The following is a 72,089-nucleotide window of genomic DNA, read 5'->3' on the forward strand; positions in this document are numbered from 1 at the left end:
TGAATTATTGTAGAGCAGTTGTGTCATTGAGCTTGTCAAGCTCAATGTTTAAATGTTTATGTTCACATGTGATTAGACTGGCAAAAAAGACTGCGTTCTTGTTAAAGGAAGCAAAAAAGACTCTGGAGCTAAGCAAATGTTTAAATGTTTGGATAACATTGTCGGTTCGTTTTGATAGGCTTTTGGTGTAACACTCTAATTCAATCCGACCCGAAACCATTGAAATGGACAACTTAAAATTTCTCTTCAAAATTTGGTTCGTATTTAAAACAATGTTAGGAGTCGCCAATAATATGTTTAGGTGTGATTGGATCACCAAAAATTGTTTAGGGTCTGCGAAAACCAAAATCGGGTTCGGGGGCACGGTTACGTGTGAGGAAGGGTTAGCACCCTCACAACACCAATAAAAATGATGTTTACTTGACCACAAATATTTCATCTCGACTCGTGTATGCAATTATTGTATTTTTATATTAATAGAGAATTTTTAAATTTATAAAAATAACTTCGACTTCTCTAACAACTAAGAGAATCAAAATTATGCTCGAAAACCCTAAAAATTCATAAATTAATATGTGAAAATTTCGATGGCGAATTCTTTCATAGGTCATTTCAAACATTCTTCAACATCTAGAAGAATATTGAAATTTAATCCGATTCAAGAAGACACCTCGAATTTTATGAATTGTGCAAAAACTTGGAACTTACAACTCTTTAAAACACCTTAAAAAATTTTAAGGTCTAATAAAATTAAAAATGTTCATCAAAGTCCAAAAATTCTCATGATATTGTTTTTATGAAAAAAAATCAAAGATATGTTCTCTCGTTAAATAACCTCGAAATCCTCCAACGTCTAGAAAGATATTGAATGTCTAATTAATTTGAGAACATACCCTGTTTGAAATAATGTGACAAAAATTTGAAAAAATGTATGACATATTTCTTTAATCTAGATGCAACAAAAATAAATGAGCACATCACATATTTAAATCCCCTTTTTTCCTCATTCTCAAACTCTATCCGTAAATAGGGAAAAAATATTGTATTTTCTCTCAAAGTTTCAATCGACTGCCCCTTAAAAACTCTAAGGTGACGTTTGGTTCACTAGAATATTTCTGAGGGAATTGAAATCTGTGAAGGAATTGGAATCTGTCAGGAATTTGAATCTAATTCCATATTCTGTTTGGTTTGCAGGAAATTGAATTGGAATTCAATTCCATATTCTGTTTGGTTCGCAGACATGTCAGATGAATTTGATTTCAGTAATATAAAATGACAGGATTACCCTTCTTGTTTTTTTTCTTAATTTTAGTTTGTTTTATAAATTACATGTAGTAATATATTATAAATTTTTTAAAAATATTAAATTTTAATTTTATTGATTGATTATTTATTTCAATAAATTATAAAAATCATGCTAATAAATATCATAAGTTAAAATCATCCTAATTAGGGATGACCATGGGTCGGGTTTTTAGTCCACCCGACCCGACCCGAGAACAAGGGAACCTCCATCCGAGACCCAACTCGACCAAAATAAAGTTTCACCCTACCCGACCCGAATATATGAATTAAAAACCTGACCTGAAATAATAAAAAAAATATTTTTATTCAATAAAAACAGTGACTTAATTGAAAAGAATTATATATATAGGGGTATTATTGTAATTATTCCTAAATATATAAGGTAAAATTATATATTTTTTGGGTTGGGTCAGGTCGAGTATTTTTCACCCTTAACCCGAACTCGACCCGACCCGAATATCACACCTAAAAAACCGACCCGACCAAAATAAAGTTTCACCCGACTCGACCCGAATTTATGAATTAGAAACCCGACCCGACCCGAAATAATAAAAAAAATATTTTTATTCAATATATGAATAAGTTACCAAAAGATTGATGAGGGTAGTATGATCAAATTTCAATTCCCTCCAACAAGGGAATTGAATTTCATCATAGAATGGATGTAATTCACTTTCCCTCATTTGATGAAAAGTTGAAGTCATGAGGGATTCTAATTCCCTTTGAAAACTTGAACCAAACATGGGAAAGTGGTGGAATTGGATTCCAATTCCCCCTAATTCCAAGGGATTCTTGTGAACCAAACGCCACGTAACCTCATCGCCAACCACCATCCACCATCCACGGTGGTTTGATGACCTAAACTAAACCCCAAATAGACCCAAAACTCACAATCTAACACCCAAAACCCCAATTTAAGGTTGAAAACACAAAATCAAGACCTTAAAAGCCTCGAAAACCCCTAAGCTTCACTCTCTCCAACGACGAACACAACAAGGTAACGAAACCTTTTTTTTATTTTTCTCGAAAATAAGTAAATAAACCTTAAAAAAGAGATTAAAGGAAACTTTTTTTACTTATATTACTTCTTTTGAAAATGGGAGATACAGAGATCCCTTACAAACTCCTTTTCTTTTACATATTTTTTTTGAGGATTTTATAGAACCTCTATTATGATTACAAAGAACAAAAAAAAATGAAAAGTTTATCTCCTTTTTTGTGTCTCTGGTTCCCTCCCTGGTTTTTGTGTTGCGTGTTGATTTTTGAATAATGGTTTCTTATTTGGTGAGGTTATGGGAGAGGGGTGATGGTTTCATAGTTGGGATGGGTTCGATTGATGGAGAAATCCTAAATTTTTTAGGATTTGTTTGATTTGATTTGTTTTTATTTTATTATATTTGTTTTTATTTTATTATATTTGTTTTTATTTTTGACTGATTAATTTGATTTGGTTAGGTTGAAACAATGACGACTCAGAAATGACGTGAACGGCACAATATCACATGTGGTTGTTCTTCTCCTCCATGGTGACGGTAACATCAGTAGAAGGGTTAGGATATATTAGGGTTAGGTTTGGATACTGGGCTAGGGTTTGATTGGGTTGTTGGGTTAAGGTTAGCTAATTGGGCTTGACGTGTAACCGTGCCATCAAAAAATAAATAAATAAAAATAAAAATATAATTATAATATAAATATATTATATAAATATAATAGTAATAAATCATAAAAACAATTACAACCCGAGCAAAAACAAGTGTCTATAGTTTATAACGTCAAAACATTCACCATAGCATAATCAAAATCATATTTAAAGTTTACAAAAGTATGAGAGTCTCCCAAATACATAAAAAATACAACCATTGAGTTTAAAATAAAATAGATTTATGACTCAAATAAATACAAGGTCCACATAAATACATGTCTTCTAAATAATACTCAAGATGTACTTTGAATCGTCTCATCTGGAATGTATCTGTGTGATAGGCTCCTCGACAGTCTTCTACTGACCTGCGCACGGAAGCACATTCCATACGCTGAGCTTACAAGCTCAGTGTCACAAAAATAACTATGCAATACTACATGCATCCATTATATGAACATATTAGTACGTATAGTCACAAACATGCATTGTAAACAAACAAACATGAGATAGGACGAACGATATGGTTAGAGGAATTTTACATGCATCTCGGACAACATACCAGCCTATCTAAACATGATAGCTCTGGGGTAAGAATCGAAATTTTACGTGCATCAGAACTTAGAGCCCTTAGTCTATCTCGGATCCTCAAGAGGTCGGAGTGAGGTCCAAAATTTTACATGCATCGAAAGCTCACATCTTGGACCTATTTGAGCATAGGGTACAATCTAAAATTTTATGTGCATCATATTTTGTATTGGTACAATCCAAAATTTTACGTGCATCGGATGCGTACCAAACAGACAATATCTGAATATTTAAAAACAAAGGACGATTGTCACATGCTAGAGTAACTCAGGTGTCCTAGTTGTTTCCCTAGCATCATACAAATGACAATCTTATGTCGTCCTAACTTGCTTGATTTCTAGGTGAGAAATTAGTTAACTTGATTGTTTTCACTTGCATCAGATACTTGAAGTTTATACAAACTCAAAACACCCAAGCCAGAACCCCCGAACCAAACGAACAAAATTACCCAAAAATCAATAAGGCTATCGATACTGGCCCTTGGGTATCGATACTCACCCTGAGTATCGCTACCAAAAATGGCTTCGATGTTTTGAAAAATGCCATGGTATTAATACTCTTATGGGGAGTATCAACACTCTTATGGGGAGTATCAATACTCTTATGAGGAGTATCAATACTCTACCCTGGGTATCGATACTCTTATGAGTATCAATACCAATTTTTGTACACTAGAATTTGAAACTTGCCACCAGTATCGATACTACCATCTGAATATCAATATTGGAACCTAAGTATCGATACTGGCCTTACAACTTGCATTATTTCCTCAGGTTTCGAATTTTGTCTCTGATTGTTACTCCAGTTAACAAGAGATTCTAGCACTAAGCCATGTTTCAGAGCACAAGACCAAGACAAGACCTTAGTCTTTTTGGGTTATATATTTGTAAAATTTTATGTGTTTTAGTTAGTGATATGCAATTCTATTATTTTGATATATTTAATTTAAATTAAGGAAATAAAACTTAAATCTCTACTTATTTTAATTTAATTATTATTATTTCATAAAACTTAAATCACTACTTATTTTGTTAATCACTTTGGTAATTTCGTATAACATTCGGATCCTCTAAATTTAAATTTTCATGAGGAAATGATTAGTCACGCTTAATTATCGTATTTTAGAAAATTACAATCCAATCATTCAGTTAATTTTTGTTACAAATGAGTACGGTTTAGGCTTCACAAAGACCAAGGGTTCAATCCAACGATTAAAATCGTATCTGGAAATGTTAAAATATTTTAGGGATGTCTAAGGTACGACAACCTTAACATACAACTAAGGAAAGACGTTATTGGAAATGTTAATATTTTCTTAATATTTATGGTAAAGTGTTACTTAAAACATTATTTTTTTTACTGAAAATGTTAATATTGGGTGCTACCTAAAATATTTAACATTTCCAGTAAAGCGCTACCTAAAACATTATTTTTTTATCAGAAATGTTAATATTGGGCTCTACCTAAAATATTTTTTTTGATATCGGATAGGTAGCGAAATTAACATTTCCGGTAAAAAAAATATTGTTTTAGGTAGTGCTTTACTAGAAATGTTAAAAAAATATTAACATTTATTGTAGGACCTTTCCTTAGTCGTATATTAAGGCTGTCGTACAAAAGAACTACCCAACATTTTAAGGTGATTTTTACTTTTTGAGAGAGATTTAGAGAATCTAATCCGATGAATCGAACAAAGAGATTAAGACGAATATGATAAAATCAAAGATGTATCATCTATTGAAAATGACTAAATTTTATGTTATATTTGACCTATTTATTAGGACCGACCGATTAATTGAATGACTATATATATCAAAGGTTATTGATGATATGATATAGAAAAACTAGATATATTATTAATCCTCGTATTTATGGTATAACTTTTCACAAGTCGAACCATAAATCAACTTATCTTAATGGTTAAAATAATTGTTGTTGTTCTTTGAGGTCATAAATAGGGCTGAGCAACGAAACCGATAAAATCGAAAAACCAACATGAACTGAGTGAAACGGTTCAATTCGGATTAACCTTATATGGTTCAATTTCGGGTTGGTTTAAACATTCAAATTTTTTAATTCGGTTTGGGTTTTATATATGGAACTCATTTGTTCCATATTGAACCGAATAAACAATTTGGGTCAGTCCAACCAATTACCCTAAGCGGTAAGCCCAAATGTCCAATTAAAGTAAACACAAAAAAACCCTAAATCTTTCGGTTTATGAAAAACCGCAGTACCGATCTGAATTGAGCCGAAAAATTGGTTTCAAATATTTCGATTTTTTAACCATTCGGTTTCGGTTTAAATTTTAAAAAACCGTTTATTGCGGTTCGGTTCTATTTTAATAAAAAACTGAATTGAATAAACCCCTAGTCATAGGTTTAAACACCAATGATTGCATCATGATGACTGAACCTTTTTTTTATCAAATAATTGAGAATATTTAGAATATATATTACTTTTTCAAATTATGTTTTCAGAGTAATAATTTAGTAAATTCTTAAAATACATTTTGAATAGATAAATTAATTGCATTATCTACATAAAATATTAGGTTAAATTACATGTGATCACATTACACTTTATTATTAGCAAATTTACAAGTAGATCATTGGATAAATATTAATAATCAGTTCATGAGTTTGGACAAAGTCGGGATATGATTGTAATAATTGTTTTTGGGTAAAGTATATCCTCCAACTTGACTCTTAAAACTTACAAAATGATCCTTTGACTATAGCGAGTTGTTTTGTTGAGTCTCCGACTATTAAAAGTTACAACATGGTCACTCGACTATTTATTATGTTCCAAATTCGTCTTTTTTCGTTAAAAAAATTTATGGCAGTTTGAGTTGTGCGTTGACCTATTGATTGAGATATGATAAAATATGATCTCATAATCTTAAAAGATTAACATATTTCAGTCAATATGTTGACGTCCAACTCAGGCGACCGTTAATTTTTAACGTAAAAGGACTATAACGAGTTCTTTTGTTGAGTCCCTTGACTATTAAAAGTTAGAAAATGGTCACCCGACTATTCATTATGTTCCAAACTCATCATTTTTTATTAAAAATTAACGATAGTCAGAGTTGGACGTTAATATATTGACCGAGATATGTTAATCGTTTGAGATTCACTACAGCAAAATAGAGTTTTAGCGGTATTTTTTTAGTCCTATAGCGGCATTTTTAAGCGCCGCTAAAAGCACTCGCGGCGATAGTAAAAACGCCGCAAGAAGCGCCGGCCAAACCAACGCCGCTAATGTTAGCGGCGTTTGTAAAATAAAAATGCCGCAAAAAATCAAGATCTATAGCGGCGTTTTTGAAACAAACGCCGCAAAAGGGTAGATCTATAGCGACGTTTTTATATACAAACGCCACAAAAGGTTGAGATCTATAGCGGCGTTTTTAGAACAAACACCGCAAAAGGTCAGATCTATAGCGGCGATTTTGTATATAAACGCCGCAAAAGGTCATATCTATAGCGACGATTTTGTATATAAACGCCACAAAAGGTCAGATCTGTAGCAAAAAATGCCGCAAAAGGTCATATCTATAGCGGCGGTTTTGTATACAAACGCCGCAAAAGGTCAGATCTGTAGCACCATTTTTTGAACAAACACCGCAAAAAGTCATATCTATAGCGGCAGTTTTAATACAAATGCCGCAAAAGGTCAGATCTATAGTGGCCTTTTTTTATACAAACGCCGCAAAAGGTCATATCTGTAGCAGCGTTTTTGGAACAAACGCCGCTAATTACCATTCTTTAGCTAAGAGTAATTGATATTTTGCATATTTCATTTATGCTCTACATCACCTAAATTTAATATCAAGTAACTTTATATAAAAAACAACAACCATAAATTTTAACAACAAAATAAATTAAAATTTATAAACATTAAAATTAAATGTAATGTAGTTTGGCATTGTTCTCTAGAATTTAGTATAGGTTATTTCACTTTCAATTAAAAAAAATATTATTCACTAGAACTTAGTCTTCATTAGTCTGGTTCACCAAGAAGACTTCTTGCTCGTTTTAATGCTTCACTTGAAATAGATAACGACCTTCCAGCTACAGTATGAAAATTGAGAATTAGCAAATTTCAGTTCTCATCTCATCCATTGTTTTGTCAACATCATCTATATTCCTGTAAAGAATCCAAACTTCCAAGCATTTAAACATACAAGCTTCATTGAATAAAATCTTTTTTTCAAAAATAAGTTAGAACCATAATCGAACTGCACTTAAGTGTATGACGTGGATATGTTCAATTTTTCCAAGATTTCTTTTTATTTGGAGGGTCCTTAGATCATATCTATATATCTATATCCAAACATGTCTAAGTTGAAGCACACAAACAAATATATTGAGTTATTGACTGCTAATAGAACTCGACTTTAGAAAATACTTTGTTGACACTTGCTTATTACTTCTTGAAACGCTTTCTATTCAAAATTGATAAAACTTTTGAGCTCTTGAGAGAACATAAAAATGATTGAATTGAAAACAACATATTATCACATCATTAACAATCATTTATTTTAGAAGTTACAATTTACATAAAATCAATTAATTAAGTGTTGGCTAGAATTTACCTCATTTTTTGGGCCTTTATATACTCTTTTCCATGGAAAGCTCCACATACCCTAAGTGTTACTCACACATCCCATCCACTGATAATACCTTCCACTTGTAACTCTCACAAAGCAAGTTCAGAGCAGCAGAGCTGCACATTCTGATTTCATCACTGTAATCGTTGAACCACTAATTAAGCCAATAAATGGTTCAAAATTAGAATGTCATGAATTAGAAACCTCATCTTTTTAAGCCATAATTGATGATAAACTGAGTTTAAGTTAATTTGAGCATAATTACATCACTCACCTCTCCATATTTTGCAAGCCTAAAGTTTGATATTAGGCTTGTTGTGCTCAGTAGTGGAAAATGCACTTTGGGGTGGAAGTATCCATGTGCAAAGAAAAAAAAGGCAAGAGTAGCCCAAAATTAGAATGGCTCATATAAATACTTTATGATTCAGCAAGAAAAAAGTAAGTTCAAACAGAACTGGTACTTACAGGAAAAGTGGTTGGCTTATGTGATGAAAGTTCTCCATTAATAGCAGCATAACTGAAAACAGAAAAGTTCAGAGTCCAACAACTAAAAGGTAATATAGAAAAGTTAAAGGAAATGGATTTATAGAATGATAGAGAGTGTACTTACACGATAAATGCATCCTCTAAGGTGGCAGCTAGTATTCCAACTGTCCCAACTGTCCAGTTCAGAGGAAGAACACTGGAAACATCATATGAACTTTCATATATTATCTAAAGTTTACAAATTATATAATTATTTTACTTGAATAAGTTCTCACCCTGAATGAGATATGCACCCAAAAGTTGGTTTGAACCCAACACCACCACAAAGGGATGCAAGCATCCGCACGGATCCTACACAAAATCCATAGATGAATTACATTAATCCTTAGAGGATGATACATAAAAATGCTCATGCATAGCTTCTCAAAATATAGGAATGATAGAACTCTTAGTCCTAATGTACTTTTATAGTATTAATGAAGTAAACAAATATTGTGATAATAGTATCACCTGAAAACCTGATGAATTCTACATGCTTCTTCCCTGATGGAGGTAATAGTATCTACTCAAACTTATGATGAAGCTATCTTAATGCTAAATATGTTCTTTCAGAACATTGTATGTAACATTATTCAAAAATATTTTATGGTTTTCATTTTTTTTAGTAAAGGACAATTTTTACCTTCACTATCCACACCAAGAGCAACATGGCATAACCTTGAAGATACAACTACAGCAGATCCACTCGAAGAACCACCAACAATTTTATTGGGATCATAGGGATTTCTAATAGGCCTGCAGCAAACACAAAATTTATATACTACCAACTTTAATATCTTTTAAGGGAAAGATCTTAGACAAGATGAAGGAAATGTTAAATTTAGTGACATTGGTTAACTGTATATTAATTTGTAATTAAGACAACGAGGATGATTAATCTGTAACCGTGACACCATACCCTAGTAAATATTTTGTTACTTCCAGCCAATGTCATATCATTACAATATTTGCACATAAGATATCTAAAGCATACTCTGGCACATGTTAAAAGGGTTCTTACTCCTCAGTACAACATATTGCCAAACATAAAAAAATAGAAATAGTTCAAAGAGACAATGTATGCCGAAGTTAAGTTTACTCCGTACTGCAAATAATAAGTGTGTGAGTGTGTGTATTTGAGACATAAATTCCACCATTTACCAGCCATGTTGTCTCGTTCTGAAAGGTTGGCTTAATATCCAAATTCTCAGGCCGAACGAATTGTTGAACTAGAGCCATCTTCTCAGAAAGTTGTTCATCCTGCTTTACATCATCTTTGAGTGAAGAAAAAACACGGGTAAATAACTTTGTCATAACATACTTCTCCAATCCCTGTATTTGGAAGAAAAAAAATGTGAATCCATCAATGCTAGATAAAGTTTTTCCCTTTTTACTAATAAAAAACAAATTACCCAAATATAAGAAAGGTAAGTAATTTAATGCATTAAACATATGCAAGTAAAATGGGTATAGGGAGACTTACTTCACCAGCACTGTCCCGCTCTTCCTCAGAGCATCCTGCCCAAAGTGGATGAGCTCGAAAAATAGCTTCCATGTTGGCAAAGAAAGCCTGTACGACCGCACTATCCCTTTCGGGATCAGGAGCATTGTTCGAGAACGAAACTATGAAACTGTAATATGACGACACAAAGGCAACTCAAAAGTTAAAACCTAGAAATGATATCCTAAAACGAAACAACGCAACTCAATCCTTATGAAATTATATTGATTTGGCAATTAATTAAGAAAAACAACATTCACATCGGGAAATATACTTAAATTTGACGAAATCAACTAATAAAAATAAATCATCGACCGAATATATAATCATTAGTCCCATTTGGGATTAAATCACATCAAGAGAGCAGAAAAGAAGCTTACTCAGAACGAGAACTGGGGCGTGCATAAATGATTTATGGTTTTGTTTGGTTGAAACAAACTAATCTGGAAAATGTTTCTTTTGGAATCTAGTTTTCCCCACTGAAAAACCCTATTAGAACGATGTACCCTTTCTCCCCCTCTTTGCTTGTGTTTTGTACGAAATGAGAGATTTGAAAAATGAGCTGCCTGCAATTTATGGGTTTCCTTTGTTTTCGTTTCTTGTCGAGACGCCCAATTTCTAAAGTCGAGAGGGAGGAGAGAAGATGAAACATTTTTATTTGTAGAAAGGGGGGACGGGAATGGAGAAATAGGTGAAGAGGAAAAATGAAAAAAGGTTAAAGAGGCGTGAGATTTAACAAGTTTAAAATTACGGCGTTTGTAAACACAAACGCCACTAAAGTACGAGTTTTTAGCGCGTTTTTAAAAAACGCCACTAAAGACGAGTTTATAGCGGCAATTTTATAAAAACGCCACTAATGTACGAGTCTATAGCGGCGTTTGTATAAAAACGCCACTAAAGTACGAGTCTATAGCATCATTTTTTTAAAAACGCCACTAAAATACCAGTTTTTAGCGATGTTTGTATAAAAACGCCGCTAAAGTATGAGTCTATAGCATTGTTTATATAAAAATGCCACTAAAGTACGAGTCTATAGTGGCGTTTGTATAAAAACGCCACTAAAGTGTTGCTCTATCGCTGCGTTTTGTATAAAAACGCCACTAAGTACGAGTATATAGCGGTGTTTTGTATAAAAACGCCGCTAAAGTTACCATTTTGTGGCGTTTGAAATGTAAACGCCGCTATATGTTTAAAGTTAGTGGCATTTACTCTAAAAACGCCGCTGTAGAACATTTTTGCTGTAGTGATTATAAGATCATATTTTATCATATCCTAGTAAGCAAGTTAACGTAAAGCTCAGACTACCGTCAAATTCTTAATGAAAAGGATGAGTTTGTAATATAATGAATAGTCGGGATGACAATTTTGTAACTTTAATAGTCAAGGGACTCAACAAAGCAAATTCATATAGTTAGAAGATCATTTTGTAACTTTTAATATTCGAGAGACATAGTAAAATAGTATCACATAGTCGGGGACCATTTACGTACTTTACCCTTGTTTTTTTCATAGAGAAAAACATGAAAAATATGTAAGAAAAACAGATAAAACCAACCGACATAGAAGGCGAAGCATGTGTTGGAATTCCTTGGCTTGGCTTTGTAAGAGCGACATGAATAGGTTATGACAGTTACAAACCAGTCTTTTACTCGATATATTATTACATGTTTTCACCATTCATTTACTCCCACAAAAAAAAAACCAAAACAAAACAAAAATGATTCACTTGTTAATCGGAACTCCTTTGGTTTTTGTAATAATAATCATTGATTGAACGGCGGCGCCACCCTTGCACCACCACTAGACGGCCGAAGAAAAAGCCTCTCACTCCCACCAGCCATTGCTATTACTAAAACTATACGATAACGTATACAAAACATTGTTCTTCGATCAGTCATAAAAAAACCCAATCATTTTTGTTATATTTTCATGGTTTCATGGCTTTTATTACGGATCAACGATCGAGCTTTAAGCATTTTTGTAAGATTTGCAAGAAGGGGTTCGGGTGTGGGCGGGCGCTCGGCGGGCACATGAGGGCGCACGGTATCGGCGACGAGAGCGGGAGCATCGACGACTATGACGTCGCGATCGATTGGGAGGAGAAGTTCGGAGGGAATAATTCGGGGAATAACAACAAGCGGATGTACTCGTTGAGGACAAACCCTAATCGCTTGAAGAGTTGTACGGTTTGCGAGAACTGCGGGAAGGAGTTCTCGTCATGGAAATCGTTCCTTGAGCACGGTAAGTGCGGCTCCGATGACGCCGAATCGCTCCTGTCGTCTCCGGCCAGGTCGGGCGACGTGGCGAGAGGGTGCGACAACGGTTGGTCTAAGAGGAAGAGATCGTCCAAAGCCGAGACGTGTGGTTTCAATAGCGAAGAGGAGGATCTTGCTAATTGCCTTATGATGTTATCGAACGCGGTGGTTGGTCCGTTCGTGACCGATGCCGTGGCGGAGGAGTCTTGTGCTTCGGCTTGTAGAGAAGAGGATACCAAAAGGAATACAATGAATTTCGTTGCTCGTATTGCATGTAGGGTACCGATAGAGAAACCTAAAGGCCTTGCCAGAGGAGTATTTGAGTGCAAAGCATGCAAGAAAGTGTTTAATTCACATCAAGCATTGGGCGGACATAGAGCTAGCCATAAGAAAGTTAAGGGATGCTTCGCGGCCCGGATCAATCATCTCGATAACGCTCAAGTCGACGAAGACCACGAAGTAATCACACACGAAGAAATCCTCCCGACGAAATCGACATCCACTTCCCAATTCGATCAAGGAACATGCACTCCATCACCAGACTCAACGTCGAAAAAGAATCAGAAAGTACACGAATGTTCGATCTGTCGCAGGGTTTTTTGGTCCGGACAAGCATTGGGAGGACATAAAAGGTGTCATTGGGTCACGTCGAATTCACCCGATACACCTTCGTTGGCCAAGTTCCATAGGTTTCAAGATCATCAAACCAAGCACTTCCACCAAAATCCGAACCTGATCGATCACAACTCCAATCAATCGCTCGATCTTAAGCTCGATCTTAATCTCCCTCCTCCGAACAATCTCGATCTCGCACAGCGGAACCACGCGAACCCGTATCGGCAGCCGTGGATGAGGATCGAACCCAAAGAAAAGGCAGCCATTGACAATGATCTTAGTAGTTCATTGCAAAATGCAGATGATGAAGCGGACAGTAAGGTGAAGTTAGCAAAACTTAGTGAACTAAAGGGTATGAATATTGTGAGTGGAAGTTCTTCATCTCCATGGCTGCAAGTTGGGATTGGTTCAACAGCTAATGTTGGTTCCAACCCTTAAAAAAAACATTATGACAAATATTTTATTCATATTTTTATTTCATTTCTTATTTTAATTGTAGACAACATATATAATTTGTATTTATAATATTTATTTAAAAGTAAATTAAACTGTAATTACAAAATAAAACATGATTTTTCACGTTGACAAGTAATAGATATCACCACTCATGCATTTGTATCATGTTTATATATTATTATCGTAGTATGAATATAAAAATTTATTGCTATATGTATATAATTTTTAGATATAATCGGACTAAATTGCGTACTAAAGTGAAACTCAGAGCCAGAATGCATAAAAAAGTCAAGAACCAGATTGGAATTCAAACAAAAAAATCAAGGACCAAATTGAAAGTTAAAGATAAAACCAGAGGCTCAAAAGTAAATTAACCTTATATCCGAGGTGTTATTACAATTTTTTAGGAAAAATTGCACAAAATGGTCTCCCGACTATATGATTTGCTTGATTGAGTCACTTCCTATTAAAAGTTACAAAATGGTTCTCGATAGGGAGTTACTTTATTGAGTCAATTGACTATTAGAAGTTACACAATGGACATCTAACTATTCATTTGTTCTAAAATTGTGCTTTTTCGTTAAAAATTAACAGTCATTTGAGTTGGACGTTAACTTGTTGATTGAGATATGTAGTCGTTTGAGATTATGAGATCATATTTTATCAAATCCTAAGCAGCATGTTAACGTCATGTTCAGACTATCGTCAATTTTTTAACAAAAATAGTAAGTTTTGAACATATGAAAAGTCAAATGACCATTTGTAATTTTTAATAATTGAACGACTCAACAAAGTAACTTAAGAGGATTTTTTTTATTGCGTAAACACATTTGATACCTAAACTATTAATTTTGTTTAATTTTAATACCTAAACTATTTTTTTCAAAACCATACCCAATGTTTAGTTTTTATTTCATTTTTAGTACCCTCATTATAAACTTAACTCATTTAATACCTAAACTGCTAGTTTTGATCTGTTTTAGTACTTAAAGTTTCAATTTCCCCTCTTTGCAATCAATTTTGCTACAACACCCACTGCTCTAGCTAATTGTCCACCCCTTCTAAGTGTGATTTCTATGTTATGTATGGATGTGCCTAAGGGCACATCGGTTGAAGTAGATTCTTCTTTTTGATCAATCAGTCAAAACCCCTTCCCAAATTGTACAAGCTTCTTCCCAAGCATATGACTTTTCGGATGTAGATGATGTGTCGAGGGAATTACACGTATAGAGATTCAAAAAAGAATCGATCTAATTCATGTCATAATCTATATGGGATTTCCTAAAGTATTAATTGAAGATAGATGTAAAATATAGATATGTATATAAAATAAAAAAAATAGATAGTTTAGATTTAGAATAAAATATTAGAATAAATAAATAGAATTTTCGAATTTGAATTTGAAGGTTTTTTATTTCTAAAATTCTAATATTCAAAACTTAACATTAAATTTTGAATGAGATACTAAAATAAAACAAAACTAAAGTTTTTAAAGGTATGTACTAAAATGAAACAAAAACTAAACTTTAGATATAATTTTAAAAATATTTAAAATATAAGATACTAAAACCAACAAAAACTGATAGTTTAAAAGCTAGACGCGTAATTTATCCTTTTTTTTATTTTTAAGTCATAAATGATAAATCTCTATTCCGTTCAGCTCATCTTTTAAGAAACTTCCAGAAATACACTTACCACTGCCGCTTAAAATCCAATCGTTTTCAATTGGAAGGGTTAAAAGACAATTATACCTTATTTCGAACCACATGACTGTAAAATAGGAAAAATGGGAACCCACCAACCAACCAACAAACATCACTGTCCCACGTTCTTCCTTTTTTTGCTCCACCATCCAGCACCGTTCACCGGAAACCTCGCCGGAACCTGTAAGCCGCTAATTTCTCCAGCGTTCCTCCTACGGATCCGATCGCGATGAGCACCGGAGAACTTCTCAGCATCGAGCCTCAAGAGCTCCAGTTCCCCTGTAAGCATCTTAAAAGTTCCGCTTTGCTCTTCAGATCCGTATCTCTAATGGTTTTAAGTTTTCGACTTAATTGAACTGCTTTCTAATCCTCAAACGTTTCTTGTTTCTGAATTAGTTGAATTGAGAACGCAGATCTCGTGTTCCCTGAACTTGTCCAACAAGACCGATAATTATGTGGCTTTTAAGGTGATTGTAAATTCTCAAAATTATTTTGGATTTTGTGCTAACATAAGAAGGCTTTGATTCTATATTTTGTGTGTGTTGTGTGTGTGTTCTCATTTTTGCAGGTCAAAACGACAAATCCAAAGAAGTACTGTGTGAGGCCAAATACTGGAGTTTTGCTGCCTAGGTCTACGGTCAACATTACTGGTCTCTCTCTTGCACAAATTTGAACTTATAGATCATTATTTTAGCTGATCACGGTTGATGTTGAATTTTAGTAGTTTATTTTCTTTATTTTCCTCTTTTGTGGTGTTAATTTTGTTGCAATCATTTGTTTTAGTTGTACACTATAAGTACTTATCGTTGTAATTAATTGATCTATTTATTGAATCAGTTACAATGCAAGCTCAAAAGGAAGCACCTCCTGATATGCAATGCAAAGACAAGTTTTTACTTCAGAGTGTGGTTGCTAGTCCTGGAGCGGATTTTACTCCAGAGATGGTATCTATAGGAACTCTACTGAAGTTGATTTGACAATTGGAGGTTTTTTTTTTTGGCTAATGTTTGCTTTTGCATTTGTTAGTTCAATAAGGAATCCGAGCATCATGTTGAAAAGTGCAAGTTGAGGGTTGTTTATGTTGCACCTCAACGGCCTCCATCCCCTGTTCGAGAAGGATCCGAGGAAGGCTCTTCACCTAGGGGTTCAGTGTCGGACAATGGTAGCTTGAATGTGGCAGAACTTTCATACGTGAGTATTGCTTGGATTTGTTTGATATTGATTAGGTTTTTGGTGTTGATCAATGCGTTCTTTTCAAATATTAATGACTTGTGTTTTGGTTGTATGATTTGGCCTGCAGGTGTCAAGAGCTCATGTTGAGCGGCATGAACGTCAATACAAGTCATCCGATGTAACTTCTCTCTTTATGTCTTACACTTTTATTTGCACTTTTAGTCTGGTTTGGAATTTTATGGTTACTTAAAAGGAATGTTGACAGGTTCCATCTAAGCCAATGAAGTGAATGGTAGTCATGATAGTAGATTTCTGTAGTTGCATGTGGTTGACTTTTTTCATTTAATTGGCATAATTTAGGAATGTCACATGATAAGTTTTTCGAGTTATAAGTTGAAGGATGCATTGATATACTGGTAATCATTCTTTCATTATTTATCTTTGGATGGAAATTTTATGGAAAATTGTCTATTCTCTATATCACCTGTCATCAAGCATGATTCAGCTGACCTTATCGATTTTGAGTGTTTATTTACATGGTAGTTTATCATCATTCTGTAATAACTATGGGTTTCATTTCTTTTCACTTGGAGGGATATCTGCTTTTCAAGTTCAAATTTTTTTATTTGTCAGTATCTTGTTTCGAGATTGAGTGTCATTTAGTCAAGATTTTTAATGAAAAATACCAACTTAGCAATTAACTTTCTCAATATTATACCTGGAAGAGGACTCAAACCTCCACACTTTTTAGCATGAGATTTTGATGTATCAATCTGTATTTTCAGGCTATACATACTTGGTTTGAAGAGAACAATTTGAATATACCTTTGTTGCGTTAAAGATGTTTCTTTTCTTGTTTAAACTACATGGAATTCACATTGTTTGAACTTTTGTACTTGTTTTTTCTAAAGCACTTGAATTGGATATAATCTTGTACTTGTTTTTTTCTCTGCTGGTGGTAATTAACCAGAACTTCTCCTAGATTTCTAAAAAAAATCTCTTCTCATCACACCCCCAGCATTTTGGTATTGGATCCGAAGATGGATACACTAATGCATTTGGTGTGAGAAAAATGTATGGATGTAACATGGCTTGGTTCAATTGCGGCATTATCCCCTTGTGAAGTCATCAATGCTATATCTTTTACCATTACGCTCATGTGGGTGTATCTTTTTCATGATTTGATATGATAATAATGTAATTGAAATGTTTGAAAAGAATTATCATCTCTGAAGACCGAAAAGCCTCGAAAGGGTGGATAACTAACAGTGGTGATGCTCCTTTTTCCTCTATCACTGAAGTTATTCTAAAAATTTACTAATTTCTGAGAGGAAAAGAAAAAGGCCTTAAAAAACATTTATGTTTTTTGTTGCATTTTTATTCTGAAAAATAATTTAATTGCAGGTAAGGTCTGTCATTTCCAAGCTAACCGAGGAGAAGAACTCTGCCATTCAGCAGAATAACAAGCTTCAGCAAGAACTGGTAAGTTGTTCCCTACTTTCTAAGAGTTTCTAGCAGTTCACTTTGGAATTAAATCTTCGGGGTCCTCAACTAGTAACAAAAGGTTAATGGAATTAAGGACCAATTGTTAATACAATAGTTTCTTAAGTGCATCTCCATTCATTCCGCAACCTTAGCAAAAATAAAATCATCTGCGGGCATTATCCTGTCGTCAATAGCATATCATTGTCTTTTTTATTGAAACCAAGAATGACAAGTTAAAAGGACATGGCATAATAAAATAAGGAATAATAATATAGACAACGATGCCATTATGCTAATTGTTTTATGGTGTCTCGCATTGAAATTCGATTTGCAGGGACTCCTGAGACGCGAAGCCAAAAGAAATCAGGGTGGTATTCCCTTCGTTTATATATTTCTTGTCGGCTTGATTGGCATCATTTTGGGATACCTATTGAAAAGAACATGACCCCCTCCGGATTACACAATCTTCGTTGTTCATCGGTGCAACCTTCATGACTCGGAACAAAAATGAAATTTAGAGAATCAGAAAGGTAAGTGGTAGCTTCTCCTGTCTGAATGTAGTAATACTAATTTTTTTGTAATGGTATACCCGAAACAAAAAACAAACAATCATGTTCAATGTGTGGACATGGAAGGGCATTGTTTGTTCATTGTATTACCGTGCATTGAGATTACAGTAGGGTCTTTGATGTTTCGACTGGGAATTACTGGATTTTATAACTGTTTGGCCAACACATATATTTAGGGGAAACTAACTCTTTATTCATGATGTTAAGGTTAAATTCTAGGGTATTTTTGTTCATGCTCTTTGGTGGATTGGCTACAAGTAGTAACCAGTAATGGTTAAATTAGTTGAACCTGACAGGTTTAGACTGTAGTGTTGTATTCTTTTTGTAATTTGGGTTTAGGAGCATGGTGAGTTTGGTGAAGGAGAGGAGTCGAAACAGATTAAGGTTTACGGTAAAAAAAATTTATCCGAGTTAGGTTAATTATTGTAATCCCTATATATAGAGATACTTATTATAATTCTCATTTATCCATATATTTTAATTATTTTTTATCTTATCGAATAAAAAAATGGGATGGGTTGGGTTAAGGGTTTGTTTCATCTCAGAATTCGAGGTAAGTGAAACATTATCGAAGACAGGTTGGATTGGGTCGTGGCGAAAAATTAACTTTCCTATCTTATGCCCTTCTCTAGCTTTAAGTCACATATTTTTTTTACTAAACTTTATATTTATAAATTATCATTTGATATAGTCAGGGGTGAGCGTTCGATCGAGTCGAGTTAAAAAATTTTAAGTTATTCGAGTTGACGAATCCTATTTTAAACTCGAAGTTGACTTGAAATTTTTTCGAGTGGAGTTGAGTTTAATTTTTGAGTTTCTGTTTAAGTTTAATTATAAATATTTATAATATTATGATATTATTTAATTCCAATTTAAATGATTTTTATAAGCATATACAATACAAGTGTATTTCTTCATATTTTTCATATGTGATATATATATATATATAATTCAGAGTCGAGGGATTCGAATTAAACTTGAAAATCATTCTACTATTTACTAAAAATTTTGAGTTATTCAAATTGTATATTACAATTCGGTTTGAACTTGATTTTTTTAGTCGAGTTTATGAAATTACAATTCAGATTAATTCGAGTCGAAATAATCGATTTTTCGAGTCGAGTTTTGTTCACCCTTAAATACAGTGATGTGAGTTTGTTTATATATGTGTGTATCTGTGGGCGCATTTTATTTTGAGATTTATGTCATTTAGTATTGTGTATGTAAAACTCGTCAAGTAAAGGTGACGAGTTTTATACAATTTTGATATGTTTTATATGGCAAAATTTTTTTTTAATATATTTTATTGAATTTTTCATATTCACGTGAAGAGTTTTATGTGCACGGTAACAAATGACTGAGATTCTAACATAAATTTGAAGATGCTTTATTTATTTATTTGGTAAAGAAAGAACACATTACAATAAGATGCTTTATTTTATTAATTAATTGTTCTGTCTGTATTATTTACCTAATTGTGCCCCTTTCACTTTGTGATTCATCGAGTTTCACTTTTTATTTTTCTATTTTTGATTCGATGAGATGAAAATTTAATACTTTTAAAAAAAATAAAAAATTGATTCAATCAATCAAATTATCCGTTTTCATCCTATTTTGATTTTTGGGTTAACTACTTCAAATGTCACTCACCTTTGAGCGCGGGTTCGAAAATATCATTAACGTTTTAAATTTTAACACTAATGTTAATGTTTAATTCTAATTTTGTCATTTCGCCATTAAACTATTAACAGGACGTTGACAAAGCATCTACTTATTGTAATAGTGATTACATGAACTTTTTCATTAAAGGAATTTAATCCAAGTAGGTTGTTACTTTTGTTTTATGGTTTGTATTGGTATGGTAGTTAAACCATTAATGTTACAATGGTGATGAAAATTTAGATTGGGTTGATGCCGATTGTACTTTTGGTTTATAATGGGATATAAATTTAAGGGTGAAATTTGAGGATTAATGGGTTGTATTTGGTTTAGAGTTTAGATGCATGTGTAACATTTTTTGTGAATGATATAATGAATGTTAAATGTCACCTTTTGATTTATGTGAAATTGACAAATATATATATATATATATATATATATATATATATATATATATATATATATATATATATATTATATATATATATATATATTTGTACTTTAAGTGCATTTATAGTATGCAGGTAATGGATGTAAAATGGCACCATGACAGTGAATAATATAAGCTAACATGAATGGTAAACATAATAAATATCATTCAATTATAATCGTAGTTGATTGGTTGACATCCATCTAACTGTCATTACATTTTATGTTTGTTCGTTGGTTGGATAAGCTGCACGGCCTGGAGTAGGGACAAAAACAAATGTACTAGCATATGATGTTGCAGCTTGTGAGGATGGTGCTTCTGATGTTGTAGCCCATGATGATGTTGTGGTCATTGATGTAGTTCTTCTCCTAACCTATATTCACACGTGTATGAAAATGAGAAATATAATTATGATATAATGTTAAAAAAGAAAAATAAAATGAGAAATGTATATTTGTAATTTTGTCATGTTGTGTCTAAATTCAACAATTATTTGGTTGGTTGTCTTGATGTGTTGAAATTAAGCCACTGAGGTGGCATGTTGTCTCCAGCTATCCCTTTGCATGTCCTTTGGTTGTGTCTTACTTGACCACACTTGGAAAAATACATTCTCAGTCATTTCTTAGTAATTGTAGTACGAGACTTTGTGGTTTCATTTTCTTTCTTTCTCTTATTTTTCTTAGGCCTTCCCAGTGACCTTCTAATTGTTGGTGTAGTAACTGGCTCACAAGTAGTGTCAGTTAGCCATTGATTAGGCCCTCAGGCCTTCGATTATTGAACACCATTACAGAAATAACATGTATGCATGAGATTCCTATCAATGAAAGAAATATAAGTTGTTAAAATAATAAAGTTAATGAGAATGAAAATAGAACATAAATTGGATTGGTACAAACCAGTGAGATCCCACTTTCTACATGAGCAAAAATGATTTTTCAAATCAACAGTATGATGGTTGGTTGGTCCAAAAGACATTTGGTACTTTTGACCTCCAGCGTGGGTAGGCCAACACTTACACACAATAATCAAGCAAGAATTAGTAAGAGTACAAAAAATTATAAAACAAAATGTGCAATATCTAAAATAACAATACCTCGTGGACTGTTGAATGGCAAGTTCAACTTTTTTTGAATTCCTGGACACAAACTTCCAGTGTACTTGTCTGCAGCTTCTTTTTTTCATAACAATTTTTTTCATTATCTTGGCCCTGATAATCTCCATTAGATTTATAATTGACTTATCTCGGGCTTCTAATATCATCTTGTAACATAAAAAAAATTGACACTTAGTATCCATAAGATGAAAACAAACAAGGTAATAATTTCAATCAACTTACCTTGTTAAAGCACTCTGACAAATTCAACCAATCAAAGGTTGGTTTTGATAATGCTTTGAGTTCATCCATTGCATCTTCAAACTCTTTTTTGTATGTTGCTCAAATTGCCTTCCACAATGCATTCTTTAAGTTATTCCCTTTGAATTGAGCATTATTCTTAAAGTTGGAGTACAAGTGTCTCACACAAGTCTTATGCTAAACATTAGGTAAAACATTTAGCATTGCCTCAACCAGTCCCTAAAAAACAATAAACAAACTAGTATTAGTAAAATTATTCAAAATATAAAGTAAACCGAGTATTAGTAACATTATTCAAAATAGGAAGGTAAATCATAATTACCTTATGCTTGTCTGACATAAATGTGATATTATGGTTGTATGCAATCTCCAAATCATTTGCCAACAGTAAAAAAACTAAGACCTAGATGATTCATTTTCATTCTCAAAAACAACATAAGCAATTGGGTATATGTTGTCATTATCATCATCAATACCAATAGCAACCAAAAAAATACATCCATAATAACCTTTAAGGTGACAACCATAAATGCTAATTATAGGTCTACAGCATTTGAAACCTTATTTGCATGCTTGTAAACATATGTACATTCTCTCAAAGACCCTATTGTTCAGTTTTAGAATGGTTGTGCTACTAGGATTATAAGCTCTAATTTCACCAAGATAACATATATATTTGAGTATTGACCCTTGTGACTCTCAAGGATCATATCAAGAGCTAAGTGCTTGGCTCTCAAACATTTACTCAATGGAACTTTGTAGACATGATCTTCTAACACATCTTGTCTTAAAGTTCTAATCGGGTACTTAGAATCAACCCTAAAATTTTAAGATATATTTTAGCTATCCACTTATAGGTTGTTTTTTTAAAAACCCATAAAACAATTATGTTCTCCTACATAAGACTTAGTCTTCCATGAGGCGTTCGTCTCATCTTTTCGATCAACCCTTGATGCCCAAATATACCATGGACACTCTTCTTTGCAAACAACATGCACCCTTACACTGTCAGTTTTTTTGAATTTAATACCAACCCTATTCTTAATCTCATACTGCCTGACATCCTCTTTCAACTTCAACTTATAACTAAAAATCATCCCAACTTTAAACTGTGAGTTTTCCATATCAGTTTCAACGTTAAACTTAGGACATCTATGGTTTCCTTGACCATCTGAGTCAGACTCATATTCTTTTCACTATGTAATGACTCTATTCCATCAGTTCCATCTTCATCATTCGAAGACACATCAACCTCGCCCACATCTCTACTGTGTAACCCATTAATTTCTCTTTCAAAGTCTACTCCCACGTGTACCTCATGTACATACTTGTCTTCATCACTCACTTCATTTTCACTATACTCAAACCCACTATCAGAAGAATCACTTTCATCAGTTAGATATTTTGTATCTTCTTCAGAGTGTAACTCAGTCCTAAATGTTTCATGAGTTTCAATTACAATAGTTTCATGAGTTTCAATTACAATAGTTTCATGAGTTTTAGTTGTTGTATTCACAATGGTTTCATTGTTTTCTATCTTAAAGTTTTCTTGATTTTCTTTCAAGTACAAATGAATTTGTCTATTTATGGACATATGTTCTAACATGTTAATAATATCATAATATGTTCTTAATGGCTTAACAGTTAATATCCCTGAGGTTCTTTCCAAAACAGTTTCTACATACCAAAATAACCTAACTCATCGACCATATCATAAATCTCAAGCATTGACATACTTTCCACATGACACACATAAAAAAACTTACATGCTTGCCAGTGTACTTAAAACTAGGAGAATTTACCATAAAACCACCATGGTGCATGACAATTGTAAAATATTCAGATTCAAAACCTGTAAAAAAATCATAAAAAATAAGTCCTTAAAGCATAAAATAACTCCTTAAATCTAGAAGAATTTACCATAAAACCACCATGTTAGTCCCTTTACCCAACTTTTAGAATTATTTTTCCAGAGACTAAAAACCAGTAGATGGGTCATCATTCATATGTAAGAAAAACAAAACTTGGACCGCCATTAATGACAACTTTACAATAACATGTGTATCCTATTCAACAGCAACAATCACAATATATATAAAAATAGTCATATGCAACAACAATCATAAGTCGAAAAGAACATATCAAAAACAACAAATGAAAACTCTATCTCATCACAAATCACCAAAAAAAAAAACCCATTAAGCATGCAACCAATAATATTTCGAAACAAAATCCTATTTTAGGTAGATTATTACCCAAACAAAACAACAAATGAAATAAGTTTTTTCAGATCCCACATATGTTATATTTCGAAACAAACAAAAAAAATCTTTTTCATATAAAACCCTAAAATATTTCGAACAAAAAAATACCTTTCATTTTTTTCAAAATCCTTACCATATTTCTTGCTCGTCATTCTTTTGGATCACTGGAATCGTTTCTCCATTTTGTTTTTTCAGTGAAAATCAAATGGCAGACAATTTTTTTTCACATGAATCGTTTATTCATCTAAAGAGTTTTGGGGTTTGGCTGGGATAGGTTTTGTTTTGTTTTGGGAATAAAAACATATTAATGAATACTTTAATGGATTTTGGGAATAATAAAAGTCATTCACAAAACTACGTCGTTTAGAAAATAAGAATAGTCCTTATAAAAACTGCGTCGTCTTAATGAAACAATCTATGTCATCATTGTTACGGTGAGTAGATGCCATGTCAACATCCTGTTAACAATTTAATGACAGGATGGCAAAATTAGAGTGGTATTTAAAGTAGTTAACTCTTGATTTTTTTTTAACAACATACATAATATTTACTTCACTGATTTAACTAATTCAACCAAATGATCCGATCCAATTCTGACATCCGTAATTATCACTATACTAATTATATTTCTTTACAATTATTCAAGTGTTCAAACACGATTTCGTTGACTAAATAATTTAGAAGAAAAAAATTAAAAATGAAATGTTTGAGAATTAAGCCATTTTGTTATAATATGCGTGGAATCACAAGTTTTATATAATTTTCTTTTGGATCTTATAATGATTTTTGTTTTTTAACATATTTTATAAAACTCGTCATTTCATCATAAAGAGTTCCACATGTACTATAGCAAACGGTGAGGTCGAATTTGATCGGGTTAAATTTTTATTTAAATATAGATTTGTATTGGGTTGAGTCAAATTTTATAAAGGGTGAGTTTATATCTGATTTAGATTTAGGGTAAAAGATCTTTGACCTGACTTGATTGGGAAAATTCCTTCTATAAATAAAAAGATAATTGTTATAGTATATCTTTTTATAATTTTTAATTAGATACTTATTTTACTAAATAAAAAAATTATATATTTATGTTAGATCGAATGAACGATGTATACCTAGGGATGAGCATGGGGCCTGAACCCGATGGGTTCTGACCCGACCCGATCTCTCGGGTTAAATTTTCTTTTAAAAAATTGGGTTCGGATTAGGTTGGATCGGGATTTTTTTATAGATTTTATTATTCTGGTTTATGTGAAAAATATCAGACCAAACCCAAAAATTTATAATTTTACCTTATATATTTGGGGACAATTGTAATAAGACCCCTATGTATTTTTCAATTTTTTATTAAATAAAAGTAATATTTTTTATAAATATATATTTCAAGTCGGTTTAAATTTTATCTCAAAAAGGTGATCGAGTTCAAGTTGGATGGAGGGTGCATAATTTTTTGGTTAGGTTCGGATTGGATGGAAGGAAATTAATTATCGTGTCAGATTGAATTGATCGAAAACCCGATCTAATCCGACTCATGCCCATCTCTATATACCCTAAATTAATTGTTTGCTGATTAATATATAAAAATGATTTGCGGGTTATAATTGATTAATTGTTTGATGAATAATATATAAAAATGATTTGCGGGTTATAATTGATTAATTGTTTATATATTTATGCACGCTTCTCTCGGGGTGCTTGGAACAACTCGTGACTAGTTTGAATTCGATTCAGTCAAAACTCGATAAAAATTCCATTCGGGTTGTCTCGATTCGAGATTTTAATGAGTTAAGTTGAGCAAAGTCTAACTCGGTCGATAAGTTCACGGCTAGCTTGTTTATTTTTTATATTTTGAGTTTAGACTTTGAAATTACTTCATACACTCTTGATAATTTTTTGGTTAAGTTTATTAATTTATGTTTATGTTAAGCTCTATATAGTATTAGTAATATAGTTAATAAAATAAGGTAAAAGTTTTGGTGAGCTTAACGAGCAATGAGACGAGCAACGAACATCGAACTTAATGAGCACGAGTCAAATAAAATTTAAACAAACTTAACAAATTTTAATAAACATTATCCAACTCATGATCCATTAACTTGCTTGATAATCATCCATGCACTCCTCAAGTCGGGTAGAAGATATATATTCCTCGGGTTTATATAGTTTACCGGATCCTTGGTACCAGCTGATGATCTGACAGTGGCTTATCAAATTGAGTGCCTAAAATGGCTATCTTCTTACTTGTGGACAATGTCCTCCCTCCAGCTGGTATTCTCCTCTGCAAGTTATTCGTTGGCCAAAATATTTGAAGCCCCCCCTAAATTTTACAACCTTATTTAAGTCCATACATTTTCATTACACTCAAATAAATCCTTAACATTCAATTTATCTAAAATTATCAGAGCTAGGTTTCGATCCTGGGACCTATGGATTATGGGCCCACCACGCTTCCACTGCGCCACTCTGATTAGATGTTAATCTTTTACCGGAAATCGTAATCGCATTTTGACAAAACATATATACGGTCTAAATCTAATTTTGAATGTCATCCTTTCTCTAATAAAGTAGAGAAGTTGATCCTCTCTAATTTAATTTGCAATAATTCTCGAGAAAATCTCACATGCGACAGCCTTAATACACGGCTAAAGAAATGGCTATCGGTTTTGTTATTATTTTTTAACAAAACCAGTAAAAATTACCGGAAACATTATTATTTCTACCGGTTTTGTTATTATTGGGCGCTTTATCGGTTTTGTTAACATATCCGATAAAGCGCTACCGGTTTTGTTATTATTGGACACTTTACCAGAAATGTTAAAAAAATATTAATGTTTTAGGTAGAAATAATAATGTTTTAGGTAATTTTTTTTATCGATTTTGTTAAAAAAATAATAACAAAACCAGTAGTACATTTCTTTAACCATATATTAAAGTTGTCGCACGGTAGAACTTCTCATAATTCACAGTACGTGTTGAAATCTAAAAAGTAAGTGTAATCAATTACAAATAAATCCATGGTTTTTGATAACTTGTTATATATTAATCGACGAATTATTAGATTATACTCATTTTTTTAAATATAGTTGGATGATCAAAATAGAATAAAAGTAATTGTTGAGATACTAAATATATAATTCACTCAAAAATAAAATATTATTGGAAAAGGGGACGAGAAGCCCTGTACTTGAAAGAAACCAATAAGGCCCTCATACTATTTTTTTCTTTCAATGTGGCCCTTTAATTTAAAAAATATCATAATTTGATCATTTGACCAACATTTTCCGTTATTAAACAACGACTCTTTCAATTTCTACTAATGTTGATGTTTTCTTAAATCTGTTACGATAGGAACATTGCTTGTGGTTGCTGGTATAGATGAAAATAATCATTTTTAATTTTTTTTGCATGGACAGTTGTTGGAGGGGAAAGAAAAGAATTATGGAGATGATTTTTGTGAAAACTAATGGTTGATTTAGAACATCTTGATGACGAATGACTTGAAAATAATGACGATCAACCACTGCATTTGTTGGCAGTCGGGAGATGCGTCGGAAATGTGTTCGGAGCTTGCGGTTTCGGTATAAAACCGTAACACCTCCCCACAAAGATCGACGAGATGAGACTCTACTCGATCCTCCTCGAAACTTGTAGGCCTATCCGTTATCAGATTATGCAAGAACGTAAGGCAAAATTAATACGACTCGTTCTCGAGACGCAGCAACGGGGGATCTTGCATCTGTGTCATCCGACAAACTCTTGGAGCTTGGTACGTAATGCGGTATCATTGTTGATCGCGTGAGCACGGACCGCTGCATCGTGCATTGCATCAAAGAGGACTAAGATGTTCTTAGCCGAAAGGCGAGTCCGAAACATGTTATAAATTTCAATCGAGGCCTGAACCAATAAAAGCTGAACGGAAGCTCGGCACTTCGCATCGGACAAAGAAGCACGAAGATGCTGCGTTCTCAGGCTCTCGGAATCGTCACAAGACGCGCTGGGACCATGAGAAGCCTCTTTATTTTGTTCGTTATCCGTCGGCTCTCCGTTTTCTTGCCTTCCACTATTCCCCTTGCTAGATGAAGTCGATGAGGAGCTGAGATCTCCTTCGGCAAGCTTCATGGCCCAGAATCGAAGAAAAGCGAAAAGCAATTCCATTGCGACTAATGTCTTTGCTGAACTTGGTGGTGGTGAATGCAATTAGGCAATTCACACAATCTGTGAAGGTGGTTGTTTCGGTTTTGTACGGCAAATTGTCTCGAATAATCTTTTCTGTTATTTCAAAGGCTAGCAGTACAATATTTTTGTGGCTGTCATAAGCTGCAGTGGTGAGAACCTGAAGGAAAATTCATCAGTTCAATGGTAAATTTATTAAAATTTTAAGTTATCGAAGTATGAATGTGTTATGATAGTTATAAAAGAATTAAATACCATGAACATGCCCCTCCACCCTGATTTGACATGACGGACTCGAGACGACGCCATCTGCGAGACACATCAGATGGTTAGTGTCGCAACCGCCTTTCGGGTGGGCTCGAAATTCGGCTTCAACTTGAAATAAATATTAGGAGTCGCCACTGATCATTTATTTTTCGTAAAAAATTTGGTTGATTGGACACCATCTTACCTGATCTGCGTTTTACCAGATTCGGGAGTCGATTACAGTCAAGGAAGGATTAACACCCTTGAACTGCCCTTTCTGTATCATTTAATTTGCCGGTTGTCTTAATTGCGAACATTAAAATTTAAATTTAAATTTAGAGATTCGATTATAATCATTTACCTTTTGATCAATTAAAAGTATCCCTAAAAATCACAAATAAAGTAAAAAATAAAACCAACAAAAATAAAGAGTTAGTATTAAGATTAAAATGTAAAAAAAAAGGTAAATAAATAAAAGGGAATGAAAGGGAATTTATAAAAAATAATAATAATAAATTAGAAATAATTAAAATTCACGGATCGAATTAATTCTAGGAATGAGCTGCAAGAGAAAAACATAAACTTAAGGAATTAAATAGCAAAAGAAAAAAAATTAAAGTACTAAAATAGCATAAATAAAAATTAAAGGATTAAAGTAGAACGATCTAATAAATCAATATGAACAAATAAGGTCTTCAACAATCAATTTAAAATAAATACAGGGGCCTAAATTGTAATAAAATCTAATTATATAGGTTAGAGTGCAATAAAACAAAAGATGGTAACTAAATAAAAATAAACATAGATTGAAATATAAGGAATTAAAATAATCGAGGTTAAATAAAAAACTAATAGTGATTAAAATAAATGAAACGAAAGCTACAGGTATAAATCATTAGAAAATATAATATATTGGTGATCGAATTGAAAATAACAAAAATAAAGCGCCTAAAATAAAATAAAATAAAACGTGGAGGTTCGGTGACTAGAATGTAAAAATAAGGTAATATTATAGGGACCTAAACGTAATTAACCGCACAAGTTTGGTGACTAATTTTAAAAAAATGCGATAATAGAGTGGCTTAAACATAAATAATCCAAAAATTTAAGAGACCAACATAAAAGATGACAAGAAATTAAAGGGCCCTATGTGAGGTTAACCCAAAATTAAAATAAAAGCATTTTTTCCTTTCCACAATTATGAACCACTTTCCTTTCCCCCTTTATATCTTCATTATGTGTGATGACATTTTCTTAGCTTTTCTTCCTCCTCTCACAACACTTATCGCCGCTCACGGTGGAGCCATAACTCGCGCCACCTCGGTAAGTCTCTAACCCCTCTTCGCTTTGAAACAAATCCGGTTCTGTTTTCGATTCCCGAAGAATTCTTTTTTTTTTTTTGTATTTTTATTGTTCGTTCCTTGCTAAAAAACCGAGAGGAACTCCCTCTTTTCTCACATTTTCATTCGGCTTTTTATAGTCATTTTCTTGCATAGCTTTTACATAAAAAAAAATAGCAATTTGTAATGTGATCATGCTTTAGATTATACCTCACATGCATCTATAGGCATTAGTAGGAAACAAGCTCTGGGGCAGCGGCACTTTGAATGCAAGTTATTCAAGCTTAGATGAGCTGGGTCACTGGGATGAGGACAAAATTCTGGGGTCTACAGTTAGTTCTCGGATTTCGACTGCACTACTCTTCTGCATGGCAATAACAAAAGGCTTCATAAATTCATTCTGGAAATTGTAATTAGCCAACTCTTCTCGCTCCAAAAATTTCATTGATAGCTGCAGTAAAGAGTCCATCGCGAAGATTGCAATTGAAAGGCTTTCGAAACAGCCAATGGTCAAGAAAAAATCAGGGAGCACAAGCCAGATGCTTGACCATACCAGTCGGATCCGGTTCATGTTGTAGTGCCTGTCAGTAGATCAACAATTTGGAGTCAAGCAACATAGAACAAATTAACTGCATTAAGATTAAGGCAAAGGAAGAAAAGTGGACTGATTCTTACGCGATCTCAGCGATTTTTGTAAGGCTGGAAACCCGAGGGTCGGACGTAGATCGCAACTCCTCCATGGACACCTTGCAAAGAGCCTTCACAAAGTCTATGATTGCCTCGCTATTCAATTTTTGACTACGTGTGAATATACGATTCATTTCAGCGCTTCCAACTTGTTCCAACATGTTGAGATTGGAGACTAAATTGTTCATCGCTTCAGATGTGAGAGTCCAACTTGTACCTCCGATACCAGCACAGTCATACGAGCCCCTCGTCACTGCAGAAGAAGCATACCGAATTCGTCCGAATCCTACTTTAAAACAGGAAGGACGGCGGACTTAGCTTGCTTAGAGTTTTCTGATTCATTCTGAGAGAAGGCAAAGAAAGTGGCATCCAGAGGAGCACCCTCTTGCAAGAGATGCAAATGCTCAAACCGTGACACGCATGTCAAAATATGCTCCCAGGCTTCTTGTAAATAATCTTCATCTTCATCTGCAATTGTAACTATTGCCCATTAACAATATACAAGGAAAATTGTGTGTTAGGTCCACAAGCAAAAGTAAATTTTCGCAGAGTTCAAATAACGGGTCTCACTAACAAGATATTCACCGTAGAAGCACAATACTAACCTTGATTGCATCGATATTTTTCTGCTTTATATCTGCAGGAGAGTGAAGTGATGTATATTTAGCTAATGAAGTCGTAAATGCGCTCTACGAGTCTTCATGGACATCACAATAGTGACATGTATTGCACGGCGGAAGCCTTCAATACACAAAGCTGTCACTACTTCATCATTGCTTTGGTCTAGAGGCACACTGAAGGCAGCCAACATAGGAGCCCAGCATGCCTCAACCATGAATCTCAGAATCACCACATCTGTGGCTGCATAATAAACTGACCTACAAAATGACAGTACAATGGAAATCAAAAACAAAGTTTCTATTTCAAATGTTAAATGCCACCATAACAAGATTTAAGGGGGAAAAAGAACTAGTAAGATGGTTCAGTGATATACAGTCAAACAGGAACCTCTCCATAGTAGAGCAGCAACATAAAAGCTCAAAAGCCGGTCTTACTCGGATTTGCGAGCTTTCTCTTTAAATTGTTCTTGCATGTGCCTGATAAGATCGTCACTGGTCTCCATACGCCGGTCTTCATCGTACTTGCGTATAACAAGATTCAAGATATTGTCCAGACCTAAACTTCTGTTGGAGTTCACTGACTGTTTCTGTTGCACAGAAAAATCATCGTCTTTCATTTTGATCTCATTTCTTGAGATCCGTTCAAATAATGATCTTAAGTACTCTTCTGGCAAATCTTTTCCATCATCTATGCCACGATTATGAAATCATCAGCTGACATCTGCACATTTCAATTTAGGGAAAGGGGAGAACATCAATTTTTAAGCACTAAATGGAAACAAGATCGGATAGAGAATGTATATGCACCTTGTTCTTAACCATAGGGTTATGGGCATCAGTATTGAGCATTATGACGGAGTAAGCAAGGACATATGCTGTATCGGCACTGATGAAAGCCTTTGGGTTACATTTGCAATAACGCTCAGCAAACTTTTCCATGATTCGATCAATCTTTTGTGCCTCACTTGGCAATCTGAAACCTTGCAAAAAGGCTCGGATTGCCTCATTAAACTCCATGTCTTGAAAGTCAAAGGAGTCAACATAGGAGCCAAGATCACAACAACTAAGAAGGGAACTTACCTATATTTCGAGGCACTTAAGATCTATGCTAATCGGACTGAGTTTTTTCATCTATCTAAAGGATCTTCGGAGGATCATACTATGTTAATCAAATTCGAGCTTTTTCCAAGTTAGTTGAACTCGAGAAGGGAAAAAGAAGTGCGAATATTTTCCATGTTATTCGAACTCGAGAAGGAAACAGAAGGGAGCAATAAATTAATAGCAGACTTGGTTTTGACATTGAAACATAGCAGTATACTAACACCATAGCTCCAGCTATGTTCTTTGAACTCAAGTGTGAGTGTAGGTTACGAGCACATACACAACATGGGATGTCCAAATCCACAGCTTCAGCTTCCACAAGGGGAGTAACAGCATCCTGCAAGACCATGGGCTTGAGATGAAAAAAATGCAAAGTCTTGATGATACGAGACAAAAAAAATAATTGAACTCGAAGCCATACCTGGACAGGCAATAGGAGAGGACTGGAAGATTTCAGTTGGTTATCCAAGAAAGGCATGATGAGCATCGAACCAGACCCTTGGGAACTGTATCCAACCTTCTCATAGGAACCGACGGCATCGTATGCGAACACACAACCCTTTCCTAGTGGTTTAAGATCAAAGCAGAATACCTTCATTATCTAGGCCGCCTAGAACATTAAAAGAAGGAAAGAAGCGCTTGTAATAAAGGGTGTTGGACAGCAGTTGAGCCATTGCAGGGCAGCTCATTTGCTTCTTGTGCTGATGCTGATAAATCTGTATTTTGAGAAGCACCATTATATATATATATATATATATATACACACATGTATAAACATTAGCTGCTGCATATCTTTCAAAGGTGAAACCTTACCAAGTGCCTAGCCGCCAGTTGCTTTTGTAAAGCTTTGACATCGGCTTGAAATCCCGAGGATGCCATAACACATCTATCTGCACTGCAAATGTCAAAGAGACACTAATGAGAAGCTCCCGAAAAGAACGAACAGTGAAGACAAAAATATAGATAAGTAACATCGATCATTAAAGAGCATCATCCCCACACCTTTCCATCACCGTTAACACTAGTCTTAAACATTGAGATGCACCGAAATGAATCGAACCGCTACCAAACATAGGAGGAATGCTTGATGACTTACCAATATATATTTGGGTAAATTACACGTTTGGTGCCTAAACTATTTGGTCATTTTAGTACCTAAACTTTCATTTTTTTTCTAAACCATACCTAAAGTTTTATTTTTGTTTCATTTTAATACCCGTTTAAAATCTAACGTTAAGTTTTTTTTAAATAAATTGAAATTTTAGGTAAAAAACATACCAAAACTGATAGTTCAGATACTAAATGCATTAAGTTTTTAACGACGAGTACTAAAATGAAACAAAAAATCAATGTTAAATATGATTTTGAAAAAAATTGAAAATTTAGGTACTAAAACATACCAAAACTGATAGCTTAGGTACTAAATGTGTAGTTTACCCTTTATATTTTGTTATCTTAACCGGAGATGTAATCAGAAAAGAACAAGTTTGGAATATATGAATAGTCGTTTGATCCTTTTGTAACTTTTAATAGTTAAGGGACTCAACAAAATAATATTTCGTAACTTTTGCTACCAAGGGAATTCAACAAAGTAATATCGTATAGTCAAGAGACCATTTGTGTACTTTACACAAAAATAAATCTAAATTTTTTAAGGTAAATTAAGCAGTTAATACATAAACTATCAATTTTGATCCGATTTAGTACCTAAACTTTCAGTTTTTTCAAAACCATACCTTAGCGTTTAGTTTTTGTTTCATTTTAATACCCAATCAAAAAACTTAGCATTTTTAAAACCTAAACTATTAGTTTTGATCCGTTTTAGTATCTAAACTTTCAAAAAAAATTCAAAACTTAACATTAAATATTGAACGGGTACTAAAACGAAAAAACTAAAAGTTAGGTATAGTTTTGAAAATTTGAAAGTTTAGATACTGAAATGAATTAAAACTGATAGTTTAAATATTAAAACCCTAAATTTTAAATGACTTTATCAAAAATTCACTGGCAAGCTCTGGCCCAATGTGTACGGGAAACAATACTTGAAAACCAGACCACCAATGGTGAAAAAAAGAAGGCCCAAATAAATAACTAGCAGAGAACAAAAGGGATAATAAGAACCCTAATCCCCATCCTCCATTTTGAGTCTAGGGTTTCTCTGCTCATTGCAACAGCAGAAGAAGACGAGTGACCAAAGGAAGCAGCCGAGTTCCAAACACTGTCACCATGGGTCGTATGCACAGCCGAGGGTTCGTATTTCCTCCAAAAAAACTCGATTCATTATCACCTGAAAACAACCTCACGATTTCATCGATCGAATCTCTTCTATCCGCTTTCGTCATTGATTTGAAATTTTTCTCTTGCAGGAAAGGTATTTCAGCGTCCGCTTTGCCTTACAAGAGAACCCCGCCTAGTTGGTTGAAGATCTCTTCTCAAGATGTGAGTCACTACTTGTTTTAACCATATGAGTTTGATTAGTGGTTGAAACGAGCTTGATATTTTTTGTAATTATTCGTAGTTCCATTAATTGAATAATGTTATGTTTGTGAAAATGAAGGCTATGCGGAAAATTTCTCGATGATTACCTTTTGAGTTTGATAGTACGTTCATTCTATGTTTTCTCGGACTCGGCTGTGATATTGGATACTAATAAGTAGGGTGAGTATTCGACGGAGAGTCGAGTTATTTGAGTTTCTGTTAAATTATGCATTTAGTACTTAAATTATTAGTTTTGGTCCGTTTTAATCCCTGAACTTTCAATTTTTTAACAATCAATTTTTGTTTTATTTTAGTATCCATTAAAAACTTAACCTTAATTTTGAAAAAAAAATGAAAGTTTAGTTTCTAAACACCTTAAGTTTTTAAGGGTGGATACAAAAATGAAACAAAACAAATTGTTAGGTATGATTTAAAAAAAAATGAAAGGTTAGGTATTAAAACGAACTAAAACTGATAGTTTAGGTACTAAATTTGTATTTTACCCTAGATTTAATTGTAAAAATGTATGATGTTGTGATATTAATTGATTTCATTTTAAACAATTTTCTATAGCTATATATATGATATTCGTATATATATTTTCATATGCAATATCAAATTTGAGTAACTTGAATTTGAAAACTAATCTACTAATCACTAAAAATTTTGATTTATTTGATTTATTAAGTTTTATTTTATAATTCAAAATTTATTTGAAAATTTTTTCAAGTCAAGTTGAGTTGAAAATTTTGGTTTTTTTCGAGTGTGTTAAACATGGCTATATGGTTTAGTTATGTTTTGTTTTTTTTTTTTTGCATTTTCAAATGTGGAATAAAAGTAGTCCCTGGTTCTTGTTTGATGTACTTTTTGCTCATTAAAACTATTTCTTTTTGAGTAAATTTAACCTGGCTATCTTCGGGTTGTTATGCACTAGTAAATTTAACCTTACTTTTACTAATGAAGTGTTGTGAGATTGTTGTAGTTCATTGATCTTCCTCAAAGGCTTGGACTATTTCATATAATTTGCCATTTGTGATACTCTAATTTTTTGAATTTACATTATAGGATGAATTACATGTTTATTACCTAAATTATAATTTTTGTTCTGTTTTAGTACCTAAACTTTCAATTTTTCAAAATCATACCTAACATGTACTTTTTGTTTCATTTAAGTACCTAATTTTTTAACGGTGGGTACCAAAATGAAGCAGAAAGTAAACATTAGGTATGTTTTGAAAAAATTGAAAGTTTAGGTACTAAAACAGACCAAAAGTGAGTTTAGGTACTAAATGTGTACTTTAGCCTATATTATATTTAATCCGAACCTTCATCTTCCTTGAAATATTCATATGTTCGACACATTTGGCCATGTGTGCGAGGGTATGGCATCCTTCAGATATATACATGGAAAAATCTTGAAAAAATGGTGCATACAACATACCCACATCGATACTTACCCGGAACTCGTAACAGAGGTTTACAGTCATGTGATGGGGAGATGAAAAACCTAATTTTGTTAGTTTATTAAGTCTATATAAAAGATTTGCCATATTTTTTGTTGGCAATATTCATTAAAATTGATTTCATATTTTAGGTTGAGGAGAACATTTGCAAGTTTGCAAAGAAGGGTTTGACCCCATCTCAGATCGGTGTCATCCTCCGAGACTCGCATGGGATTGCTCAGGTTAAGAGTGTTACCGGCGGCAAGATTTTGAGGATACTGAAAGCTCATGGTACACCTTATTGACTTTTTCCGCCGTTGCATTTGCCTTCGTATTTGACGTTAAACATTCAACTTATCGATTTGATTTTGTCAGGCCTTGCTCCTGAGATTCCCGAGGATCTCTACCACCTGATTAAGAAAGCTGTTGCCATCAGAAAGCATCTCGAGCGGAACAGGAAGGACAAGGATTCCAAGTTTAGGTTAATCTTGGTCGAGAGCAGAATTCACCGTCTCGCCCGCTATTACAAGAAGACAAAGAAGCTTCCACCAGTGTGGAAATAGTAAGTTTTTGTATCCCTGCTTCCCGTTGATGTTCTTAACATATTTTGTACTTGATAGTTTAGTTTGTTGGAGCCGGAGCAAGTGTTTGATGCGTGTATCATTCACAAATCTTTATTTTGTACCCATATCCGGTTATGTGCCGGACAGAAGTGTCAGTCATTGTAAATTGGTGTTTAGGCAATGGTTTGGAGTAATGCTCTTTCGGAAAATGTTGTCGACCCCAGCAGTGGTTATTCTAGCATTCTCCTGTCTGAAGATTCTGGTTTTTTACTTGCAATCTTGACATATTTTTCTTCATGCAGTGAATCGACCACCGCCAGCACTCTTGTGGCTTAGAGCTCACAGTTGAACCATCTTCCAGGTGCTTTGGATATGCAGGGCTAAACTTTTGGTATCAATGTGTTTTTAATGAACTAGTTCATTTATGTCTGAAATTGAGAATACTTGAGAGGGAAAAGATCATGTTTAGTGTGTCACAATTATCCATCTTTACATTTTTGGTTCAATTTGAAATGCTTTTGGTGTTTTCAATCATACATTGAATTGGCTTTACTTGGAATTAAGGGTGTATCGCGTCGAACTGAATGTTTAAAAAAGTTCGAGCTCAAGCTGGAACTTGCCTGGAACAAACATAACACTCAAACCGTCGAACTGAATGCTTGAAAAAGCTCGAGCTTGAATTTGAACTCGCCTCGAACAAACGTAACACAAACAATCCCACTGAATGCTTAAGAAAGCTCGAGCTCGAACTTGGCTCGAACAAACATATGACACGAATCGTAACATATTTCTTATTAAGTTCAACAAATCGAACAAAGTTACTTATCTGCTAGAGAAAGAAGATATAATTTATGTGCTATTTTTATTGAAATTGCATAACAATGATACAGGTCCATCAATCAGCATATGGTCTTGTTTTCTCCAAGGCCAGAAACTACAACAATTACATTCCAGGGGGAAAGGCAAAAGATCGTTCAATTATTCTTTTGATACAGTGTTTACCGGGATGGCAAACAATGCCCACTGATTAAAAAACTTCAAAGCAGGACAATAATGTACCTCCTTATACAACAATCTTTATAGATAATGTCGAATATCGATAATTAAGCAAATTATTACGTATAATAATGAACAATAATTCAGAGGATTCGATCCTACCGCGATACGGAGGACGAGAGTTATTCGGCAGCTTTCTTCCCGTCGGAATAGAAACCGAGATACCACCTCACGAACTTCTTCAACCCGGCATGCAAATCGGTCGTGGGCTTATATCCGAGCTCCCTTTGAGCCAAGCTAATATTGGCGTGCGTAAACTGAACATCCCCGTTCAGTGGCAACTTCATGAAGTTCCTCTTTACCTTAACCTTCAAAAGCCTCTCGAGAATACTCACGAGCTCCGTAACAGGCACCGGCGAAGTATTCCCCAAATTGTATACTCTCAATTGAGCCGGACCCTTTTTCTTCCCTCCGCTACCGGTACTCTTCTTGGCAGTATCCAATGCAGCTAGACACCCTTTAACAATATCATCAATGTAGGTGAAATCCCGAGCCACCGTGCCGTGATTAGCCGCCTTGAATATCGGTATCGACTTCCCTTTCAAAATGTCCCTAGTGAAGAAGAAATACGCCATATCCGGCCTTCCCCAAGGACCATAAACCGTGAAGAACCTCAAACCAGTTAAAGAAAGTCCATATATATGATTATAACTGTGAGCAATCTCTTCACCAGCTTTCTTAGTAGCAGCATACAAACTAGCAGGCTGATCAGTCCGATCTCTTTCGGAGAATGGAACTTTGCTATTAAGTCCGTAAACCGAACTCGAAGACGCCCACACGATCGCCGGCTGCGGATTCGCCGACTTGCAAACTTCGAGCAAATTAACGAAACCAGCAATATTGCTATGCACATAAGAGCCAGGGTTTTCCATGGCGTACCTGACGCCGGCTTGAGCAGCCAAATGCATAACGTGGGTGAAGGCGACGACCTCGAAAAGCTTCCTTAATAGAGCCGAATCATTGATATCTCCTTCAACGATGAAAACCCCACTGCGCTCCAAAAGCGCTTGCCGTGCTCGTTTCAACGAAGGATCGTAATAGTCGTTGAAATTATCGAGTCCAAGAACGCCGTCGCCTCGCTTTTTCAAGGCGGCCGAGACGTGGGTACCGACGAAACCGGCGGCTCCGGTGACCAAAACAGAGAACCCGTTATGAGAACGGACTCGGGCGGATGAACGCACCCGTTTTTCCCAAACGGGTCCTCCCCAATTGTAAGTACGGAGAGAGCGACGAGAAGGGTCTTGAGCGATCGGATTCGACGACGGAGATCGGAAGAAGAATATGAAAATCACGCCGGTGAAGATTAATGACCAGAAACAGAACTTCGCTAGTGAAGATTGCCAATGCCACCGCATTCTGCCGTGGATGAACGGCGATTTCTCCATCTTGAATTTCCCCGGCGTTGACGGAATATCATCAAGATGAGACATTGTACCAGGCTTTGAAGAAATGGGTATGAATGATTTGTGGGTTTTGAAGAAATGGGTATTCAAGATTTGGGGAATACTCCGCTTTAACGGCGGCGTTGACGGTGGTTGACACGGTGGAAGAAAGGGAAAAGCAAGCTCTTTTAATGCTACTACTTCTTAACCATATTCTGATGGAAAAAAATAGGGGAAAATCTTTGGTTTTTCAATAGATCAAAAGGATCTGATATGGCTGCTAGAATTGATTCATGGGAGTCAATGAAGAATCAAGCAACTGGAATTTAAATAAATGGGGTACTTTGATTTGGTAAAAACATAGGAATTTACAGTTTTTCCCCCTTTTTTTCCCAAAATTTTTGTTCTTCGTTTTCTCGCAGCGAGAAAACGAACGAAAGAAACAAAGAAACAGAGAGAAATAGTGAAAATCAATGAGCGTTTTCTGTTCTTTTGCTATAATTTGATTGATTTGAGCTTTGGGCCAATGTTTAATTAGGGATTTTTACAAAATTCATATTATAGTGTTTTATTTATAGATAATTGATTTTGAATGGTAAACCCTTAAATTTGGGTTGTTATTCGGTTTTGGATTTGTTGTTGATGGTCTGTGATAGAGTTGTATAAAAATAACTTCGTATTATTTATATTAAATATATAAAAGGTGTTTAATTTATGTTCGGTTTTTCAGTTTAATGTCTAACGTTATTTTGTTTCAGTTTGGTACCTAATTTTTTATTCCGTTACTCATTTATGTTCCCAGACTGTCAACGGCGTTAATTTTCTCATTCAGTGACACGTGTCACAACATGATAGTTTTAAAATTTTATTTAAAATTGAAAAATTAAAATTATATATATATATATATATATATATATATATATAGAAAACGCAAATTTTGAAATAAATCCAAATCTTTGAAAACTTTTATTTCAACCCCTAAACCCACGCCGACCGCAGTCTTTTGCAGTCGACGAAGCTCCACAAGACCTCCCCTCCCCCTCGACGACCAAAACCACCATGAAATCGTGACCGATCGATGACGAATCAACTTTTTATACCCCGCGAACCCTAGGATGAAAATCATGATCCCACACGATTCCGACAGTTGATCGACCGTCGATCGATCACGATTTTATGGGGGTTTTGGTTGTCGAGGGGAAGGAAGGTCGGGTGGAACTTCGTCGACGACAAAAGGCAACAGTCGGTGTGAGTTTAGAGATTGAAATGAAGGTTTTAAAGTTTTGGGTTTATTTCAAAATTTGTGTTTTCCTTTTAATATATATATATATAATTTAATTTTTTTAATTTTAAATAAATTTTTAAAAATCAGCAGGTTGTGACATGTGTCACTTAACGACCAAATTTAACGGTCTGTCACGTCTTAACTCATTTTGAGTAACAGAATGAAACGTTGGGCACCAAACTGGAACGAAATAAACGTTAAACACTAAACTGGAAAAATAGGAATAGATTGGATACTTTTTGTATATTTATTTTAGGTAAAATTTACTCATGATCACTTAATTACAAGAGGATTATAATTTAACAGTTATTTTTTTAATTTTATCAATCAAACTACTTAATTATGAGAGGATTATAATATGACCATTAATCTTTTAATTTTGTTAATCATATTACTTAATTATTTAAACGATACTAATCAAGGTATCTACTGTTAATATTTGACGCATTTGACGAAGTTGGAATGATAATTAGTAAAATTAGTATAATTATACATTTGGTCCTTATTACTTATAGATTCTATTGATTTAATCATAATCTTAGTTCAATTCAATATATTCAATTCTTTGATATGATAATGACACGTGTCACTATCTGGTTGAATATTTTTTATTAATGTTAATTTATTTAATTTAATAAATTCTAGAGATGATTAATTTTATTAAATTAAATTTAGGGTCAAAATTGATAAAAACATGTAAATAATAAGAATCAGAGTGTAGTTATATCAATCTTTTTTAATTGTGTGAGCTCTTTCCAATGTTAATGACAAGTGGTTTGGTTCATCTCATCCAAATAGTTAAGTGATTTGGTTGATAAAATTAAAAGATCGATAGTCAGATTAGAATCTCCCTGTAGTTAAATGATCATGAGTGTAATTTACCCTATTATTTTAGGGCGAAGCACACTAAAGGTCATTAATTATGATCAAGTAATTATTTTGGTCATTTGATATTCAAAAGCTATAAAACAGTCCTTCAATTTATCAAGTTATTGTAAAATGATCACTCCAATTATCATAATAATTGTAAAATTTTAATAAATCTAATAACCGTTTTTAATAGTTTGATTAAATTCAATGATCATTTTATAACAATTCGATGAATTTAATTATTATTTTATAATTTTTAAAGTAATGACTGAAACAATTTTTTAAGCATAATTAAGTGATCTCTATATTATTTTTATTATATAGAATTTAGAATGTTAATAATTTTATTTTATAAAATTTGAAATTTAAATCTATGTATATTATATAACTCGACATTTACTCTAGGGTCAAATTTAATGATTCGAACAACTTTGAATAAAAAATCGATGACCTAACCAATTAGATTGATGATATGTTAAAGAATTAAGTCTATACTATACTTATATTTCTTATGTTTTCGGTCTGACCGGATTTGATCACCGGTTAAAAAAAAGAGTGAATTTGATCTCTTATATTATCGATTCGTTTAATTTTAGTCTATCAGTTTTTAACTGGAGTTAACTCTTTAACGGAAATGTTACTTGATAACTAAAAGAATAAAATGTGTTACTTGACAATTAAAAAATTCACGTGTTTTTTTCTTTCGTGAAATTTTTTAGTTGTTTAATTATCACATAACACTTCCGTGAAAGGGTTAACGGAAGTTAACGACAAAGGGAGTAAGAGACTAAAACTGAACAGACTGATAACGTTAGGGGTGTGCAAAACTACTCGACCTGCCGACCCGGACATAAAAAAACAGGACAATTTTCTAAAAAAAATTATCCGGCAGAGTCAGGCCCGGGTTACAAAATTGAAGTTTTCAGGGTACCCGATTAGTTTATATATATATATATATATATATATATATATATATATATATATATATATATATATATATATAATGAATTATTTATATTATGGATTATTAGATTTTGTATTTCGAACTTTTAAATTTTATGTTCGGATATTGGAGTATGTAATTTGAAGTATCGAATATTTAAATTTGTGTATATATTTTTTTAAATTAGTAATTTGAAAATGAAAAAAAAAGGTTACCCGATTACCGAGTACCCGTAACATCCGGGTCGGGACACCGGCTGAGAAATCACCGACCCGGATGTTTTAGGTACCCGAAAAACCGGGTGCCCGGATTTACACACCCTTAGATAACGTAAGGGACCCAAATTACTATTTTTTAACCGATGACTAAAATCGATCAAACCGAATATAAAATTGACCATCCGGGTAATTTACCTAAGAATTAATCACTCTAAGTTAGACCAACCCAGGTCTAATACAATATATGTCGAAACTTGAAACCATCTTTTTTTTGTCGCCGGATTTTCATCTCTTCTCTCTATTTCCGATTATATCACCAATCCAACTGGTTAAATCATCGGTTTTTTATTCAACTATTTTTTTTCAAAGATTTTCGTGTATTTGAAGTCTTTGGAGAGTCATGTTCTCGTATTCATATTCGAATATGTTTAATACATGTCGAAAACCGGTCTTCGGAGAGTCGTATTCTCGTATTCATATTCGAATACATGTCCGAAAACCGATATTTCGAACAAAAAGTCAAGAGCACCATGGACCATGGATCTGGAGGCTAAAGGAATTGAGCGAATAAGATAAAACTATCAAACATGACTTGCAGCAAGAAACTATGCCTTGTGAAATGGATCATTGCTTTAGATAAATGGTCCTAGATGTTGCACAAAAGGACCCTAAATTCGAATCGAGACGAGAGTGAGAGCGATGAAGAACTCGCACGTATAACAGCCAAATCCTGCTAAATCAAGAACACAATCGTACGTGCAAAAAGTAAAACCCGAGTAACCATCGGTTTCACACATGTTATCACAATAAAAGTCGACGGCAGATCGGAAAATGCAGAGTTGGATGTACCTATTGGGGCAGAGCAGAAGAATACCATGCTTGTATCTATACTGCTGCAAATCGAAAAATCTCAGCAACACAGCTAAATTTGGGATAAAAAAGATGAATTGCATTGATCATCCAAGAAATGTATGATACGCTCCAAATTCGAATTGATTCAACAAAATCACAGAATTTGACCGTGTTAAAAAGCAATGCAAGCATGCTCTAATCAAAGACACGACTTGTAAAGGGGAAAAAATACGAAGTCCGGTCGTATAAGAAACAATTATGCAGATACACATTTGGTGTAGTATTCATCTCGTATCAAAATACAGTCATTTCTACATGGACTCACACGCGAATCGCAAGAAAAGAAATTCACAACCTGAAAATTTTGTAGTATCAGAAGATAGTCAAGAAGCTGCCTTCCCGCAGTCACTCCCTCGAGCTCGGTGTATACTTCAGCAGCAGAGTCAGTATACAGTAAGTGTTTACTGGGGCTCTGGGGTCATAATGTCGTTAAAGTTTATCTACAATCCCGGAGGACCTTCAAGGTTTGCACCCGAAGATTCGAACCGAAACAACCTTTATCCAAAACCCTTTCTATAAAAGAGAAGATTCAGTATAACTTGGTTCTCTACATGGTGCAATATTTGAGCTACTACCCTTTGCATTGTGACCCACCTAAATAAACCTGGCACTGAATCACGGTGCTTCCGATTTTGAACCCCGGAACCACCGTGAACCCCACTTTCACCTTAGTTTGCCCGGGCAAGTTACATCTCTTGGTGACATCTTCCATGAATACGACTGAAAATTCGACTCCTCTTTCGACTTGAAATATCTCAACCACAGGATCAAATGACAAGGCCAGCTTGTGAAGTGTCCATACGGAACTAGCCATGCTAACAAACGACTCGTAGAATATGCTCAACGATCGCCACGAATTCAGCACGACCTCATTTCGATCCAAGTTGCTAAAAATCGACGACTCCATAGTGGGATGGATAAGCTCTTGATACTTCTTCTCACAAAATCTCGAAAAGTCAGAGTCTTGGTCCCTAAGTAACTCCATGGGGTTGCTCGATACATGTTCGAGCAATTGCTTCAATGAACAAGTGCCCTTATTCCCTTCGTTACCGCCCAAACAGAAACCTTCTAAATCGAAACCTCGAAACATCCCCAAACAAACATATGATAGAAAAGCAAATCTAGTGTGCCCTTCCTTAGCATAGTCGATATCGGGATAAATCGAATTGGCAACCAAACCAAGATCCCAGCCAGCTTTTCTCATCAAACCAATCAAAATCTTACTGAACGTATGAGTTGCTCTACAAGCATCATGCAAAAGAGAATCAAATACTTTAACTGTCAAAAGAACATCACAAGCTGAATTCAGATTACCGGATAATTTCTTGGATAATTTGGTGTTAGCCCATTGAATCTCAGCTAATTTTTTCCTCAAACTCGGGACTTGATTGTCTTTATCATCAATCTCTTCCTGCAAACGGTTCGAAACAATCCCCAACGCCCTCAACTTGCTTTGATTCTCCTGCACTTGAGATTCCCAGCAAGACCCGAGACCCAACCCGATTTCGGAATCGGGATTCTTCGAAATCTCCTTGTAAAAGCGCTTCAAATCATACAATCTTTGGAGATGAGAAACCAAAGCTCTATCGGCCGCCTTCACACTTTCCTCAACGAAGGGCACGTGAGAAGTTTGTAGCTGGAGATACGAAGCTTCGAACGAAGAAACGGCGGCGAAAACGGAAGAAATAAATGAATCGGCGATCTGTGTATCGATGGTCCGATCCTGGGAAGCTCTGTTAAGTGAAGAAATCGATGAATTGGGAAGTGGGTCGGGCTTGATGACGACGACTTTCTGGTCGGTGATGAAGTCTTCGGTGGAGTCGAGGAGGGAGAATCCATCGGCGGCGTTGATGCCGCGACGGTCGTCGTCTTCTTCGTCGGCGAAGAATTCGAAGGTCTTGGTCTTGAAAGCCAAGGCGAATTTTTGGAACATTTGGGAGATTTGTGGGGGATTAATAGGTGTTGTTTGAGCTTGATGGCCATTCATTTTTCTTTTCTCTCCAATGGAAATGGCAAAAGAAAGGAAAGGTTTCCTTTTTAACTCACTTCTCTCTGCTAAAGAAAAGAATTGTCTTGTTTTTTTGTAGAGAGGAAAGAGGAAGAGTAGCTTTTTGCTTTTGGATTTGTGCTTTGGATGCCTTAGAAGGCTGGTATGTATGGATGTATGTATGTGAATATAGGATAGATATCATCATCATACAAATTCGGACCTCTCATAAATGATTAACTGTATCGTTTAGCTTAAATAGTTAGTTAATTATTATAATGGTTATGAAATTTTTTTAACAGTAACTTAATTTTTAAAAAACGGTTAACCGTTAATGGTTAACCGTTATTAACGGTTTGATTATAGGTTAACAATGGTTAACCTATTATAGTTATTTGTTAATTTTTTTTAATAATTCATATTACAAAAAATATAGCATTTAATACATACTTACACCGGTGCAAGTGAATAAAACAAAAAAATATAGCACTTAACACATACTACACCCATACTTACAATGGTGTAAGTAAATAAAATAAAAGTGTAGCACTTAACACATACTTACACCGATGTAAGTATGTACATCTCCCAATATCTTAATACCTAGCAATAAATATATAATTATATTGGTGTAAGTATGTTTCTATATTTTCAAAGGAATAAAAAATTAAAAACAATAAAAAATATATATTAAGTTATTTGTATACAAATTTTATTAAAAAATATATAAATTATAAATAATAGAAACTTATATTAACTTATTTATGTAAAAATATAATAAATGATAAATATAATTTATTAACGGTTAACCGTTTATCAAAATTCGTAACCGTAATTTTAATTGTTAATCATAATTTTTAGCGGTTCAATTAACCGAAACCGTTTAGTATTAAATGTTCGGTTAATTAACCTGTTAAATATAATGGTTATACCAGTTAACGGTTACTGTTAACAATTTTGGGTTTCCCTAATACAAATATAATATTACATAAATTAAAGGGGTAAAGTATATAAACGGTCCTCCAATTATAGGGTTTTGTTTTGTTAACTCTCCTGATTATTAAAAAGTATAAAATGGTTATCTGATTATAGGACATTATTTTGTTGAGTCACTGGCTATTAAAAGTTATAAAATAGTCATTGACTATTAATATGTTCCGAACTAGTTCTTTTTCGTTAAAAAATTGATAATCGTTTGAGTTGGACGTTAACATGTTGACAGAGATATGATAAAAATCATATTTTAATGATGTCTAGTGACATCTCCGTAGCTTTCAAGCATGACGACATTATGTAAATGGAGGGTTAATCCATAAAATACAGCTCAAACGGTTTTGAGATTAGATTTTTACATATTGCATTCAACATGTCAACGTCCAGCTACGACCATTAAATTTTTAGCGGAAAAGAATGAGTTCGGAACATATGAATAATCTAGTGATCATTTTGTAAATTAATAGTTAAGGGACTCAACAAAGCAGTCTCATATAGTTAGGAGATAATTTTATAACTTTTAATAGTCGATAGATTCAACAAAATAACATTCTATAATTAGTAACCATTTGTTGCATTTTAACCAAAAAAAAATTATTAACATATTGAAATTATTTAATATTCCGTTTAACTCTCAAATTATTAAATTAAGCTATCATTTTTTTAAATACACAATCATATAATAAAAAACATCTTTATCTTTTAATTATTAAAAAATTATAATAACTTGACAAACTTTATTTTTTTCTACACAAAATTGTTATAAAAATCAAAGTGTTTTTATTATAAATATTAAATATTAAATATTAAACTAGTTTGTAATTATGCATCAAATATATCCCGAATGATTAAAATAAGAGTAAATCGAAAGTTCAATGATTAAACTAAAGCCTTTTCGATTTAGATGATCAAAGCAAAAACAAAATCAAAGTTGAGTGATGAAATTTATGATTTATCCTTACTTATCTACTTAATACTTATATCTCTTTAAAAAAATATATAATGTCAAAATTAACTCCCAACGTTTATCAAAATGATTATTTTGGCCCGTATTTTTTTTTTGGATTTTGGCCTACAACGTTTTATTTTAGGGTAAAAAGACCCCTAAATAGGGTTTCAAATAGCGGCCGAATAGCGGTGTCGCTACCGTTATATCGCAGTCGCGACAGTGTCCGAAATAGCTATCGCGAAAAATAACGGTGTGAAGCGGGATCACACCAATAGCGACGAATGACAATCGCAATTTAGCTGATCACAGCAATAGCGGACCGTTATTCCGCTATTATTCTGTTATTTTAATTTTTTTTAAAAACAGGTTTTTTTATTAAAAAAATCAGCTCTTTTGAAAAAATTCATGATTGCGATATCCACAATGACCACAATAACATCCGTTGTATCCGCAACCGTGATAAACGTGACCGCAAACGCTATTTAAAACCCTGCCCCTAACATTTGATCAAATAGTCAATTTGGCCTTATATTTTTTTCCTGAAGCATTTTGGCCTTTAAGTAGACACCCGTTTTTGTCTGGGTCTTTTATATTTATTTTTTTTATTTTTTATTATTATTAATTATTATTAACTATTATTATTAATTTTACATATTACATTTTTGCAGGCTTAGAAGCCCAATTCAGATTACAAAGGCCCAATCCCGGAGCCCAACAACCCAGACCTGCGGCCCAGCAATCGGCCCAAACCCGCTAGGGTTACCCCTTCTCTGCCTCAGCGCCGCACCATCAAGACCGTTTGATCTGGACCCATCCAATGGTCCAGATCAAAGGCCATTTAGGTATGAAACCCTAACCCTTGTTCTGAGCCCTAACAGCTCAGCCACCGCCACATCCGTTTGGCCTTCCATCTCCCAGCCGTGCTTGAGGTGTCGATGGTGAATCCCGAGCCGGTCGTCATCAGCAATCTGGTCACACAGTGAAGCAAATGTCATCAACAGTGTATCAAACTTACCCCAAATCTAAAAACCCATTTAAATAACACCCCAAAATCCCGAAAAATCTGGACTTTATCCACCCAAATCAGAGAAATCAAATCCTATCTACCTAGATATCATCATCATATCACCAAATACTCAACATAAATCAAGGGAACGAAACCAGAAGAGGGGAGAAAAAAAAACAAAAAAGAAAAAGACAGAGAGAGATTCGAAACAAAAAAACAACAAAAAAAAAGGAGAGGCATCTTACCTTTAGAGAGAGATCCGAGCGTTGTATCCTCGCCAGAGTGAAAAGAAGCCACTACCGAAGGTAAAACAACCTCTCTTTTCCTAGATCTAGTTTTTCTTAGGGTGGGTTTTCGTTTGTTTTTGGTTGGTTAAGGTCTGGGAGAGGAAGTAGAGTGGTTAAGGTTGTGGTGCTCCCCGTGGCCACCGACTTACGGTGGCCGGGGAGCCGCGTTGTTCTCGTGAGGAGAAACGAGGAAGAAGGGAAAGGGAGAGAAGAACGAGTGAGGCGGCTGAGGGAGTTGGGAATGAAAATCAGGTTTTTTCAAAACCCTTAAGATGGTATAATCACCGAGTGAAACGGCATCGTTTAAGGGGCTTGGGGGGTCTGTGTGTTTTTACATTTAGGGTTAATCACAGTTTAGGTCCCTCAAGCTTTTGTAAGGGTTGTGATCTGGTCACTAAATGAAATCCATGCAATCTTATTTCGAGCCTATAGTTTTATTTTGTTTTATTTGAATCACTAGTTTATATATTATGTATGTTTTATGATCTTCGAATTTGGACCAGTGATTTATGTTTTTTTTCATTTTAGTCACTGTGCTGGTGTGTTATTTATTTTTGTTAATGTTTTAAATTTGTCCATGATATTTGTGTACATTTTATTCTAGTCACTAATTAGCCTATGGTTTAATTACATTGTAAGGGTCCCCGTGTTTTGTAAGTTGTTTAAGGGCTTAGTGTATTTTATTTATTCTGTACTTCAAGCCCTATATTTTTAAAGTTTACACATTGGTCACTGGACTGGTTATTGTTAATATTTTTGAAAGTTTAGACATTGTACTCTTTATTTATGAAACTTTTATCTTGATCACTACTCTCATATTTTGGGTTAAATATCGATTAATGTCTGTTTATTTTACTTTCATTATATTTTAGTCCTTATCTGGTTTATTATTACATTTTTATTAGAGTTCGAATTTGGCCATATTATTTTATGCATGTTTCGTTTTAGTCCCTGTTTAACATTTGGCTTAATTATGGTTTAGTTCTTTATGTTTTTTTTCATTTCATTTTGGTCCCTAATATGATTTATGGTTTATTTTTTTTACTGTTTTTTTAAAAATATTTGTTAATTATATTTTAGCCCCTTAAATGTTTTAATATTTATTTTGGTCTGTAATATTTACTAATTTGTATTTTAGTCATTTATGTATGGATGTGCATTTTACTCATTAGTTAATTATTGGTATTGTGTTTACTTTAATTTAATGTAAATCTTTGTATTTCCAATCACATTTATTTTCATTATATTTTTATCTATGTAAGAAATATTCGATTATATTTTCAAGAACACGTATGCGTAGAATGGGCGTGGAAAGTACCACTTGGTCGAAGTGGTACGATCCGATACGGCATTTTAACGACATAGGGACTTGTAACAAGTCGAGTATATTTTACTAATTAATTTATTAAAATGATGTAATGTGTGGTACCTTAAGTGACGCTCACTTTATTTTATGTGAATGTAAATTTTAAATTTTCATTTTATATTCGATACACATTTTTAAATAAATGATGAGAGAATATTCTTTAAAAGATAAGAAATAGACGAGTTAACTTTCCCGACGGAGGATTGTTAATCTCGAGATTTCTTTTCAAATTAAAGAATTTTCTCTGATAAAATAATTCGAAGTAAATTAATTAAATCTCAATAAACGAATCATATTTTAGTTTTATATTCAATTTGTAATTTCCACCATTTACGACGATGTGTAAGCTACACAGTACCAATTTTAGGCGTTGTGGGGGTGTTTACCCTTCCCCACACGTAACCGACTCCCGAACCTGTTTTAAATGAATCTTTGGTAACGTAGACCAAATTTTTGTCTTATAAAATTATTTTTCTTAAAATTGTTTTTAAAAGACGTTTTTAGGTATTTGACCTACCTAACCCAAAGGTCGATGGCGACTCTTTTCAATTTTATTCAAATCCATTCAAAATCACCAAATTTTCCAAATTAAAGTCATAATTGTTTTTAAAAATAATATTTAATTGTTTTAAAAAATGGTTATGACAGCTTGGCGACTCCGCTGGGGACAGAACTAGAGAGTCAAGCTGTCGGTCGCTTATATATAGTCGTTATGGTGGAAATTATAAGTTCGAATCTTTAGTAAAACTATGATCCATGTATTGAATTTTTATTTATTATTTTATCTCTTTATTTTTATATACTAACATTTTAATTGTTTTCATTTTTTCCAGATGTTTCTTAGTTCTCGTTGAGTTTATTTTCCCTGTTTTTGAGTCAAAGGTTTGTTTGTTTCTCCTCACACACATCACTTTCATTAGCATAACATGAGCTCTAGACATGAGTTTCGATCCAAATTAGTTAGGGTGATTGCTTTACTCTCGTAAGAATTTATTGTTCGTATGAGTTTTGGCAAATAACCCATGGGATACATACCTTATACCTTCGTAGGAATTTATTCCTCGTATGGGTATAAGGCAGTGAATCCCCTCGAATTGAACTCGGTCCGTTTGAAACCTGTAATGGGAGAGGATTGAGGGTTTGGTAGCCCAAAGGGGCACCGACATCAAGGACAATTCGAGTCCTTTTTTTTCCCCTGTTAGAGCTGAAACCATGCATATAGTGAACCATAGAACGGTCACACTAGGTAGAGTCATACTGAACCTCTGTCCGTCAATAGGTACCCAAAATAGGCGTACACAATGGAGAAACCCTCTAACCTTTTTATTTTTATTTTATTTATTTATTTTTGAGTGTGTAGAATAGATTTATTCTGTTAAAGCATGTGAAATAGAATTTAGGTGCAGTTAGAATTTAATTAATTTAGGAGGGTAGAGAGCATGTTCGGGTAGGACCCTTTTTGAGGAATATTATTCGGGTAGATAATACATAAATAGAATAGATTTATTTCCCGTTTTACTTATCTTTTTATGTTAAATTTATGCAATTGTTTTGACTAACTGTTTTGTTTGTTTTGTTTATTTTTTCATACTGCATAGACATATCATTAGAAAGGCGATTGATCTGTGAGTATCGATAAAGTGGAAAGACTTTCACGATGGAAAGGAGTTTCCTAAACAAAGAAGTGAATCCAGCAGATGTAAGGAACTGGTCCGAAGCCAAGCAGAAAGAGCAGGGAGATAGTCTATCAGGGAACTACGTGTCGGATCTGTCTGATTATGCACCAGCTTCTTTAAAACAGAATGAGCTTCAGGGATTGAAAACCATTTGGGAAAGTTGGAATCTTATTGAGAGGCAAGCTTTTTAGCAGACTTATGGGGATATATTTCATCTGATATACGTGAAGGTAGACCCGGTTCTCATACGAAGCATAATACAGTTTTGGAATCCGGCCTATAGTTGTTTCACATTCAACCGAGAGGACATGACTCCAACCCTCGAGGAATACCAATTTCTGTTGAATTTGACAAGCGTTAAAGTGGACAAAGTTTACACCCGGTCGATAAAAGGGCTTTCTTTTAAGTCAAAGCTTGCAAAGATCTCGGGCACAAGCGACAAATGGGTAAATGATCGCTTGCAACGCAAGGGAGAAAGTGAGGGAGTGCCGTGGTCTCACTTACAAAAGATAGCTGAAGCACACGTAGATGAAAACGTGCGTAGAGATGTATTTGCTTTGGGTATATATGGTTTGGTAATCTTTCCAAAATGTTTGGGATTGATCGAGCTAGCAGTAGTCGATTTGGTTGAGAAGTTAGGAAGAGAGGTGAATCCAGTCCATGCAATTCTTGCTGAAACTTTCCGATCTTTGAATATATGTAGAAGGTTGGGGGGAGGTCGTTTTATGGGTTGTGCTCAATTGCTTACTGTGTGGATCAGAAGCCATTTCTGGAAGGAAGAAAAAGTCAACTATAACCGTTTTTTGAAAGATTATTCTCCTGTTGCTGAGTACCTTACGAAGGAGTGGCCTGAAGTATCTCAGAAAGATCAATGGATTGATTTCTTCCGGAATCTACAAAGTCAAAACATAGCATGGCGAACACCGTGGCTGATCCATACACAAATCTTGTTCAAGTGTGGAGATTTGGACTGGATTATATTACTGGGACTGTGGGGAGGAGTGGGATACGCTCCTTTGTTGATATTGAGACAGTACGGTGCCCGACAGTTTGTTCCCGTGAGTCATGGGTTGACTGGTGCTGAATTTGATTATAAAGAAGGCAATTATAGAAAGAAAATCAAAGATGTGGCTGATTCTTGGAGGATGACTTTTAGGACTAAAGTAATTGGAGCGGATGTTATTTTGACGCCTGATTATGAAGCCTGGAGAATCAGGAGGGTAAATGATAAAATACCTTTAACATCTGGAGAGGGATCAAGGTCGATAGAAGAACAAATCAGAAATATCCCTTCGAATTTGGAAATCCAAAGAATTGAGTTTGAAATGGAAAAGGCTAAAGATTCCAAGAAAATAGAAGAGATGGAGAGAGAAAACTTCATGTTGACTATCGAGGCTGAATTTCATGCCAGACAGTTTATAATGATGAGAGAACGGAAAGAGGAGGTGGAAGTCGATTTAGAAGACTTAAAAAAAGATTATCAAAGGGTGCAGCAAGTGAGAAAGAAACTTGGATCCAGAGAATTAGCGGCTGCAAGACGGCGAATCAAAAGTCTGGAAATTGAGAACAAGTGTCAGATCAAGAAGATAGAAGCTGGAAAAGCAAAAGTATGCGAGCTAGAGGCCGATAAAAAGGAATTGATAAAGCAGTATAAAGCTGAGGCTCGTAGAGCTCGAAAATTCCATGAAGAAAAAGAAGTCAGCCTGAAAGAATTAGGAGAAGAAAAGAATCAAGTCCAGGGGTTAAAAACTGAGATGAACAGTATAATTGAGGACTTTGAGGACAAAGATCGAAGAATTTTAGAGCTCGAAGAAGAAAGAAAGCAAAAGAAAGAAGAGATGCGGTCTGAGAGACAGGGATGGAATCGAATCCTCGATAGAAAGCAGGCAGAGATTGGATCGTGGATGCAGAGATTCTCTACAAAAAGTCAGCAAGTAGATGAGCTCACGGGAGAAATGGGAGAATTACAGATGAGATTCGAACAGGAGATGAACCAATCTCGAGCTATGAATGATGAGCTCAAAAGTCATGTATCGAACCTTGAGCAATCCCTTCTGCAAGTGCAAGTTCCTCCCGCTTCAGTGGACCTAAGAGCTGCTCTCGAAGAAAACAAATCCTTCCAGAAGGAAATCAGAGAATTGAAAGGTGAACTCCAGAAATGTCGAATTCATATTACCAGTCTAGAAAAAGAAATCAAGCGCATCAATAAAGGATGGGAAAATACATATGAGCATTATCGATCCTTGGTAGAAGAACGCGAGCGCATGATGGGGGAAGCTATTGCTCAAATGGGTGAAGTGGCTCGGTACATGAACGAATTAGCCAATAGAGCGGAGATCATCCAACTGCGCACAAATCCGGTTTCTGAATATACAAGGGAGATCATCGCCATTATGAATGAAATTGTAGAGCTGAGTCTGAGGGCTAGGCCTTATATGTAATAGAACTCCTTTGTAATGAGTGAAACTTTTTATCCAATGAAAGTATTTCCGAATGGTTACTGCTTGGGTCAACGCCTTTTATTTGCATTTCATACTTGCATCATTCATTATGCATAAGTAAATTCATCATTTATAATGCATCACCAATAAAATGTATCATTTATAGCACATTACCAATAATATGCATTCGAATTTAAAAGAACAATAAAATTAATTTCCGAAGGGTTATGTGACAGACGATTCTGGCAAGTAAAAACTCCAATCCTTATCACACGCGAAGTAGAGCCATGGAGGCCAAGCTTGATCAATTAAAGAAAGAAATGCAAGAAGATTTACTAAGAATACAACAAGAATGGCAGGCAAAGATGGATCAGTCACTAAAGTCAATTATAGATCAAATCCTGCAAAGCCAGGCTAATATGATGAATGAGATGATGACCAAGATGTCTGGGTTACGTACTGAAACAGTTAAAGAACCAAGCACTGCCCCTGTTGAAGTTTCTAGGCAGGAGTCTACCCGAGACTAGTTATCTCACCTGAAAAGCTAGTTGAGCATCCTGCAGGGTCTTCAGCGGTAAAGGTTCAAATGGCCACGACTAACCCTCAAAACAGTCCTTATGAGTATATTGATGTAGATCCTGAGGAAATGGAGAAACCTAAAACGGAAGTACCAGAGCATTTAAAGGACTGGTGCAAAGGGTTTTTTTAAAGAAATGGGAAAGCAGGGCTCTCAAGACGGAATGAATGCAGAGGAATTGAGTCTTGTGCCAGACTTAGTATTACCACCAAAGTTCAAAATGCCGGAATTTGAAAAGTATGATGGGAAAACTTGTCCTGTTGCTCACTTGACCATGTTTTGTCGAAGAATGACAGGATTTGTGAAGGATGATGGGCTATTAATTCACTGTTTCCAGGCCAGCTTGACGGGGTCAGCTGTCAGATGGTATAACCAATTAACCCGAGCTAAAATAGGGTCTTGGAAGGATTTGGCCAATGCGTTTAAAGAACAATATCAACACGTTACCGATATGATGCCTGATCGTGTTACTCTCCAAAATATGGAGATGAAGCATAATGAGACCTTCCGACAATACGCTCAGCGTTGGAGGGATATTGCTGCTCAAGTGCACCCACCACTTATTGAGAGGGAGTTTATAACCATGTTTATAGATACGTTAAAATCTCCTTATATTGATCATATGTTAGGAGTGGCAACTAAGAGCTTCTCTGATATCGTGATGTGCGGAGAGATGATCGAGAGAGCATTAAAGAAAGGGCAGATTGTCGGTAGCCAAACTCCTGCAAAGAAACCCTATGTGAAAAGGAAAGAATGAGAGGTGAATAATGTAAATTTCTCTGTGAGTAAGCCGAAGATGGGAAATTCTTCTTCATCCCAAGGAGAGACTAAGCGCGAGCATAACAATGAAAGGATGACGTTCACTCCCATACCAATGACTTACAGTGAGCTCTTCCATGGATTAGTCCAAGCTCACGTAGTGTCACCAAAATTCATTGATCCAATTAAACCACCTTATCCAAAATGGTTCAACGAAAATGAGACATGCGAATATCATGCAAATCTCAGAGGACATAACATTGAAAAGTGTCTCGCTTTTAAAAGAGTGGTTGAAGATCTGATCAAGGGACAGGTGGTGTCCTTTAATGATTCTGAAGCACACTGTGTTGCTGCAAACCCGCTTCCAAATCATCAGAATTAGGGAGTAAACGCTATTGAGAAAAATCAGAGAATTAAGAGGAGAATTGAAGAAATAAGAACACCACTGAAATGGGTATATGCTCAGATAAAGGAGAGAGGTTTGTTGAGCCCTAGAAATGAATGCTCAACGGAAAAGACAGAAATCTTTTGTGAATACCATGGTGAAAATGGTCATCAAATTCAGGACTGTCAAGAATTCAGGCAAATAGTCCAAGAATTAATGAACAAGCAGGAGTTGCAGTTCTATGAAGAAAGAATGAGTGAGAAGGAAAGATATATCTGCGCTTCTGAAGAAAATTCAAGGGAAGCTGAAAAGAATTTAAAAAAGCCTGTCCTGGTCATATCGAAACCAAATTACGAGGCCAGCAGTGGAAGTATAACATCTAGGGTGGTGATCAAAACCCCTGCGCCTTTTACCTACAAGAGTAACAAGAGTGTTCCCTGGGACTATACATGCCAAATTAATACTCCTGAGAGTAAGGAGGAAGAGGTTGCTGAAGTTGGATTTTTCACCAGGAGTGGAAGATGCTATACTCCTGGAAAGGCTGATAAAGCAAGAGATGTGGTTATTAAAGATCCTGAGGATAAATTGAATGAGCCTGTTAAGATTGAGGAGGCTCAGGAATTTTTAAAGTTTCTGAAACACAGCGAGTATAATATTGTGGAACAGCTTCATAAGACCCCAGCGCGGATTTCAATGTTATCTCTACTATTGCATTCGGAAGTACATCGAAATACTCTGATTAAAGTACTAAATGAAACTTTTGTAGGGAAGGATATACCAGTGGAACGTGTGGACAGGATGGTAAATCATATTAATGCAGATAATTTTATTTATTTTTATGATGACGAAATACCTGAAGAAGGAAAAGGCAGGGGCAAGGCTTTACACATTACGGCTGATTGCAAAGGAGTCATCGTCTCTGGGGTGTTAATTGACAACGGATCGGCCTTGAATGTTATGCCATTCGCCACTCTAAATAGACTTCCTGTGGATGTATCACAAATGAGGGTTTGTGGCAATGCTGTAAGGGCATTTGATGGGACAGAACGCAAGATAATGGGGAAGATGATTATCCCTCTCAGAATTGGCCCTACAACATTTGAAGTAGATTTTGTTGTCATGGATATTCATCCGAGTTATAGTTGCTTGCTAGGGAGACCCTGGATTCACATGGCTGGGGCAGTTCCTTCCTCACTTCACCAAAAGCTCCGATTCATTGTTGATGGGACTCTGGTGACCATCAAAGCGGAAGAAGACATCATTGCCTCTATCACTACAGATGCACCATATGTAGGGGTAGATGAAAATGCACTAGAGTCCTCCTTCCAGTCCTTGGAATTTGTTAATACTACTTTTATCTCTGAAGGCAAAAGAATTCCATTCCTCATCTTTCAAAAAATACAAAGATGCAATTAAAAGAGACATTAGCTAGAGGAGCAAAGGTAGGGAAAGGCTTGGGAAAGAAACTGCAAGGCATCACTGAAGGGCCGGCTGCAGTTCCTAAAATAAATTATTTTGGTCTCGGATACAAACCAACGTACCATGATAAAGTCAAGGATGCACAAAAGCTTAAGGAAAGGAGGAAGGCAAGAGTAAAGGGAGAAGATCTTGTTTGGGGACTCATGGTCATTCCGCCTCTCTCCAAATCTTTTGTGTCTGGAGGATTAGTGATTGACACGCTGAAACAGTCATGGGATATTGAAGATACAGAATTTGTTGAAGATTTATGGGGAAGCCTGAGCATCAACGTTATCACAGATGATTCTATTGGAGAGTGCTCATTGGCATCAATCCGTCCGTGTCCTCCTGGCTATGTTTTGAACAATTACACTGTTGAAGAACTCCCTGTGTTCTATAAGCACTTTTCAAAGTAATGCATAATAACAAATCTGTCTCCTTTTGACCCAAATATAATAGGGCTTTTGTAAAAGGACAAATTGTTATTTGTCATTGCTTTAATGAAACAGTGTTCTTCTTTCATTCTAATCTTAGCAAGTATTTTATTCATCTCTTGAGTATTCTTTATTCTTTATTGATAATTTTTCTCTTGGTAAATATTAGATAAAATTCTTGTCCACAGCCAAATATACTCCTTTTTGATTCACAGGTCTTCAGATATCAACTGTTCGAGTAATGATACTTTTGAACCACAAATTGATTTTGAAAATGACATGTGTCTCGAAGAATCTGAGGGTTATAAAGATGAAGAGGAATGTGAGTTAAACTCTGAGCTTGTTAGAATGATGGAGCAAGAAGATAGACAAATATTGCCCCACAAAGAGACAACTGAAACAATAAATTTGGGAACAGAAGAGGATATAAAGGAAGTTAAAATTGGCACTTCACTCTCACCAAAAATAAGAGATGGTCTTATAAGCCTTCTTCGGGAATATAGGGATGTGTTTGCTTGGTCTTATCAAGATATGCCAGGGTTGGAGACTGACATCGTGATGCACAAGCTACCAGTAAAGCCGGAATGCAAGCCTGTTCAACAAAAACTTCGAAGAATGAGACCAGATATGATATTAAAAATCAAGGAAGAAGTGAAGAAACAATTAGATGCTGGATTTTTACAAGTGGCCAAGTACCCTGAATGGGTAGCAAACATAGTGCCAGTTCCAAAGAAAGATGGCAAAGTTCGGATGTGTGTTGACTACCGGGATCTCAATCGAGCGAGCCCTAAAGATAATTTTCCACTCCCACATATCGATACTTTGGTTGACAATACGGCTGGTCATGCTCTTTTCTCTTTCATGGATGGTTTCTCAGGTTACAATCAAATTAAGATGGACCCAGAAGACATGGAAAAGACAACTTTTGTGACAATGTGGGGTACATTTTGTTAAAAGGTGATGCCCTTCGGACTTAAGAACGCCGGGGCAACATATCAAAGAGCAATGGTTACGTTGTTCCACGATATGATGCACAAGGAGATAGAAGTGTACGTGGATGATATGATTGCTAAATCACAAACCGAAGAAGAACATGTAAAAGTCTTAAGGAGGCTGTTTTTAAGATTAAGAAAATACCAGCTCAAGCTTAACCCAACCAAGTGCACATTTGGAGCTACTTCAGGAAAGTTATTGGGATTTGTAGTCAGTGAGAGTGGGATAGAAATAGATCCTAATAAAGTCAAAGCAATTTTGGAATTACCTCCCCCTAGAACGCAAAAAGAAGTATGAGGTTTTCTGGGGAGGTTAAATTATATTGCCAGATTCATCTCGCAGTTGACTGAGAAATGTGATCCAATATTCCGATTACTGAGAAAGCGAAACCCAGGAGAATGGGATGATAGTTGCCAAGAATGCTTCGATAGAATTAAGGGTTACTTAATTAATGCTCCTGTCTTGATGCCACCAATCCCAAACAAACCATTGATTTTATATTTGGCTGTCTTTGAGAAGTCCATGGGATGTGTGTTGGCCCAACATGACGAAACTGGAAGAAGAGAACGAGCTATTTACTATCTCAGTAAGAAATTCACTGACTGTGAGACTCGATACTCCTCTATCGAAAAGCTGTGTTGTGCTTTAGTATGGACTACTAAGAGGCTGAGACAGTATTTGTTGTATCACACTACCTGGTTGATATCAAGACTGGATCCGTTAAAGTACCTGATGGAATCAACGGCTCTAACTGGAAGGATGGCGAGATGGCAAATGTTGTTGTCCGAATTTGATATAGTCTATATGAACCAGAAATCAGTTAAAGGGAGTGCTATTGCAGATTTCTTGGCAAGCAGAGCATTAGAAGACTATGAGCCAGTAAAATTTGATTTTCCAAATGAGGACTTGATGAGTATATTTGTTACTGAAGAAGATACTCCGAAAAATGAAGCATGGAAAATGAACTTCGATGGCGCTTCTAATGCTGTGGGACATGGAATTGGGGCAATACTAGTTTCACCTGAGGGAGATCATTATCCTTTTACTAGTAGGCTCGCCTTTGAATGCACTAACAATATGGCAGAGTATGAAGCATGTATCTTGGGTATTCAAGCTGCAATTGAGCGCAAAGTTAAAAGCCTAGAAGTATTCGGCGATTCTGCTCTGGTTATTTATCAGCTTCGCGGGGAATGGATGACTCGAGACTCCAAGTTGATAGAATACAAGAACTTAGTGATGGAGTTGATCAAAGAGTTTGAAGAAATTTCTTTTGCTTATCTTCCTCGTGAAGAAAATCAAATGGCAGATGCCTTGGCTACGTTGGCAGCTATGTTTAAGGCCGATGATCAATCTCGAATGATGCCTATTCGGATGAGTATAAGAGAAATGCCAGCTCATTGTTGCAACATAGAGGAAGAAGAGGATGATAGTCTCCCATGGTGTTATGATATTCTCCAATATGTGAAGTATCGGGCTTACCCGGCGGAGGCAGCTGAGAATGATAAACGGACCTTAAGAAGATTAGCAATGGGGTATGTCCTTGATGGAGATATATTGTATAAAAAGGGCAAGGATCAGGTGCTTTTGAGATGTGTGGATAGAATCGAGGCCAAGAAAATACTTGAGGAAGTCCATGAAGGAGTTTGTGGAACACATGCTAATGGATTCACAATGGTTAGAAAAATCATGAGGTTTGGGTACTATTGGTCCACTATGGAAGGAGATTGTATCAGATTTGCTCGAAGATGTCATAAATGCCAGATTCATGATAACCAAATACATGTTCCTCCTTCACCACTCCATGTAATGAACGCACCTTGGCCATTTTCAATGTGGGGCATCGATGTCATTGGGGCAATTTCACCGAAGGCCTCAAATGGACATCGTTTTATCTTAGTGGCTATAGACTACTTCACCAAATGGGTTGAAGCTGCCTCTTATGCTAATGTCACAAAAGGAGCAGTGTGCAGATTTCTAAAGAGAGAAATCATTTGTAGATATGGAACACCTGAAAGGATCATCACAGTTAATGCATTGAATTTGAACAACGATTTAATGAAGGAAGTTTGCACAAAGTTAAAGATCAAACATCACAATTCGGCTCCTTATCGCCCAAAAATGAATGGGGCAGTAGAGGCAGCGAATAAAAACATCAAGAAGATCATCACAAAAGCAACTGAAACATATAGGGACTGGCATGAAAAATTACCTTTTGCGTTGCTTGCTTATCGCACGTCCGTTCGTACATCTACTGGGGCAACACCATTCTCTTTGGTATATGGGATGGAAGCAGTTTTACCTGTTGAGGTGGAAATACCTTCTTTGAGAGTATTGATGGAGTTGAAACTGGACGAGGCTGATTGGGTACAAAGTAGGTTTGATCAATTAAATTTGATTGAGGAGAAAAGGCTGAGAGCTATCTGCCATGGCCAAATGTACCAGAAAAGGATGATACGAGCATATGACAAGAAAGTCAGACCTCGAGAATTTCGTGAAGGCGATTTGGTACTAAAAAAGATCCTACCTATGCAAAAAGACTTTCGAGGGAAGTGGATGCCGAACTGGGAAGGTCCCTATGTTGTAAAAAAAGGCATTCTCAGGAGGAGCTTTGGTGTTAACAGAAATGGATGGAGAAGATTTGCCTAATCCCGTGAATTCAGATTCGGTCAAACAATATTACACTTAAAAAAAATGAAAAAAGAGAAAAAGATTAAATAAAGGAGGGTTCAAGATGAAAACCCAAAATGGGCGTCTTGAAACCAAAGGAGGATTCGAGTTGAAAATCCGTAATGGACGACTCGAATAGCCAGAAGTTGAAATGGCGGATTCCCTCGGAAGCCTGACAGTTCAGGGAAAGACTCTCATGCTCACACATCTTTTGTATGATCTGAATCTTCGAAACACATGTCAACTTTCGAGAAAGATTTGGGGTGAAGAAATAGAAGGACTCAGCATTTGATATTCACTATATTTGTCTTTTGTTCTTCCTTTACTTACTTGTTTTCTTGTCCCAAAAGATTATACTTTCTCATTATCTATCTTTAGTGAAATTTTTGAATTTGATTCAATGTCCTCGCATATATTCACCAAATTACTAATCAATAACAACATCGGTTATTATGCCTTACTCTGAAAAGTGTTAGAGTATGGGGATTTTGAAACAGGTGTCCGCCAGAGAACACATACAAAGGCACGCTCCCATCAATCATTAAACAAATCATTGAGAAAAAAAAAGAGGGTTTAAATCAAAGAAATCAGTTTCAACATAATCATACTGTTCCCAAGCAAAGAAGTCCCAATTTAAAGGCATGCAACAAGGAGAGGCCATTCTGAATGAATTTTCTCTGAAAAAATCAATCAAAGACCAAAGAATCAAAGAGGCAAGATAAACTCTCTCGAGGTAGATCAGAGGGACCAAGTCAAAGGATATTTAATGAGAGGTCAAGAAAGTAACCAGGCATGGACAAACGCATAAATCTCGCATATTCCGATCAAGGAGCAGGGGAGATTCCCAATGCTAGGATCGAGCTGAGCATAACCCTTTAAACATGCATTTAGATCATTCTTAGAGCATATTGACAGCATGAAATCATGTCATATGACCATTTTTTTTACAGGGTTTTCAAGATCTATTTCATTAGCAAAGCAATGAATCAGTCAACATCAGCTGACCAGATCTCCTCATCACGTAGGAGCAACGTCAACATTAGATAACCAGCCGTCCTCATTACGTAGGAACTATGTTATCACTATAAAATGGCCAAGAACTCTTCATCACGTAGGAGCAGTGTCATCCCCTGACTAGATATCCTCATCACGTAGGAGTCGTGTCACCCTTAGATAACCAGTCGTCCTCATCGCGTAGGAACCGAGTTATCACCCTTCCTAAAGATGGCCAAGAACTCTTCATCACGCATGAGTCGTGTCATCCTTCGACCAGATTTCCTCATCACGTATGAACCGTGTCACCCTTAGACGACCCGAACTCTTCATCACGTATGAGCAGTGTCGTCCCCAACAACCAACATTATTCAATTTCTAAGTTTGAAAGGGAGAACCAGACAAAAACGTGTTGGCTTGTCGTCTTTGCACTGTTCTTGTTAACACAAGTATGTGCAAAGAGGGGCAGCTGTAGACACCCGTTTTTGTCCGGGTCTTTTATATTTATTTTTTTATTTTTTATTATTATTAATTATTATTAACTATTATTATTAATTTTACATATTACATTTTTGCAGGCTTAGAAGCCCAATTCAGATTACAAAGGCCCAATCCCGGAGCCCAACAACCCAGACCTGCGGCCCAGCAATCGGCCCAAACCCGCTAGGGTTACCCCTTCTCTGCCTCAGCGTCGCACCATCAAGACCGTTTGATCTGGACCCATCCAATGGTCCAGATCAAAGGCCATTTAGGTATGAAACCCTAACCCTTGTTATGAGCCCTAACAGCTCAGCCACCGCCACAGCCGTTTGGCCTTCCATATCTCAGCCGTGCTTGAGGTGTCGATGGTGAATCCCGAGCCGGTCGTCATCAGCAATCTGGTCACACAATGAAGCAAATATCATCAACAGTGTATCAAACTTACCCCAAATCTAAAAACCCATTAAAATAACACCCCAAAATCCCGAAAAATCTGGACTTTATCCACCCAAATCAGAGAAATCAAATCCTATCTACCTAGATATCATCATCATATCACCAAATACTCAACATAAATCAAGGGAACGAAACCAGAAGAGGGGAGAAAAAAAAAACAAAAAAGAAAAAGACAGAGAGAGATTCGAAACAAAAAAACAACAAAAAAAAGGAGAGGCATCTTACCTTTAGAGAGAGATCCGAGCGTTGTATCCTCGCCAGAGTGAAAAGAAGCCACTACCGAAGGTAAAACAACCTCTCTTTTCCTAGATCTAGTTTTTCTTAGGGGTGGGTTTTCGTTTGTTTTTTGGTTGGTTAAGGTCTGGGAGAGGAAGTAGAGTGGTTAAGGTTGTGGTGCTCCCCGTGGCCACCGACTTATGGTGGCCGGGGAGCCGCGTTGTTCTCGTGAGGAGAAACGAGGAAGAAGGGAAAGGGAGAGAAGAACGAGTGAGGCGGCTGAGGGAGTTGGGAATGAAAATCAGGTTTTTTCAAAACCCTTAAGATGGTATAATCACCGAGTGAAACGGCATCGTTTAAGGGGCTTGGGGGTCTGCGTGTTTTTACATTTAGGGTTAATCACAGTTTAGGTCCCTCAAGCTTTTGTAAGGGTTGTGATCTGGTCACTAAATGAAATCCATGCAATCTTATTTCGAGCCTATAGTTTTATTTTGTTTTATTTGAATCACTAGTTTATATATTATGTATGTTTTATGATCTTCGAATTTGGACCTGTGATTTATGTTTTTTTTCATTTTAGTCACTGTGCTGGTGTGTTATTTATTTTTGTTAATGTTTTAAATTTGTCCATGATATTTGTGTACATTTTATTCTAGTCACTAATTAGCCTATGGTTTAATTACATTGTAAGGGTCCCCGTGTTTTGTAAGTTGTTTAAGGGCTTAGTGTATTTTATTTATTCTGTACTTCAAGCCTTATATTTTTAAAGTTTACACATTGGTCACTGGACTGGTTATTGTTAATATTTTTGAAAGTTTAGACATTGTACTCTTTATTTATGAAACTTTTATCTTGATCACTACTCTCATATTTTGGGTTAAATATCGATTAATGTCTGTTTATTTTACTTTCATTATATTTTAGTCCTTATCTGGTTTATTATTACATTTTTATTAGAGTTCGAATTTGGCCATATTATTTTATGCATGTTTCGTTTTAGTCCCTGTTTAACATTTGGCTTAATTGTGGTTTAGTTCTTTATGTTTTTTTCATTTCATTTTGGTCCCTAATATGATTTATGGTTTATTTTTTTACTGTTTTTTTAAAATATTTGTTAATTATATTTTAGCCCCTTAAATGTTTTAATATTTATTTTGGTCTGTAATATTTACTAATTTGTATTTTAGTCATTTATGTATGGATGTGCATTTTACTCATTAGTTAATTATTGGTATTGTGTTTACTTTAATTTAATGTAAATCTTTGTATTTCCAATCACATTTATTTTCATTATATTTTTATCTATGTAAGAAATATTCGATTATATTTTCAAGAACACGTATGCGTAGAATGGGCGTGGAAAGTACCACTTGGTCGAAGTGGTACGATCCGATACGGCATTTTAACGACATAGGGACTTGTAACAAGTCGAGTATATTTTACTAATTAATTTATTAAACTGATGTAATGTGTGGTACCTTAAGTGACGCTCACTTTATTTTATGTGAATGTAAATTTTAAATTTTCATTTTATATTCGATACACGTTTTTAAATAAATGATGAGAGAATATTCTTTAAAAGATAAGAAATAGACGAGTTAACTTTCCCGACGGAGGATTGTTAATCTCGAGATTTCTTTTCAAATTAAAGAATTTTCTCTGATAAAATAATTCGAAGTAAATTAATTAAATCTCAATAAACGAATCATATTTTAGTTTTATATTCAATTTGTAATTTCCACCATTTACGACGATGTGTAAGCTACACAGTACCAATTTTGGGCGTTGTGGGGGTGTTTACCCTTCCCCACACGTAACCGACTCCCGAACCTGTTTTAAATGAATCTTTGGTAACGTAGACCAAATTTTTGTCTTATAAAATTATTTTTCTTAAAATTGTTTTTAAAAGACGTTTTTAGGTATTTGACCTACCTAACCCAAAGGTCGATGGCGACTCTTTTCAATTTTATTCAAATCCATTCAAAATCACCAAATTTTCCAAATTAAAGTCATAATTGTTTTTAAAAATAATATTTAATTGTTTTAAAAAAATGGTTATGACAGTTTTGTTTTAGGGTAAAAGACATCTATTTTGGAATATTGATCATTTGTTAACTAACGATTTCTATCTATAAAGGGCTTTTTGCCTCACTATGAAACATTAGAATTAAAAGAATCCCAAAAAAAATATAGAGGTCATAAAGACTATCTAATCAAACGTTAGGGACCTTTTTAATATTATGCCTTAAAAATACCAAACATAGTCCTTACATCAGCATGACATCAAATCTAAAACAAACACTAAATAGACATGCTATCTACCTTCCAAGGCTCCAAGAATTCAATGCTTAATTACACCGTTGGGATTAAGATAATCATGGTCTTTTTTACTTATTTTTTATAAGGTTTAATTTGACATCACCATGGTTGATCAAGATGACGTTTATTTGTTATATTGTTGATTTTATTTGCCTTGGACCTCAGATCGGATTTGAATACCCGTTATGTATTCGTGGATAGCTTTTCACATCGTTCGAGCATGATTTGTAGTTTGTCGGTAGTCTTTCAGATATGTTTTTATCTATATTTGTTCGAGTTTCGTAGTTAAGTTTTTAATCTTTTCTTGTATGACTCATATGTAGTCTTAAGTTACAAGTTTTATTTTAAAAATTATAAGAAATTGTCCTGGTTGTATATTTAATTTATAATTATAATAGTAAATCTTCGTTATAATTTAAAATAATTATTATTTTAAATAAAATTAGTGTCCTCTATCAAAAAGTGACAAATGAAAGAGTCCATTCCAAAGTAGGTTTTGCTTGTCTTTCAAGCTTCGTAATAGAAAAGCCTGTGGATGTTTTATTTTATTTTTTTTGGCGTTAATCATATATGGTTTTAGCTTTTATGTATGTTTTCAAGTCCTTTTGCGATGCTTTTAACCCACACTTTGTAGTGGCTCTCACACTCATTCAAATTCAGACAAGCTTAGTCCCCATCTTCAATAACCCCAAAGCACACAAAAAAACCCTAAACCACTTGGTACCCAAGTTGAAAACTCTATGTTTAGTATGATAGTTCGATATATTGTCACTGAATATATATATATGGTCATCAATGATGTTTCTCTTCAACACGACTACCTATATAGGTAGTCGTGTTGAAGGGAAACATCATTGATGACCAATATCCATGGCGGTTGAATCTTGTTATCATGTATTTTGGAATTCCTTCCATTCCAGAGGTTCCAAAGCAATACAAGAAAACGAGCAAGGTCAGTTAAATCCAAATTAATTATCACCAAATCTAATCAATCCAACGGAGAAACAAGCTGGTTAGACAAGAACGTACCCTGCACACCTGCGTAATAAAAGTTTCTAGGGCATAATAACAGTTATGGATAACATGAGTTAAGATTATGGATTAAGTTTAATAAATTGAAAATCTCTTATAAATGGACATTTTTATCTAAAAATCACCCTGACAGGAATTAATTACTTGTCAGACATCGTTTCAGAAAATTTTATCGATCTAACACCTTTTCTAACAAGGCACAGATGAACTCACCCTTTCGCTGATGTGGCGCCAGCTCGGGTAAAGCGCGGATGATGCGAAAGGCATGGATCATCATCCGTACCTTGTCAGAAAGGGTGCTAGATCAGTAAAATTTTCTGAAATAATGCCTAACATGTAATTATTTTCTGTCATGGTGATTTTTGGGTTAAAACGCCTTATAAATGTAGATCTCTTTAAAGTTGGATAACAGTTATGGATAACAATTATAATTTTGATATTATAATAAAATTCTCTTTAAAGTTGAGAATCTTTTCTAATTTTTATTTTATAGTGATTTTTATTATTATTGTTCGAGTAATGATATCTGTATTTTTTTTCTTGTTTGAAAATGAAGTTTGAACAGTTTCTTGTTGACTCTCCTGACTATTAAAAGGTATAAGATGGTTACCTGATTATAGGATATTATTTTGTTGAGTCACTGGCTATTAAAAATTATAAAATAGTCATTACTATTCATATGTTACGAACTCATTTTTTTTCGTTAAAAAATTGATAATCGTTTGAGTTGGAAGTTAACACTTTGACGGAGATATGATAAAAATCATATTTTAATGATGTCTAGCGACATCTCCATTGCTTTCAAGCATGACGACATAATGTGAATGGAGGATTGATCCATAAAATAAACTAAACGGTTTTGAGATCAGATTTTTACATATCTCAGGCAACAAGTCAACGTCTAGCTGCGACCGTTGAGAATCTTTTCTAATTTTGATATTATAATAAAATTCTCTTTAAAGTTGAGAATCTTTTGTAATTTTTATTTTATAGTGATTTTTTATTATTATTGTTCGAGTAATTGTATATGTATTTTTTTTCTTGTTTGAAAATGAAGTTTGAACAGTTTATTTTTCTAATGCAGACATAGTAAAAGGGAATCTGCTAATACGTCAAGCAAGAAACATCCAGAGCAAGGCTTTGGGTTAGGGTTAGGGTTAGGGTTTCCTCAAGGTAACATTGGTTGACTATGTTATATATAATAATGTTTAGGTGGGAAATTATTTGGAAGCAGTTTAGGGTTTGGTATATGAAGTCAAAAATTGAAACTGTCTAGTCTGAAAACGAAAGGAACAAGCCGAATCTTAATTTGGACCGTGATTTTACGGGATTTCTTGGTTGCCTATATTTTTAATGTCTGGTTTTTTCGTTCGTTTATATACGATATTTCATTAGTTTTTAGATATATGTGTCGGTCGGTGTTTGTATGGACATATAATGATTTCTTCGTTTGTCATGAGTTTATTAGCATATTGAATATTATATTGTCTACCCAGTTCTTGATCCCGTCTTTTTGCGATGCTATCCCTTGAACGTGTTTTCTTTTGTTTGGATCATAACTTCTTTCCGACGATTAGTCGTTTATTCTTCTTCAGTTCTTCTCATAATATCAGGATGGAACTGTGGTTAAAGGGAATTGATTTTTTCATTCGTTCGCTTTGGATACTCTCTAAGCTCTTCATATTCGTTTTTACTCATCAAAATGTCACTTGCTCTCCGTTATATTTTGTTTATGATGATCTTAAATGTATTTTCGATGTTATTTTAAAATTAAACTTAATGAAATTTTTATTAACTTTTATTAAACAATTACATAATTATTAACTCAAATATTAATATAATTATATTTTAATATGTTAAAATTTCAGTATCTGGACACACTCTTGATATTTTGATGAATAGAATTTAAATTTTAATATTTTGATAATGGGAATATAAGAAATGTTTAAGATGAGGTTAGTTCCCATCAAACATGGGATTCGGACATGAGTGCTGTCTGGTTCAGCTTTACGGTAAATAAAAGACAAAATGCGGTGGTCAAAAGTCAAAATCATGAAACAAGGGGACCTATTTTTATGATTGGATTCGTTGGTATTATCAATTTGCCTAAATGCACCTTTTTGTCACGTAAAAGGTGATTGATGGTTAAAATATTATTATTTAAATAATAAAAATAGTAAAAAATAATCAGAAATATTATTAGGTGTTATCAGTTTTGTTATTATTGAGTGTTTTATCGAATTTGGTTAAAATGATCAGAAACATTATTAGGCGCTATCGATTTTGTTATTATTAAACACTTTTACTAGAAATATTAAAAAAATTGATGTTTTATGTAAAAATAATAATATTTTAAGTAATTTATTATCAATTTTGTTTTTTAAATAATAACAAAGAATGTAACATTTTTTGTTGCCAATTAAAAATGTTATGAAGAAGGTTGCTCCAATCTAAAATGTTATGATTTTTATCATATTTTCGGTTGAGCCTCAAAGTCGCCTTTTTTAGTCTAAAATTAGGTCGCCGCTCCTTAGACTTCCCCGTGAATTGAAGGGGTATTGGGATACGACCACAGTTATAGAAATTTTAAATTTTTATATATTTTAAATATTTTTATTCATATTTTTTTATTGATGATCTAATTTCATATCTCATGATATTTTATTATTTTGAATTCCCTATATTTCTAATATAACCTCATAAGTATTTGCTTATAATATAAAATTATGCTTTCATCCCTTTATATCTATGTGCAAACTTATACTATATATATATATATATATATATTATAAAATTGTTAGAGCGGAACCCATCAAGTTATCTAAATGGTTAAGAAAAGTGTTGTTCTTTGTTAAATGTTTTGAGTTCGAACAATTGTGTATGCAGAGTATGCATACATTGTTAATAACTAAGAAAGATTATGAACAAAACAAATACTACCTTATAAACCATATTAGACCCTTATTAACCAAATTTTTGGTACAAATTGTATCCTATAATTGAAGGCATTATTGGAAGTCCTAAATTTGAATCCCTTCTATGGAAAACATTGTGTTTTTTTTTTTCAGGCACGACAATTACATATACAAACGCCACGGTGACAGTTATAAGCTCCACAAGCCGGTGGACAAACCATGGCACAATGTGCATCACCGCTGCATTTAGCATCCATCATCGGTACGACGTTAGCTGGTAGCCGCTCCGGCGCCGGATTGCATGCACATTTGTGAGTTACCATGTTACAAAAGCCGCCATGTTTACACGTGAATTGACACTCCATGTCACCCTGACATGCTGTCGTGTTTGATACACCTGCAAATTAAATATGTGAATTGAGTGATTTCAATAGTAAAAGGGAATATTATTTTTCTTAGAAGATTCGAGTTTGAGTAACTGCGTTTGTAAGGTATGTGTACTGTCAATAGCCCAATTTTGTTTTTTTTTTGTAAACATATACTACCTTATATATAATTACTCCAAATTATTTTAAAAAATAGGCATAATTTCAAAATTATCCCTCCAATGTTTACTGAAATGATCATTTTGACCCCTATTCCTTTTTGGAGCATTTTAGCTCCCAACATTTTATTCTGGGACAAAAGACCCCTCTATGGATAAAAACCGCTAGTTAACAAATGTTTAACGCTCTAAAATAGGGCCCTTTTACCCTAAAATGAAATAATAGGGGCCAAAATGCTCTAGAAGAAAAGAATAACTGCTAGTTAATAGATGATTAACGCTCCAAAATAGGTTTTTCATCCTAAAAATGAAATAATAAGGGCCAAAATGCTCTAGAAGAAAAGAATAATCGCTAGTTAATAGACCATTAACGCTCCAAAATAGGGGGGTTTACCCTAAAATGAAATATTAGCGGTAAAAAAATGCTCTAGAAGAAAAGAATAAGGGTGAAAGTGACTATTCAATAAAATGTTAGGGGTCTTTTTATCATAATATAAAACATTGAGGGTCAAAATACTCATAAAAAGAATAGAGATCGAAATAACCATTTTGATAAAGATTGGAGGTCTAATTTTGACATTATGTAAAACTCATATGCATACGTATGTACACATTATAAATATATCAAAATAGAGAAATAACCAACAATCAGTTGATCTAATAGGATCTAATAGGATGAGGTACTAAATCCCTTAAGTTAGGTCAGGAGTTCGAATCATGATGTTTGCGAATCGAGCAAACTGGATTGAGAGGATTGTCATCGCCTCTACAGTACTCGATCTGGATTTGTCGATTAATAAATCGAATACTGATGGTTACACAAAAAAAATAGAGAAACATTGTAAATACTTACATGAAGCTACAAGTAAAATGATGAGAAAGGAAGGAATGCCATGAGAAGCCATTTGATAGTTGTTGAGAGATGAAAGTATATGTTGGGTAAAGGAAGATGATGAGCTGATGATGTACAAAGTATGAATTGAGCTTTATATAGTTGAATTTGTAGGCCATTTTTTTAACTAAATATTGCATTAAGATTATGCACTTGGTAGATAGAGATATACTTTCCAATTTTGCAGCAAAATAGATTTTGCAATTTAATTTAAATGCCACATATGGCATTAGGTTAAAAGAACATTTAGATAAGTTATATAAATCAGATATAGTTGCCAAATATATTAACATTTTCATGTTTTTGCAGTTAATTGAAATTAATATTTTAAATAATAATTTGGAGGCAATAAAAATACATTTAAGAAATACATATGTATTGTATATGATTATAAAAAATCATTCAAATTGGAATCAAATAATATCATAATATTATAAATATTTACAATTAAATTTAAATAGAAACTCGAAAGTTCAACTCGAAAATTTTCAAGTCAACTTTGAGTTATAAAATAGGACTCGTCAACTCGAATAACTCAAAATTTTTTGACTTGATTATACTCGATCAGATGCTCACCCCTAATTTGTGACTTGAATGTGACACCTAATTAGAGTGACACAATGAAAGCGTGGTGTGCCTATAACCCATAGGTCCCAGCATCGAAACTTGGCTCCGATAGATTTTGAGAAGGATTCCTTTAAATTTTGTTGATTTTCATTTCATAGACTTCACCCGGAAGCTTCGCGTGCGGCAACCTAATATACGACGAAGGAAATGTGCTATCGGTTTTGTTATTATTTTTTTAACAAAACCGG

General features: G+C 34.6%; 5 protein-coding genes and 1 pseudogene across 5 annotated transcripts; 3 read left to right on the forward strand and 3 right to left on the reverse strand.

Moving 5' to 3' along the window:
* The first annotated feature begins 12,077 nt into the window (after positions 1 to 12,077).
* Positions 12,078 to 13,538, forward strand: LOC120136776 (zinc finger protein ZAT9-like). The gene has a single exon (XM_039152738.1). The coding sequence runs from the start codon at positions 12,108 to 12,110 to the stop codon at positions 13,476 to 13,478; it is 1,371 nt and encodes a 456-aa protein (XP_039008669.1). The 5' UTR covers positions 12,078 to 12,107; the 3' UTR covers positions 13,479 to 13,538.
* Positions 13,539 to 15,281: 1,743 nt separating this feature from the next.
* Positions 15,282 to 18,635, forward strand: LOC120136760 (vesicle-associated protein 1-2-like). Its single transcript, XM_039152723.1, has 8 exons — positions 15,282 to 15,480; positions 15,596 to 15,666; positions 15,768 to 15,849; positions 16,037 to 16,143; positions 16,226 to 16,390; positions 16,500 to 16,550; positions 17,777 to 17,854; positions 18,192 to 18,635. The coding sequence occupies exons 1-8, from the start codon at positions 15,429 to 15,431 to the stop codon at positions 18,300 to 18,302; spliced, it is 717 nt and encodes a 238-aa protein (XP_039008654.1). The 5' UTR covers positions 15,282 to 15,428; the 3' UTR covers positions 18,303 to 18,635.
* An 11,555-nt stretch (positions 18,636 to 30,190) lies between these two features.
* On the reverse strand, positions 30,191 to 33,310 carry LOC120136831 (annotated as a pseudogene).
* Positions 33,311 to 34,398: 1,088 nt separating this feature from the next.
* LOC120136696 (40S ribosomal protein S13-like) lies at positions 34,399 to 37,317 on the forward strand. Its single transcript, XM_039152657.1, has 5 exons — positions 34,399 to 34,549; positions 34,667 to 34,739; positions 36,373 to 36,511; positions 36,596 to 36,782; positions 37,086 to 37,317. Exons 1-5 carry the CDS (start codon positions 34,527 to 34,529, stop codon positions 37,117 to 37,119), a joined length of 456 nt encoding a protein of 151 aa, XP_039008588.1. The 5' UTR covers positions 34,399 to 34,526; the 3' UTR covers positions 37,120 to 37,317.
* Positions 37,318 to 37,680: 363 nt separating this feature from the next.
* LOC120136680 (UDP-glucuronate 4-epimerase 3-like) lies at positions 37,681 to 39,646 on the reverse strand. The gene has a single exon (XM_039152636.1). The coding sequence runs from the start codon at positions 39,267 to 39,269 to the stop codon at positions 37,962 to 37,964; it is 1,308 nt and encodes a 435-aa protein (XP_039008567.1). The 5' UTR covers positions 39,270 to 39,646; the 3' UTR covers positions 37,681 to 37,961.
* A 3,934-nt stretch (positions 39,647 to 43,580) lies between these two features.
* LOC120136745 (protein GRAVITROPIC IN THE LIGHT 1-like) lies at positions 43,581 to 45,566 on the reverse strand. Its single transcript, XM_039152711.1, has one exon. The coding sequence runs from the start codon at positions 45,434 to 45,436 to the stop codon at positions 44,021 to 44,023; it is 1,416 nt and encodes a 471-aa protein (XP_039008642.1). The 5' UTR covers positions 45,437 to 45,566; the 3' UTR covers positions 43,581 to 44,020.
* Positions 45,567 to 72,089: the final 26,523 nt, after the last annotated feature.

This window comes from Hibiscus syriacus, unplaced genomic scaffold, assembly GCF_006381635.1.
Source record: "Hibiscus syriacus cultivar Baekdansim isolate YM2019G1 unplaced genomic scaffold, ASM638163v2 tig00110637_pilon, whole genome shotgun sequence".
Taxonomy (NCBI): Eukaryota; Viridiplantae; Streptophyta; class Magnoliopsida; order Malvales; family Malvaceae; genus Hibiscus; species Hibiscus syriacus.

What these genes read in the sequence shown, in the direction of transcription:
- LOC120136776 (XM_039152738.1), top strand. Translation starts at nt 12,108, where the DNA reads ATGGCTTTTATTACGGATCAACGATCGAGCTTTAAGCATTTTTGTAAG.
- LOC120136760 (XM_039152723.1), top strand. Translation starts at nt 15,429, where the DNA reads ATGAGCACCGGAGAACTTCTCAGCATCGAGCCTCAAGAGCTCCAGTTC. An exon ending in ATGTGGCAGAACTTTCATAC is followed by an intron (nt 16,391 to 16,499) that starts GTGAGTATTGCT and finishes TTTGGCCTGCAG; the next exon opens with GTGTCAAGAGCTCATGTTGA. An exon ending in ACAAGCTTCAGCAAGAACTG is followed by an intron (nt 17,855 to 18,191) that starts GTAAGTTGTTCC and finishes TTCGATTTGCAG; the next exon opens with GGACTCCTGAGACGCGAAGC.
- LOC120136696 (XM_039152657.1), top strand. Translation starts at nt 34,527, where the DNA reads ATGGGTCGTATGCACAGCCGAGG. An exon ending in GAGGATACTGAAAGCTCATG is followed by an intron (nt 36,512 to 36,595) that starts GTACACCTTATT and finishes TGATTTTGTCAG; the next exon opens with GCCTTGCTCCTGAGATTCCC. An exon ending in CTTCCACCAGTGTGGAAATA is followed by an intron (nt 36,783 to 37,085) that starts GTAAGTTTTTGT and finishes TTCTTCATGCAG; the next exon opens with TGAATCGACCACCGCCAGCA.
- LOC120136680 (XM_039152636.1), bottom strand. Translation starts at nt 39,269, where the DNA reads ATGTCTCATCTTGATGATATTCCGTCAACGCCGGGGAAATTCAAGATG.
- LOC120136745 (XM_039152711.1), bottom strand. Translation starts at nt 45,436, where the DNA reads ATGAATGGCCATCAAGCTCAAACAACACCTATTAATCCCCCACAAATC.